The 72,089-nt window shown below is 41.1% G+C and overlaps 2 long non-coding RNA genes and 1 other non-coding gene across 3 annotated transcripts; 2 read left to right on the top strand and 1 right to left on the bottom strand.

Moving 5' to 3' along the window:
- Nucleotides 1-37,080: 37,080 nt before the first annotated feature.
- Nucleotides 37,081-54,011, top strand: LOC129640760 (uncharacterized). Its single transcript, XR_008708966.1, has 3 exons — nucleotides 37,081-37,180; nucleotides 43,770-43,887; nucleotides 53,680-54,011. It is a non-coding gene; the product is annotated as an uncharacterized LOC129640760 (long non-coding RNA).
- Nucleotides 54,012-56,249: 2,238 nt separating this feature from the next.
- Nucleotides 56,250-63,299, top strand: LOC129640759 (uncharacterized). The gene is made up of 3 exons (XR_008708965.1): nucleotides 56,250-56,381; nucleotides 59,573-59,725; nucleotides 62,251-63,299. It is a non-coding gene; the product is annotated as an uncharacterized LOC129640759 (long non-coding RNA).
- Nucleotides 63,300-71,548: 8,249 nt separating this feature from the next.
- On the bottom strand, nucleotides 71,549-71,655 carry LOC129640789 (U6 spliceosomal RNA). Its single transcript, XR_008708992.1, has one exon. It is a non-coding gene; the product is annotated as a U6 spliceosomal RNA (small nuclear RNA).
- Between the last annotated feature and the right edge of the window lie 434 nt (nucleotides 71,656-72,089).

Raw genomic sequence — 72,089 nt, 5'->3', positions numbered from 1 at the left:
CTTATGGACTCTGTGAGAGAGGGAGAGGGTGGGAAGATTTGGGAGAATGGCATTGAAACATGTAAAATATCATGTATGAAACGAGTTGCCAGTCCAGGTTCGATGCACGATACTGGATGCTTGGGGCTGGGGCACTGGGACGACCCAGAGGGATGGAATGGGGAGGGAGGAGGGAGGAGGGTTCAGGATGGGGAACACATGTATACCTGTGGCGGATTCATTTTGATATTTGGCAAAACTAATACAATTATGTAAAGTTTAAAAATAAAAAAAATTAAAAAAAAAAAGACAGCATGAAAAAAAGAATGTGAACTACTTCATTAGGTTTTATCATGTTGATTACACACTGAAATGATAATATGTGGGGTGTGTTAAAATAAAATACATTACAGGTAATTTCACCTACTTCTGCTTTTATTCAAGGTGGCTACTGGAATCTGAATTACATGAGTGACAAACCTGATGTAACTGATACACACGGAACACTGCATTCACACTGATACATATTATTTTCAAGAGCCCAACGAACATAAAACAAAAAGAACATGTATTGGGCTATTAGGAAAGCTCGAATTATTTCAAAAGACTGAAGTAATGCAGAGTATACTTAGGGACTGCAATGGGCTGACAGTTTATGGGCCCTCAAACTTCACCCCGCACGTGGTGATGATCCTAGGAGGCAGGCACTCTGGGAGGGGTCAGGCCAGGAAGGAATGGGCTCCCGTGCTGCGAGGACAGGGAGAAGCAGCAGGCATCTAGGAACCGGGAAACATGACTCACCAGACGTGGTACCTGCTGATGATCTTGGGACTCCCCAGCCTCCAGGACTACAAGAAACAACTTTCTGTTGTTTATCAGCTAGTCTACGGGATTTACAACAGTAGCCCAAAAAGATGAAGACAGGGCTCTTTGATGGTGAAGGACAGGGAAGCCTGGCGTGCTGCAGTTCATGGGTCACAAAGAGTCGGACACGACTTAACGAATGACCACCACCACCACCACCACCACCGGTTGATCTGAGTTAAGACTAAAACGGAACTCATGGCTTAGGCTATTTAGTCTGTTTCACACAGGCCAAAATGACTCGTATATTTTAAAGTATTTATCCAAAAGTGCCCCTTGATAGCATTTTACAGCCTGTACATAAGAGGATGAATACTTTTAAAATACATTTAATAGTCTATACTTCTAAAATATAATATTTCAAAATATTTTCCTATAAGAGATTTTGAATATTTTTTCAGTAACTCTCCCTCTTTCCCTCTATTACAGGCACTGAACAATTTTGAGGAAAAATCAGTTTGGTGCTAGGAAGTCAAAGGCAGGATACTTCCCAACTTTAAAGATTAGTAGCAGAAAAAAAAAAGATCAGTAGTATATACTATCTATTTATAGAGAATTACTTGCTGTCATTAATGTTGCAAGAGCAAAACATACCCATTTCCTTATGGTCCTTTCATAAACAATGCTTCTCTAGTTTGTCTTTTAAACACATAAACAGTGTTTCTCTAGTTCTGTGCTCCTCTGTCAGGTCCTTCTGTTATTGTCTGGTGAAGGGGAAACACTGTTATCAGAAGATGAAACTAAAATTATGAGTTAGATATGATGTTATTGTTCTATTTTTGTATGTTTCTGAATCAAGATTAGATAAACAACAGATGGGCTGCCTTCTGTGGCTGAAAATAGAAATAATGGGTTGTTTGTTTTCTACCCAAATAATTTTTTTTTAATTCTACAAATGGCTCTAAGGTGAACTGACAGTCTTGGCTAAGCTGCTTCTATTACGGTAACACATTTCTATTATTGAAACACAGGTTCTAGTATCAAAATTCCTTGGGACATAGATAACTGGATTAGATGGATGAAGGAGAAAAAAATGAAGGGGGAAACTTTAGGAAAGGAAACATGTTCTTTTGAAAATCAATGTTTAAAAGACAAAATGATGATTCTAATACAGAATATAAGAACAATTCTTTTTTAAACCTCAGGAATTATGTACTTGCCACAACAGAATAATGAAATGTTTCTTTGTGTATGGCATTCAAGTAAGAGGCTTAACTTGATTTTCTCATTTAATCTTCACATCCACCTATGAGGTAGATATTACTGTATTTAACACATTATTCCCTATATTTACATGAGGAAACTGAGACTCAAAGTGTTACAGATGGGACTGTAAACCCCGTATTTTTAATAAATATGTTACATGTGAATGGCTTTCTAGAAATATCAACAAACTTTGAAATGTGTAACTCTTTCATAAAATGCTTTGAGCCTCTTAGAAGCCCCTAAATAAATAGGAAGATGTGGGAAAACAGAAATGAATATTCTCTGTAAAAACAAAATAGAATGCCTTAAGAGACATATAAAATACAAAATAATTATGTGTAATAATAAAATGATAAAGACAGGGGTCAGAGGAACACTAATGGGGGAGTGATCATAGTTATTATTTGTATTAGAATACTGTAAGTCAAGAGTACATATCATAATTTCTGGGGTAAGCAATAAAAGAATGCATAACTAACTAGGTAATCAGAGAGAGAAATACAATAATACAAAAGAAGTCAAGACAGGAGAGAGAAAAAGAAAAACAGTTTGGAAAAACTGAAATCGAAGAATAAGATGGCAGATGTTAACCCAAGTACATCACCAATCACATTATATATAAATGAACTATCGACGACATAAGAGAGTAAGATTGCTGGACTAGGTACAAAAAAAAATTTGCTGATAGGAATGTAAAATGAGGCAACCACTATGGTGACTATTCAAGCAGTTAAACATAAAACTGCCACATGATCCAGAATTCCACTCCTAGGAATATACCCCAAATAATTTTAAATCATGTCTAAGCAAAAATAATCCTGCTTATTTAACTTCTATGCAGAGTACATCATGTGAAATGCCAGACTGGACAAAACACAAGCCGGAATCAAGATTGCTGGGAGAAATATCAATAACCTCAGACGTGCAGATGACACGACCCTTATGGCAGAAAGCAAAGAAGGACCGAAGAGCCTCTGGATGAAAAGTGAAAGAGGAGAGTGAAAAAGTTGGCTTACAACTCAACATTCAGAAAACTAAGATCACCGCATCCAGTCCCACCACTTCATGGCAAATAGACAGGAAAACAATGGAAACAGTGACAGACTATTTTGGGGGCCTCCAAAATCACTGCAGATGCTGACTGCAACCATGATATTAAAAGACACTTGCTCCTTGGAAGAAAAGTTATGATCATCTTAGACGGCTTATTAAAAAGCAGAGACATTACTTACCAACAAAGGTCCGTCTCATCAAAGCTGTAGTTTTTCCAGTAGTCATGTATGGATGTGAGAATTGAACTATAAAGAAAGCTGAGTGCCAAAGAATTGAGGCTTTTGAACTGTGGTGTTGAAGAAGACTCTGGAGAGTCCCTTGGACAGCAAGGAGATCAAACCACTCTATCATAAAGGAAATCAGTCCTGAATATTCATTGGAAGGACTGATGCTGAAGCTGAAACTCCAATACTGTGGCCACCTGATGGGAAGAACTGACTCACTGGGAAAGACCTTGATGCTGGGAAAGAATGAAGACGGGAGGAGAAGGGGACGCCAGAGGATGAGATGGTTGGATGGCATCACCGACTAAATGGACAGAAGTTTCAGCAAGCTCTGGCAGTTGGTGATGGACAGGGAGGCCTGGCATGCTACAGTCCATGGGGTCGCAGAGAGTTGGACACGGCTGAGCGACTGACCTGAACTGAAGCAAAAATGTGCATATGACTGTTCATAACAGAGCAGTGTTATTCATAATAACCATAAAGAGCAAAATAAAGCAAAAGCAAGCAAAGGAAAGGAAATAATAAAGAAGAGAACTCAATGACACTGAAATCAGAAAGTCAATTTTTTTAAAAAATCACACAACCCAAGAGCTGGTTCTTTAAAAACTTTAGTGCCGGGGACCAGCCCCGGCTGATCCAGGGTATTCGAAGGAGAGACGGCGTAGGCGAGGGTCAGGAAACAACTGCTTAATTACACTTTAATTAAGGATACAAAGAGTAATAGAATAAGGATAGCTCAGTGAGGAAATTCAGTGGAGAAAAGCGGCTGAAATAAGGATAGCTCAGTAGGAAAATTCAGTGGAGAAAAGAGGCTGAGTAGCTTGGTTTACGCGGGAGACCAATAAAACTTCAAGACAAGAAGTTTGCACCACTTACGTAGGCCGCAGGCATCCTTCCGTTCTCCCGAAGGAGAGGAGACACTGAGGCCTCCCCGGTCGGATCTTAGAAGCCCAGGCATAATTAGCAAGCATGGCGGGTTCCGCGCTCCAGATGGAGACTCAGCCGGAAGCTGAAAGAGAGAGTGACATGGGGAGACCCAGTTTTGGTGAACAAGGCCCACACTTTATTTTCCAAAGTAGTTTTTATACCTTAAGTTATGCATAGAGGATAATGGGGGAAGGGGTGGAGTCATGCAAGGACAGCAGTTCCTGGTTCTAATCGAAGCCAGGCTTTCAAACTTATCATATGCAAAAGTTCAGGTGATTGACATCATCTTCTGGCCCGGAGGCCTGTTAACATTTTAAGAAACTTATTTTTCTCTAAAGGTGATTATTCCAAAGTCAGGCACCAGCCTTCCAAAAAGCATTGGACAAAGCTGCATTTTACATTTCTATACACCCATTATATCAATCAATACACTGCCAAGGACACAGTAGGTAAGGAGTATGGAGACTTAGCAGCAAACATTGGCCCAACAAGTGAAAAACCCTTCACCAATACAATTTCTAATCAATCTTTTAACTACTCAAAGGAATCTGTGTTTAGGCAGTTTAGAACATCTCCTGCCTCTCACAGTTGGGAGGCTCTGAACAATCACATGTGGCCGGAAAAACCCATTCAGGCAGGCTAGAGGATTTCCAAAGGAGTTTGTAGGTTAAACACTGTCACACCCAGGAATTATCAACTGGAGCTGTAAGCTAACTCTTTTTCCAGAGAGAGGTAGTGGGGGACAGCCCCCCATAAAGTCAGAGGTGTGGGTGAAAGCACAAAGCAGAAAGTAGGCAGACTCTGGTTTTGGGGGTAGATGCTCGAGAATTTCCAGGGGGACTCCTGAGGCTCGATCCCGCCTTTGCGTATGCCGAGCCTCCTTCCTCATGACCTTTGTCATGGGCGGAGTTCCTCACGCTGGCTCCCGGCAGTGACAGAATTCCAGTTGAGCTATTCCAGATCCTGAAAGATGATGCTGTGGAAAGTGCTGCACTCAATATGCAATATGCACTCAATATGCAATATGCCGGCTCCCGGCACTTTAGTACAATTGATAAGGTTCTAGTACAAATCATTTAAAACGACAGAGAAACACAACTTAACCAATATCAAGAATGAAAAAGAGGGTATCACTAGAGACTGTACCGACATTAAAAATATAATAAGGAAGGACTTCCCTAGTGGCCCTGTGGTTAAGAATCTGCCTGCCAATGCAGGGGACATGGGTTCGATCCCTGGTCCAGGAAATTCCCTCATGCTTCAGAGTGACATGCCCATGTGCCACAACTACTGAAGCCCACACACTCTGCAGCCCAGGCTCTGCAACAAGAGAAGCCACCACAATGAAAAGCCTAAAACCAAGAGTAGCCCCCACACTCTGCAACTAGGGAAAGACTGCACGCAGCAATGGAAACCCAGCACAACCAAAACTAACTTTCACTTTCCAATAAAAATGTTAAAAATACCTAAGTACTATTACAAACAACTCTATGCATATAAACCAGACAATTTAGATGAAGTAGACCAATTCCTCAGAAGTCAGACTGCCCAAACTCACCCAAGATGAAACTGATAATATGAACAGTCCTGTAACTATTCAACAAATTGAATTTGTAGTTTAAAATCTCCTGAACAAAGATGTTCAGGCCCGATGCTTTCATTGGTAAAATCTAACAATTTTAAAGGAATACCAATTCTACACAATCTCTTCCAGAAAACAGCAGAGAACTAATCCGAACAAATTCTATGAAGTCCAGATTACTTAATATTCAGTTCAGTTTAGCTGCTCAGTCATGTCCAACTCTTTGAGACCCCGTGGACTGCAGCAAGCCAGGTATCCCTTCCATCAGCAACTCCCAGAGTTTACTCAAACTCATGTCCATTGAGTTGCTGATGCCATCCAACCGTCTCATCCTCTGTGGTCCCCATCTCCTCCTGCCCCCCAATCCCTCCCAGCCTCAGAGTCTTTTCCAATGAGTCAACTCTTCGCATGAGGTGGCCAAAGTATTGGAGTTACAGCTTTAGCATCATTCCTTCCAAAGAACACCCAGGACTGATCTCCTTTAGAATGGACTGGTTGCATCTCCTTGCAGTCCAAGGGACTCTCAAGAGTCTTCTCCAACAGCACAGTTCAAAAGCATCAATTCTTTGGCGCTCCAAAAATCAAGACACTGTGGTATTGGTGGTGAAAGAGGCACAAAGATCAACAAGACAGAATAGAGAACCCAAATATAAATCTATACAAGGACAGATAACTGATTTCTGAGGAAGAAGCAAAAGCAGTTCAATGGTGGAAGGATAGATAGCCTTTCCAACAAATGGTGCTTAAGCTAGTGGATATTCACAGGCAAAAAAACGAAACTCACTTTTACAAATTAACTCAAAATTGATCATAGATTTAAATGTGAGACATAAAGCTATAAAACTTCAGAGAATTTGCAGACCCACTGAAGAATTCTTAGAAACGACACCAAAAATGCAGTCCCTAAAAGGAAAAACACTTGGTAAACTGGACAGTGTTAAAATTTAAGACTTCTAGTCTCCTAGACTTTCTTAAAAGGCTGAAAAAGCAAGCTATAGACTAGAATAAACTATTTACAAACTGTATTTCCAACAAAGGATTTGTATCTAGAATCTATAAAGAACTCTCAAAGCTCAAAAGTAAAAAGCAATTCAACTGAAAGTGAACAATAGACATGAACAGACATTTTATCAAAGAAGATACATGAATGGCACATGAAGATGTTCAATACTATTAGTCGTAAGGGAAATGCAAATTGAAATCATGTAAGGTATCAATCACATCATCTGAGAAAAGCTGAATAAAACATAGTGAAAATACCAAACGGCGGTAAGAATGCTGAGAACATACGTCTCTCATACACTGCTGGTAGAATGTAAAATGGTAGAACTTCTATGGAAAATAGCTGAGTAGTTTCTTAAAAATTCAAATACATGCTTATCCTGCAACCCAGCAATCACACTCCTGGGCGTTTATTTACATGAAAGGAAAATTTATGTCTGCACAGAAACCTGTACATGAATGTTCAGAGCAGCTTTATTTGCAATAGCAAAAAGCTGGAAACAACTCAGTATCCTTCAGTGGATGATTAAACAAACTGCAAAACATCTCTGTAACGGAATACTACTCAGCAATTAAAAACAGTCACTACTGGTACATGAAGCAACTTGGATGGGTCTCAAGGTATTATGCTAAACGAAAAAAGTCAATCTCAAAAGATTATACACTGTATGAATCTATTTATACAACATTCTTGACAAAATTAGAGGGACAGAGAACAAATTAGTGGTTGCCTGGGAACAGGAAAGAGTGGTAGGGAGAAAGGAAGCACAAGAAAGATGTGGTGATAAAAACAGTTCTGTATCGTTTTGGTGTTGTTTTCTTTTTGCCACGCTGGGCGTCTTGTGGGATCTCAGTTCCCCAACCAGGGATCTGAACTCGTGCCCCCTGCAGTGGAAGCACAGAATCCTAACCACTGGACTGCCAGGGAATTTCCACAGTATCTTAACCAAAGTGATGGCTACATGACCTTATACATGTGATACAAATGCAAAGACAATAAAAATACATGGACATGTGCATATACAGACACAAAAATGAGTACATGTAAAAACGGGTGAAATATGATAAAGGGCTAAAGCGTATACCTATGATAACTTTCCTTTTTTTTTTTTTTTAAGATCGCCTGTGCCTTTAAAACTTTTTATTTATTTATTTGGCTGTGCTGGGTCTTCACTGCTGAGTGCAGGCTTTCGCTAGCTGCAGTGAGTGGGGGCTACTCTCTAGTTGCGGTGTGCGGGCTTCTCATTGCAGCGGCTTCTCTTGTGGCAGAACACAGACTCTAGGGAATAGAGGCTTCAGTAGTTATGGTACCTGGGCTTAGCTGTCCCGAAGCATGTGGGATCTTCCTGGATCAGGGATCAAACTGGTGCCCCCAGTATCAAACTGGCAGGAGGATTCTTAACCACTTGACCACTAGGGAAGTCCAAGGTCCCAGTTTTGATACTAATGGCTACATAAGAGAGCAAGACACAGTTCCCCAGCCCCCCGCCCCCAGTGAAACTAGCTACAGTATATAGAATTTCTACCCGCCTTTCATTTCCTGAGCTGCTGCTGTTGCTAGGTTGCTTCAGTCGTGTCCGACCCTGTGCGACCCCCATAGATGGCAGCTCACCAGACTCCCCTGTCCCTGGGATTCTCCAGGCAAGAACACTGGAGTGGGTTGCCATTTCCTTCTCCAATGCATGAAAGTGAAAAGTGAAAGTGAAGTCGCTCAGTCGTGTCTGACTCTTAGCCAGCCCATGGCCTGCAGCCTACCAGGCTCCTCCATCCATGGGATTTTCCAGGCAAGAGTACTGGAGTGGGTTGCCATTGCTTTCTCCCTGTGAGTCTATAACTATTTTAAAGTTTAGGGAGTCCCCGGTGGTCCAGTGGTTAAGAATCCACCTTGTAATGCAAGGGACACCAGTTCAATCCCTGGTCTGGGAAGATCCCACATGCCACAGGGCAACTGAGCCAGTGGGCCACAACTAGTGAGCCCGAGCTCTGGAGCCTGCAAGTTGCAACTATTAAGCCCACGCTCCATGACTACTGAAGCCTATGCACTTTCGAGCCTGTGCCCTGGAACAAGAGCAGCCCCTGCAACGGAGAAGCTCTTAAACCACAACTAGAGAAAGACTGTGCACAGCAACAAAGACCCAGTGCCACCAAAAAAAAAAAAAAAAAATCAAAGCTTAAAAATGCATTATATTCACATGCTGATGTATGTATAGACATCACACATACAAGCATATGTATGCCCTAAGTAAGTCTCAAACTTGCTTAGTCCTCAACTACACAATACCAACTAATCTGATATTGATATGTTACCATGTTAGTAAAACCTGCATTTGTGAGCCCCATCATGAATTATAAAACTGACTTGAATCACCATTTTGTGCTGTTTGCGCTGAGTATAAGGCTTTAAGTGTACGCTTCTGTCACTCACTAGCTGTAAGTCTCTTGTGCTGTGGCTCAGCTAGCATTGATGGACACTCACTACAGGCTGGGCAGCGCTGTAAGTGCTTCACACACCTAACTCAATCTTCTCAACAATCCCATAAGGCAGGTACTATCATTAGTCATACCATTTGAAAATAAATGTGAAGAAAAGAAGACACAGAAAGCTAAGTAGCTTGCCGAAGATCACATAGCTACAAAGACAGTCCCAAGAGTTAAACCTTGGCATTCTTGTCCAGAGCCCTTGAGCTTATTATTAACCAGTTTGTTCTCTGTAACCTCTCTAAATTTCAGCTTTTACTCTATAAAATGGTGTTAATATATATAGAAGTATTAAGGAGATCAAACCAGTCCAGTCAATCCTAAAGGGAATCAACCCTGAATATTCACTGCAAGGACTGATGCTGAAGCTCCAATACTTTGGCCACCTGATGTGAAGAGCCGACTCACTAGAAAAGACCCTGATGCTGGGAAAGACTGAGGGCAGGAGGAGAAGGAGATGACAGAGGATGAGATGACTGGATGGCATCACAGACTCAATGGAGATGAGTTTGAGCAAATTCCGGGAGATGGTGAAGGACAGGGGAGCCTGGCATGCTGCAGTCCATGGGGTTGCAAAGAGTCGGACACAACTTAGCGACCAAACAACAACAACATATACAAAGAAGAATATATAAAATAGGATACAGCTCCTAGTAAATGACAGCTTAAAAACAGATTAGGAACGAGTTACAAATTAATAAAGCTGCAGAAGGCCTATTTGATGGGCACCAGGAACCCTGCTCAATTCCCTGTGCTCAACTACCAAGTGAAAAAGTCAATTGTCAACTGGAATGGTGTTTTTAAAAAGCAAAATAAAACATGCATTAAAATCTAAATCACAATTCTGGGTGAAAGAAACCAGACATAAAAAAGTAGATGCTATATGTACATTCATATAAAACTCTAGAAAATGAACACACTCATCCACAGTGACAGAAAGCAGATCAGCGGTTGCTTCCGCGGGGAGTCAACTCAGAGGGGTGGACTACAACGGGCACAGGGAAGCTTTTGCAGCGTAGTAGTGTTAGTTGCCTGGAGAATCCCAGGGACGGGGAAGCCTGGTGGGCTGCCGCCCATGGGGTCGCAGAGTCGGACATGACTGAAGCGACCTAGCAGCAGCAGCAGTGTTAGTCGCTCAGCTGTGTTGGACTCTGTGTGACCCCACGGACTGTGGCCCACCAGGCTCCTCTGTCCGTGGGATTCTCCACGCAACAATACTGGAGTGGATTGCCATTCCCTTCTCCAGAGGATCTTCCCAATCCAGGAATCGAACCTGGGTCTCCTGCATTGCAGGCAGATTCTTTAGTGTCTGAGCCACAGGGAAGATCCCTAGGAAGCTTTTGAGGTGATGGAAATGTATGATATCTTGATAGTGATGATGGTTTCACAGATACATACTTCTGTCAAAACTCAAGCTGAACGCTGTTCAATGGGTACAGTTAACTGTATACAAATCATACCTCAACAGAATTATGTCAAAACAAAAAACATTAATATTTTTCAAATAAGCAAACTGCCCTGATTATAACTCTTAACAAATTTTAACTTCATCAAAGTAAAAATTAAATGTTAGCCAGCATACTGCCAAGTTGAGAATATATATAAGGAACACAGACTATCAAAGCTCTATAAAGGAGGAAAAAAGAATCTTCAGCTGATAAAGTTTTTAGAAGAGTCTTACTGAGTACTCCCCTAAGCAGCAGCACTTTTCTTCACTAAATTGAGACCAGGGTATATGAAGTTTACAAACTGAAAAATAACTTTCTAATATTAAATTTCTGGTTTCTTCAACAAAGGTGCAAGACAGGGAACCTTCTATTTTTTGTTCAAGTTCAAATCAACCAAGCCTTTGTGCTCCTATTCTCTTTCTTCTTTGAAATTTCCATTCCAAGCTTAGCAAGGAGTGTGAAAGGGGAACAGAGTCAAAGGCCAAAATTTGACTCGTGAGATTCAGAATTCCAATCTCTGTCACTCTACAAAGGGTCTGAGAACCACAGAAACTGTATCCTACTGGGTTTGGGAATATTATGACTAAATTTACTAAATGCGAAACCAAATGTGGAATGGCCTTGAAAATTCAAAAATGGTATTCATTCTATTTTAGATCCAAATTAGAGTAAGAAATTATTTTAAACAATTTTTTAGAATAATTTTAAGTGACGTAAAATAAGACCGTTGAAAACGTTTTTGTAAGAATAAAATTCTAAAGAGAAAAGGTCTAAAACTTTAAGAATTACTTTATATAGAATATATAAAAAATTCTACGTTTGTAAAATACCTCTAGTCCCATAGATTTGCTTTTCTTTTACAAATGTATTTTGTTAATGTCTTATGACAGCATATTAAATACTTTCCAATATTAGTTCAGTGAGCTAGTTTGCAGAAACATGACTTTATCACAGGAGTATATTTATCTTAAGTCAAAGGGGAGCTCCTGCAGCAGCCCATAAAATCTGACTTTGCTTCAGGAAGTACTTTTAACATTTCAAGTATCATGAATGGTTGTGAATTATAGTCTGACTCAAAAGATAAAACTTTACAAACCAAATTCATCACAATTAATACTTTAAAATAAGCATTTTAAGGCATTCTTTTAAAGTGATCTAAAATGCAAGATAATCAATTAAAATTTTAAAAGCTTATTTCTTCTTAAAGTCAGAAATCACTAAATGCAATTAATTCTCCACTACTTGTGTATTTTCCACATTTTTCGATTTAGAAGTTTCCTAATTCCTGGCTGGTTCCCCTATCACACAATAGGCTCTTCAATCCACTTCACCAGGCTGTTGTTTGCTTAGGGAAAACCACCGTAATAATACTAACCCAAATAGAAGATAATAAGTCAGTCTGCTGGGTCATGCACGTATCCTAAAAATATAAGCCATGAGCTTAAAGAATAAATACAATCAAACAAATTTCATTTCCTCAAATGCCTATCCACAAAATGTTAATCACGGGTACAAAGGGGTATTAAATTACAGTATCCTCTTAAAAACAAAACAACAGAAAACTCTGTCTTTCAAGGTCAATTCAAACATCATCTGCAACTGATCCTTTCCACACACGATCCTTTTCTCTTTGAATCCTCGAAGCACTATATGCCTATTTATGGCATTTACCAAGTTCTTCCTTAAGTTTCAGTCATTCAGATAAAAACATATTTAATAAAAGTTACTAAGTCTTAGACACTGCAACTGGGAGCTAGACAAAAAAGGACAGCTGGGATTTTTAAAAATAAAGTTTCTGTACTAATTTTACTATTTTAAAAATACAATGTGTTTCTTACAAAAAAACCAGAAAACACAAACAGTAAATGAAAACCACAGAAAACACAATAAACTGTGCTAATTCAAGAACAATCACTGTTGGTCTTGACAAAAATCTTTCCAGATCACTTACACTACATGAACATGAATACACTTCTTTTCTTCAACAAAAACAGGATGATACCATATATAGTATTTTATGATCTCTTCCTATTTATTTCCTATTAATTAATGTATCAGATTTGGCTTCCATGGTGGCTCAGTAGTAAAGAATCCACCTGCCAAGCAGGAGACTCTGGTTCAATCCCTGGGTCACAGAGAGTCCCTGGAGGAGGAAATGGCAAAGCCACTCCCGTGTTCTTGCCTGGGAAATCCCACTGACAGAGAAGCCTGGAGGGATCCATCAAGTATAACCATTAGAATTTGACAGGCAAAGATGGAGATAAGATGATTATTTAGGCAGAAAGAGAATGAGAGGTCTAGAGATAACAAAGCGGGTATGTTTTAGTCCTTTACTTTACTATACTACTTACAAGTGTAAACACATACTGTCGAAAGCTTCAAGTCACTTTGACCTCTGCCCGCTCCAAAAAAAAAAAAAAAAAAGGGCCAAGTAAAACACTGGTGTTCACAGAAAAGTGGTATCTCTGGTACTCCTTTCAGGACTACCATTACTAACCCCAACAAACCCACAGCTATTTAAAATTCCAGGAGATCATGTGCTTGGGTACAGCTCTACAACCTCTACACGACTACCACCACCTCTTCTGGAATTCACAGTTTATGAAGTTCATTAACTCACTCAAACATTTACTTAGCAGTTACCTATGACTGGTTCCAAATACGAAAAGGAGTACGTCAAGGCTGTATATTGTCACCCCGTTTATTTAACTTATATGCAGAGTACATCATGAGAAACGCTGGACTGGAAACACAAGCTGGAATCAAGATTGCCGGGAGAAATATCAATAACCTCAGATATGCAGATGACACCACCCTTATGGCAGAAAGTGAAGAGGAACTAAAGAGCCTCTTGATGAAAGTGAAAGAGGAGAGTGAAAAAGTTGGCTTAAAGCTCAACATTCAGAAAACGAAGATCATGGCATCCGGTCCCAACACTTCATGGGAAATAGATGGGGAAACAGTGTCAGACTTTATTTTTCTGGGCTCCAAAATCACTGCAGATGATGACTGCAGCCATGAAATTAAAAGACACTTACTCCTTAGAAGGAAAGTTATGACCAACCTAGATAGCATATTCAAAAGCAGAGATATTACTTTACCAACAAAGGTTCGTCCAGTCAAGGCTATGGTTTTTCCTGTGGTCATGTATGGATGTGAGAGCTGGACTGTGAAGAAAGCTGAGTGCTGAAGAATTGATGCTTTTGAACTGTGGCGTTGGAGAAGATTCTTCAGAGTCCCGTGGACTACAAGGAGATCCAACCAGTCCATTCTAAAGGAGATCAGCCCTGGGATTTCATTTTTTTTTTTTTTTTAGCACAGAAAGAGGTTTTTTTTTTTTTTTTTTAATTCCAAAAATCATTTACTTTGTTGCAAGTATAGGAGTCAATGCACATTTTGCCATTTAAGAGGAAAGAATGTGTGGATATCTGAGGGAACATATTTGTGGCTTGTTTCCATGATAGTTCAGAGCTCCCTATCCTGCCTGCCTAAAAGAGATCAGCCCTGGGATTTCTTTGGAAGGAATGATGCTAAAGCTGAAACTCCAGTACTTTGGCCACCTCATGCGAAGAGCTGACTCATTGGAAAAGACTCTGATGCTGGGAGGGATTGGGGGCAGGAGGAGAAGGGGATGAGAGAGGATGAGATGGCTGGATGGCATCACTGATTCGATGGACATGAGTCTGAGTGAACTCCGGGAGTTGGTGATGGACAGGGAGGCCTGGTGTGCTGCGATTCATGGGGTCGCAAGAAGTCGCACACGACTGAGCGACTGATCTGATCTGATCTGATCTGATGTGTTAGGTACTATGTTACCTGCTGGCCCTACAAAGATGAATAAGGACCTCAATAGCAAGTTCTGCTTTCAAAAGCAAATGTCTTGCAGTAGGACCTGAACTAAAAAATGAGGACGAGTTCGTACCCAATACAATGGCTATTATTCCAAAACAAAAACCCAGAAAATAACTAGTGTTGGTGAGGATACAGAGATACTGGAACCCTTGTGCATCGCTAGCAAAAATGTAGAATGGAGCAGCTGCTATACAAAACAGTTCGGAGGGTCCTCACAAAATTAAACAGAATTATCATGCTATCCTAAAATTTCACTTCTGAGAATAACCAAAAAAAATTTAAAGCAATGTCTGGAACAAATATTTATACATCTGTATTCACAGCAGCTATATTCGTAATAGCCAAAAAGTGGAAGGAACTCAAGTGTCTGATGCATGAATGATTAAACTAAACGTTGGGCATAAATATGCAATGAAATATTATTCAGTCTTAAAAAGGAAGGAAATCCTGACACTTGTTACGACGTGCATGAATCTTGAAGACATTGGACAAAGTGAAATAAGCCAATCACAAAAGGACAAATATTTTATGATTTCACTTAGATGAGGTACTGGAGTAGTCAAATTCAGAGAGAAAGAAAAAAAGTAGAATGGTGGTTGCCAAAGGTTGAGGGGAGGGGAGAACAGGCAATTAGTGTTTAATAGGTACAGTGTTTCAGTTTCAGAAGCTGAAAAAGTAAAGGATAGTGGTAATGACATACCAAGGTGACTGTACTTAATGCCACTGAACTGCACACTTAAAGATGACTGGAATGGGGGAATTCCTTGGTGGTTTCACGGTTAGGACTCTGAACTTTCACTGCCGGGGACTGGGTTGAATCCCTGGCTGAGGAATTAAAATCCCACAAACTGTATGGCATGCCAAAAAACAAACAAGAAAAGATTCAAATGGTAAATTTTATGTTATATATATTTTGTGTACATGCATGCTAAGTCACTTCAGTCATGTCCAACTCTTTGCAACACTATGGATTGTAGCCTGTCACACTCCACTGTCCATTGGATTCTCCAGGCAAGAATACTGGATTGGGAAGCCATGCCCTCCCTCGAGGGGATCTCCCCGACCCTAGGCTCGAACCCACATCTCCTGCATTGGCAGGCAGTTGCTTTACCACTAGTGCAACATGTATATTTTGCCACAATTAAAAAAAAATTCTGAGGAATATTATCTATAAGTGCTACTATGAAACAGCCAGGATATATTGTTAAGTAAAAAAAAAACAAGGTAGAGAAAACAAACACTATGACACTATACCAAAAGAGCGTGGAAGAATATATAGCTATACACAGATATTATATAGACATTTTCTACAATTACTATAACTTTTAATGGAAGGATAAACAAAAAGCTTTAAAAAAAAACCAACTACCCCCAAGGGAAGGAAAGAATAAGGTTAGGATTCAGCTGGTAAAGAATCCAGCTGCAGACTCGGGTTCAATTCCTGGGTCGGGAAGATCCCTTGGAGAAAGGATAGGCTATCCACTCCAGTATTCATGGCCTTCCCTGGTGGCTCAGATGGTAAATAATTTGCCTGAAATTCGGGAGACCTGAGTTCAATCCCTGGGTTGGGAAGATCCCCTGAAGGAGGGCATGACTACCCACTCCAGTATTCTTGCCTGCAGAATCCCCACGGACACAGGAGCCTAACAGGCTCCAGTCCAGTGGGTCTCAAAGCGTCAGACACAAATGAGTGACTAGGCACAAACACAGTCCAGAAACTAGACTCCTCTCAATGTACCTTGTCATAGATCTCAAGTTTTTAAACATGATTATAAAATAAATTTAAACAAAAAAAATTTTTAAGTCGTTCCTCAAAATCAAAATGAAAAACAAACCTACACTGTATATTGAGTTAAACCAAACAGAGGAGTGCTTAACTCTGAAACACAGCAATCTGACTGCACATCCTTGGTGAAATGCATCCTAAGGACATAAGAAATACAAAGAAACCTTACAGTGCTTTCAGTAATGATACTGATATTATGCTGAAATTATGTCATGTCTGTATATCATAAGGTTTCGGTATGAGAAGAAACAAAAATTCTAAAATTTTAAATAAAAACTCTCCAATAATATTTCATTACAAGTTATCAGTATAAACTCATGCTGAACTTTCTTTTTTTAAAAAAGTATTTCCTAGCTCCATCTTTGAAGAGACCTATAAATTACTAACGTAGGATCAATAAGCATAGCACCCAGAGAGCAGTCTGTAAACGTCCGTGACAATTCCTTCCAACTCAAAGGAACCAGCGCTCACAAAAGAAACTGATAATTCAAGTTCTGAGGCAGAATTTTATGAAATGAGGTTGGATCATACCAGAAAGCAAGGAAGCAATCAGAAACCACTAGGGTAGTATCAAAAACACTTAGGAGCTATCTTGAAGAGGTGCTCACTGCCAAAAGCAGAACAGACTGAGCCACAACAAAATAATAACGGCAATGGACTGAAACCCATAAAATATGACAAAAATCCATGACTTCATAATGATACTTGAAAGGAGAATGATGATATTTGAAAGGAGAAAGATCTCATTAGTCACTTTTGAAAGATTCTTATGAATCAATTTATTATCCTAAAAACTAACAAAGGAGAACAGCTGCATATTTACTGTCTTTTTTATATAAACTGAACACAAGAGTAACTCAACAGTCCAATAATCAAAATGAGGAAGTTTCTGTTTATAAAGTATTCTAGCTGAGAAACGAAGAATGACAGAGTATCACCATTTTATAAACCCCTAATAAAATTCTAGACCTAGGGAAAGATCGACGGCTGCTAAAATTATACAGAGTAACAAGCAGCTATTACAGGGCCTTGGAACTATTCTTTCAAAACAAAAACAGACAGAGGAACATGGTCAAAAGCATCACAGGGATGCAAACAACAAAATGAAGTCTGAGACAATCTGCAGGGCAAGTGTGTTACGAGAAAAAAGGAAGATGGGAAACGGAAGGAGAAACTATAAATTAAGAGGCATATCAGTTCAGTTCAGTAGCTCAGTCATGTCCAACTCTTCGTGATCCCATGCACCGCAGCACGCCAGGCCTCGCTGCCCATCACCAACTCCCAGAGTCTACCCAAATCCATGTCGATCGAGTCAATGATGTCATCCAACCATCTCATTCTTTGCCGATCCCTTCTCCTCCTGCCCTCAATCTGTCCCAGCACCAGGGTCTTTTCCAATGAGTCAGCTCTTCGCATCAGGTGGCCAAAGTATTGGAGTTTCAACTTCAACATCAGTCCGTCCAATCAACACCTAGGACTGATCTCCGTTAGAATGGACTGGTTGCATCTCCTTGCAGTCCAAGGGACTCTCAAGAGTCTTCTCCAACACCACAGTTCAAAAGCATCAATTCTTCAGCACTCAGCTTTCTTTATAGGCCAACTCTCACATCTATACATGACCACTGGAAAAACCACAGTCTTCACTAGACGGACCTTTGTTAGCAAAGTAATGTCTCTGCTTTTTAATATGCTGTCTAGGTTGGTCATAACTTTCCTTCCAAGGAGTAAGCATCTTTTAATTTCATGGCAGCAATCACTATCTGTAGTGATTCTGGAGCCCCCAAAAATAAAGTCAGCCACTGTTTCCACTGTGTCCCCATCTCTCTGCCATGAAGTGATGGGACCAGATGCCATGATCTTCGTTTTCTACATGTTGACCTTTAAGCCAACTTTTGCACTCTCCTCTTTCACGTTCATCAAGAGGCTCTTTAATTCTTCTTCACGTTATGCCATAAGGGTGGTGTCATCTGCATATCTGAGGTTATTGATATTTCTCCTGGCAATCTTGATTGCAGCTTGTGCTTCTTCCAGCCCAGCGTTTCTCATGATGTACTCTGCATAGAAGTTAAATAAGCAGGGTGACAATATACAGCCTTGACATACTCCTTTTCCTATTTGGAACCAGTCTGTTGTTCCATGTCCAGTTCTTCCTGACCTGCATACAGGTTTCTCAAGCGGCAGGTGAGGTGGTCTGGTATTCCCATCCCTTTCAGAATTTTCCACAGTTTATTGTGATCCACACAGCCAAAGGCTTTAGCATAGTCAATAAAGCAGAAATAGATGTTTTGCTGGAACTCTCTTGCATTTTCCATGATCCAGCGGATGTTGGTCATTTGATCTCTGGTTCTTCTGCCTTGTCTAAAACCAGCTTGAACATCTGGAAGTTCTCTTTCCACGTGTTGCTGAAGCCTGGCTTGGAGAATTTTAAGCATTACTTAATTGCCAACATCCGCTGGATCATGGAAAAAGCAAGACAGTTCCAGAAAAACATCTATTTCTGCTTTATTGACGATGCCAAAGCCTTTGACTGTGTCGACCACAATAAACTGTGGAAAATTCTCAAAGAGATGGGAATACCAGACCACCTGACCTGCCTCTTGAGAAATCTGTATGCAGGTCAGGAAGCAACAGTTAGAACTGGACATGGAACAACAGACTGGTTCCAAATAGGAAAAGGAGTACGTCAAGACTGTATATTGTCACCCTGCTTATTTAACTTCTATGCAGAGTACATCATGAGAATCGTTGGGCTGGAAGAAGTACAAGCTGCAATCAAGATTGCCGGGAGAAATAGCAATAACCTCAGATATGCAGATGACACCACCCTTATGGCAGAAAAGTGAAGAAGAACTAAAAAGCCTCTTGATGAAAGTAAAAGAGGAGAGTGAAAAAGTTGGCTTAAAGCTCAACATTCGGAAAACGAAGATCATGGCATCCGGTCCCATCACTTCATGGCAGAGAGATGGGGACACGGTGGAAACAGTGTCAGACTTTATTTTTCTGGGCTCCAAAATCACTGCAGATGGTGACTGCAGCCATGAAATTAAAAAACGCTTACTCCGTGGAAGGAAAAGTTATGACTAACCTAGATAGCATATTCAAAAGCAGAAATATTACTTTGCCAACAAAGGTCCGTCTATTCAAGGCTATGGTTTTCCCAGTGGTCATGTATGGATGTGAGAGTTGGACTGTGAAGAAAGCTGAGCGCTGAAGAATTGAAGCTTTTGAACTGTGGTGTTGGAGAAGACTCTTGAGAGTCCCTTGGACTGCAAGGAGATGCAACCAGCCCATCCTAAAGGAGATCAGTCCCGGGTGTTCAATGGAGGGACTGATGCTGAAGCTGAAACTCCAATATTTTGGCCACCTCATGCGAAGAGTTGACTCATTGGAAAAGACTCTGATGCTGGGAGGGATTGGGGGCTGGAGGGGAAGGGGACGACAGAGGATGAGATGGCTGGATGGCATCACCGACTCGATGAACATGAGTTTGAGTGAACTCCGGGAGTTGGTGATGGACAGAGAGGCCTGGCGTGCTGCGATTCATGGGGTTGCAGAGTCGGATGCGACTGAGTGACTGAACTGAACTGAACTGAACTGGAGTGTGAGATGAGTGCAATTGTGCGGTAGTTTGAGCATTCTTTGCCTTTGTCTTTCTTTGGGATTGGAATGAAAACTGACCTTTTCTGGTCCTGTGGCCACTGCTGAGTGTTCCATATTTGCTGGCATATCGAGTGCTGCACTTTCACAGTGTCATCTTTTAGGATTTGAAATAGCTCAACTGGAATTCCATCACCTCTACTAGCTTTGTTTGTAGTGATGCTTCCTAAGGCCCACTTGACTTGACATTCCAGGATGCCTGGCTCTAGGTGAGTGATCACACCATCGTGATTAACTGGGTCGTGAAGATCTTTTTTGGACAGTTCTGTGTATTCTTGCCACCTCTTAGTATCCTCTGCTTCTGTTAGGTCCCTACTATTTCTGTCCTTTATTGAGCCCATCTTTGCATGAAATGTTCCCTTGGTATCTCTAATTTTCTTGAAGAGATCGCTCGTCTTTCCCATTCTATTGTTTTCCTCTATCTCTTTGCACTGATCGCTGAGGAAGGCTTTCTGATCTCTCTTTGCTATTGTTTGGAACTCTGCATTCAAATGAGGATATCTGTCCTTTACTCCTTTGCTTTTCCTTCCCATCTTTTCACAGCTATTTGTAAGGCCTCCTCAGACAGCCATTTTGCTTTTTTGCATTTCTTTTTCTTGGGGATGGTCTTGATTCCTGTCTCCTGTACAACGTCAATTGTACATTGGAGACAACTGTACTGTACCGTGTACTTGGCAATTGAGACAGTTCAAAATGGTGTGCCAAACTCAGGAATGAGCAATCCTGTTTCTATCAAAAGCCACAATACTCGGGGAAAAGACAGACATCAAGTTAAGAACTTCAGAAAAATTTAATGTGTGTGTTTGTGTATAAATGCACATTTTGTAAAGAGAAATAAACATACTAACATACTAACAAGGATCTTTTCTCCAATTTAATAAATGGACATTCACCCCATTTATTTGAACATGTTCCAATTTCAATCGAAGTACTGAGGAGGAATTCTCTATACCCAATGAAAGAACACCCAACTTGTTGATTGTGAACAATAATAAGCAAATTTGAAATAACCCAAATTCTGCAATTTCTCTCCTGGCATCCTTAGCTCAATACCATGTATTATTTCATTCGAAGCACTCATTTTGATTTCACCAAACATCAGTACAGGAATGAACCCAAGGCAGGCTTGAAGCCTGGGTCTGCTGAAAGATGCTTTACCTAGGAAATGTCTTTCGACTCATCCAGTCCCACAAAGAACACTCAAGAATGTGCTGGGGTTACCTGCTCCAATTATTTGCTCCCACTAAAAGCTGGCAAGCTGATCCAAAGTTCCTGGATCAGAGACAGGACGGTGTCATCAGCAGACAAGTCCTTGTAAGGATCTAAGAATCCTTACTTCTATTTGCAAGTGTGCTGTGTTGATTGCTGAATTTCCATATCCTTTGCTATTACAGAAACTTTACACTCTCAGACTGTCAGGAGACTCTGTCAGTGGCATCACTGGCCTGATATGACAACCAAGCCAACTATCCCCGACATCACTTCATATCACCAGAGCTTTCTCTTACACATCTAGGTGCTCTCCCTAGAATGAGTGAAATTCAAAAAGATGCAGTCTCACTGCCAGCAAAATGTCTAGCCTATATGGGCATGTTTGAAGAGAGGACAGAGACAGCTCACCATGCCACCACCATTATGAAAGCCCCAGGAGCCCACAATGAGAGATGCAAATTCATATGAAACAAATACATCGTCTTTCTAGTACTTTCTCTCTAGGGTCACTTAGAAATGAAATCTGGAATAGAATGAACACTTCTGGACCATCTATTCTGCATCATGCATTGTGCTAGCTACTTAAATCTCTCACTTAATCCTAATAGCCATTCAAAGTATTTTTGTTATTAGTGCCTTTTCACAAATGATTTTCACAAAGATGTTGAAGTGAAGTGAAGTGACTCAGTCGTGTCTGACTCTTTGCGACCCCATGGACTGTAGCCTACCAGGCTGCTCCGTCCATGGGCTTTTCCAGGCAAGAGGACTGGAGTGGGTTTCCTTCTCCAGATCACAGAGATGTTAGGTGACTTAATTTCAAAGCCAGAGGGATGGTATGGGGAGGGAGGAGGGTTCAGGATGGGGAACACATGTATACCTGTGGCGGATTCATTTTGATATTTGGCAAAACTAATACAATTATGTACAGTTTAAAAATAAAATAAAATTAAAAAAAAAAAAATAAACTAAAAAAAAAAAAGTTCAAAGTCTGAAAGCTACTACATGAAAGAGGCAAAAGTTAAACCCAAATCAGTATATAAATCTTTATGACTTCTTTCTTACGACTCTATTTGCTTTCCAAAGGGATTATACGGACTTAAAATGATACCAGAACCAAAGATAGTCCTCCTTCATTTTTTTGGTGAGAGAACTGGGTAGTTTTAACACCCAACAGGGACTACCATGCAAGGAACCAAATTCCTATATTAAACCAATACCCACAGTCTATACCAAATCTCTCCTTACCAGTTAGACTGTGTGTAGTCAGTGGAAGAGCAGAAATATTTTATTCAACCTCTACAATATTTTCAAGTATTTGGACTATACAAGTTGCCCTCTACGTTTCAAAATCTATCAATAATCATCTTTCTACAAAATTTCCCAGATTTATGCTAGTTTACTTGAAAGTATTAAATCTTTGAATTTTACAATAAAATGAGGATTCCAAAACAAGTAGTATTCGATTTGCTGAAAGCACTGTAACAAAGGATTAAAGACTAAAATTAAAACAAAAACAACAACAACTTTAAATTCTATGTACTATGTAGCTACATTAATATTAGAATATGAGAAAACGGTAAAAGCTATCACTTTCACAGAACTTACTCCAAAAGTACTGTGCCAAATACTTTATAAATGCTTCATTTTGTATAAACGCTTCATTTTGTATCTTCCAAAGTGTTAACTCTATTTTACAAGCAAAGTGACAATGGAAAGAAAGCCCAAGTAACTTGACCAAAGTAATACAGATAGAAAGTGGTAGCTGCTGCTGCAGTTTATACACTTCCAAAGCTTTTACCTCTTGTTGTCACAGTTTACTGCCCCCTAATTCCTATCTGGTAAACATACCTTTGTCCACAATTCTAAAACCGCTGTTGAAACACATACAAAATTATTTAAACCTATTATTAACTGTATCCATTAATTTGTCATAGCTTCTAAAGTAAGATAATTAAAAAGTGCCTAAAGATGGTAACAACAACCCTGTATGCGAGACAGCAAAAGAGACACAGATGTATAGAACAGTTTTTTGGACTCTGTGGGAGAGGGAGGCGGGGATGATTTGGGAAAATGGCATGAAAACATGCATAATATCATATAAGAAACGAATCGCCAGTCCGGGTTCGATGCGGGATACAGGAAGCTTGGGGCTGGTGCACTGGGATGACCCAGAGGGATGGTATGGGAAGGGAGGTGGGAGGGGGGTTCAGGATGGGGAACACGTGTATACCCGTGATGGATGCATGTTGATGTATGGCAAAACCAATACAATATTGTAAAGTAACAAAAAATAATAATAATAAAAATAAATAAATAAATAAAAGTGCCTAAAGAATTATCATTAGAAAAATTCAAGTAAGGCAACCGATTTTCAGGACGTATTGAGAGGTCAAGAACAGATAATTCACACAACAAAACCTCTATCACTGCTTGGGAGTTACTGTTCTTAAATTGATGTAAAGATAGTAAGACCAGGATACCATCTTAAGTATTTAAGACAATGTAAATACTGTAAACCCACCAGCCTAAAGGCTGAACCAAAGCACCCATTTTCAAAATCATGTTACCTTCAATATTTACTAAGTGAATTATGAATAGTATTATTATAGTCTGCTCTTTAAAGTCTTATTATCAAATAACAGAAAAGATGTAACCATAACTTGGACAATTTAAACTTCTGAAAAGCTATTACTTCCCCAGTTCCAATGTTTCAAAGTTCTTCATCAAAGAATAATATCTGAAAACTAAGATAAGTAACATCCCCCAAACATGAAATCGTCAATCTATCAGAGTCTGAGCGTAAATACATAACTTTTTAATGTACAAGATGCAGTTAAAAATAACATGTTAGTTGTTCCTGTTGTTTATCAAACACATTCATTAGACTGATTAAAAGGGCAATACAAGAATAATTTTCTACAATATGCCAAATAATAGATGAAGTCTTACCTCCATTGCTGAAACTACCATCTGTTGGTCATAGTGATTCAGAAGATTGGGCATGAAGGCAGTGTTATAAGGCAAATCCTGGCACACCCTCAAGGTAATAGGCTCAAAGAAAATAAACTGTGCCTACCTGTATGGCCCACAAACATAGTCAAGGGCCACAGTTAAAAGATGATCCAACTCATAGCCACGCTTTCTCGATTGAATGGGATTCAGATGATCAGGCCTACTCAAGATGTATTTTAGATCTTTGTACACCTACAGGTCTCAGCTTGAAAGTACTTCTTCTATCTTACTGTTAAGTTCTTCAAACAGAATTACTCTGCACCGTCAGAGGTTTGTTAGCTTGGTCTCACAAAAGGCATTTGTTTTTGGTTTCACAATATGGGAAAATGACATCATCTTGCCTCTTCTTTTCATTTTCTTACATCGGGTACCATGTGGCCAACGTGTCAAGTTGATCAACCACATTCCCAAACAACGGATTCCATCTTAGGAGAAGAGCTATTTCTTCCTTTGACTGAAATATCTGAAAAATAATTGAAAAAAAAATGGGTGAAATTAGCAATTTCCTCTTAAAATATTACAAGCTTGATATTAAAACTTTGATTAGCTCAGTAAAGTTGCAGGATACAAAATCACTATACAAAAATCAGTTGCGTTTCTACACACTAACAATCAGCTACTAGAAAGAGAAATTTTAAAATACTGCCTTTGGGACTTTCTGGTGGTCCAGTGATTAAAACTGCACACATCCACTGATGAGCTCCAGTGCACTCCCTGGTGGAGAACTAAAATTCCAAGTGCCAGGCGTGTGGCTAACAACAACAACAACGATCACAAACTTTGACTGCCTTACAGATAAAATACATGGATATTTCAGAAAAGATACGACAGTTTCTCTACCTTCTCATTCTTGCTATAGATATACAAGAGAATCCATAAACAGCATTTAAAGAAAAGCACTATTTCCTCCCTCAGTTGTTTATATAACATATAGTTTAATTTCCCATCTACAGTGGTAGTTTTTCATTTGTCACAAGACATAATTGATCCATTTTGAAAACCTTGCATGCTGTTGTCCTAAATTTTATTTAAATATCTGCCACACTTAATAGCAAGTTATTTAAATGTTATTATATACGTTTTAATCATTACATGATTCAGCAGATGGTATCTGTGAAAGCTGTAAACTCTAAAGAAATCAAAAGATATGGATTGAAGCCTCTTTCCAACTATGTGAATCACTTAACTTCTCTGAGCTCAGAATTTTCCTTTCTAAAAACTGCACCTCCCTGTCAAAGATGTATGAGTGAATTATAAAATAATGCCCTCTATAAAAGGTAAAGCAACATCAAACTTTAGGTCGTTTTATTACTGAATGACAGCAGATACAAAGACTTACTTCTATCAACCAATACTGAACTGGCAAACAGAAGATTCTAAAAGTAGCATCAGGACATTTTCCCAACAATGCTTCATCCTTTTAGATAGTACAAAAATTCAGTACATAGATGGAGAAAACGTTTGACCAACAAATGCCTCATTATACACAGTCAGGCTGCAGAGAAGAGTCAACTCTAGAAAGTTACAGCATGGAATAGGAATGATTTCCAGTTAAGAGTTTCTACCAAGTTTCAGAGTTGGATTTGACACTGCCTTTCCTGGGGGCTTCCCTGGTGGCTCAGACGGTAAAGAATCCGCCTGCAATGCTAGAGACATGGGTTCGATCCCTGGGTTGGGAAGATTCCCTGGAGGAGGAAATGGCAACCCACTCCAGTATTCTTGCCTGGAGAATGCCATGGACAGAGGAGCCTGGCAGGCTACAGTCCATGGGGTCACGGAGAGTTGGATGCAACTTTCACATTCACTTTTTTTCTAGGACAAAAATATGCATCTCTTTTGGGGCTGGAAGGGTAAGTAGAGTGGAAGGCAGGATTGGTAGGAAAAAAGCATATTCTAAAACTATCATACTTCCATTTGGTTTTGTAATGATGTTAAGTCTGCTTTTACTTTATTTTTGCTTCACAGATGTCAAATATTTCTGTTTGAAGTACACAACCTCAGCTGGGAAAACATGAGAAAGTCAGGTTCAGAAATTCTCAGAGACCCAGGTTAACAGGACAACTCAAATAGATATTAGGGCCTGTGACAGAGAACTTGAACCGTCTTGGCTAAAGCAGAGAAAGAAACTGTCCTTTGCGCACTACCAATGACAGGGACCTCTGCCTCCCAGGCTTTCATTACTGGGCAGAAAAAACTATTTGGAGAAAGTAAAGCCATGGCTGAATCTTGCCAATTTCTCCCCCAAGCATATGGTCTTGAGTAGAAGAAGAGAAAAGTAAAGTCTACAACCTTAGGAATTAGAGACACCGAAGTCACAAGCAACCTCTGCCCCAAACGTTTCATCTCTCTAATACGGAAATCTCTAAATCAGAAATATTTGTTAAAGCTTCTTGGCCTGCCATATTTTTTCCTCCTTCAAGCTGGGCCCAGAAATGTGATGTCTGGCTATGGAAAAGAGATATTAAACACAGTCATGTATATTTAAGCTTAATTATCATGCAGCACGGTAACAATTATGCATATCATTACATGTGTCAAATAAGCCCTGAAAGCTTTATTTGGCTACAGTATCAAACATCCATAGAAGTTCCATTTTTGTAGTTTGCTCCTTATGCAGCATGTTCATCTGCCTGCAACTTAAAAAAAATTAAAGGGGACATTGCTCCCTACTGAATATGTGTATAACAATGAGAATTTCAAATTTTTCATTTAGACTATTATTCAAGCTGTATGGGTTCTAAATTTACGGTTCAAAGAAGATGACCACACAAAACTTGAGGCAGAAACAAGGTAATATTGAGTTTTTTAAACTAGATGAGAAACCCCCTTATACTTCTGTCTACTCTATTTTACTTGTCTTTCCCTCAGTTATTCCTTTTGCCTCATTTACAAACAATGCTTCTCACAGACTTACAAAAGTGCTTTCCTTTATGCACTTTAACATTCAAATTTCCATATATCCAAACATTTTTGTAAAATTATTGTTAGCCTGGGATAGGATAAAACCTTAATACATTAAGACTGTAGTTTATGATTATTAAGATGAATAAGAAAAAACAGTAGAATGCCATGAGACAAGAAGAAAAATAGGAACAGTAAAAATATTAAGGAATTCATATTTCTTCCAAATTAGAGATTCCCTAATTTTAATGTGCAGTAGATTCATAGAAACCCCACGGGTCTAAGAAATCCAAACCTCTGGAAAATGAATGATATACATGCATTCTAACGATAATCTCTGTACTGTTACAAGTGATCTATAAGTCATATTTTGAGAAATGCTATCCTAAAATAGAATAACTTAAAACAGTACAGGGTATTTGCACATAATTATGTGCTTAGCAAAAGTAATATATAAAATGAATTTTTTTTAAAGCAGATAAAGAATACTACCTTAATAGAAAAATCGAAAAAGGACATAAATTTACAAATGGCCAACAAACATATGAAAAGATACTCAACTTTACTAATAAAAACATACAAACATGATATTTAACATTTTTGCCAATCAGATGAGCAAAGTAAGAATAACAGAACACAGTATAGGAGAGGGTGCAGAAAAAGGAATATATTCAACATTCCAACACATGGAAGTACTTTTTTTTTTTGGCTGTCCCACACGGCTTGCAGGATCTTAGTTCCCCAAACAAGGACTGAACCTGGGCCAGAGTAGTGGAGTGTCTAACCACTAGACCGCCAGGAAATTCTCCATTTTCAAATACTACTGGAGGAAAAGCAAACTAGTTGGTATTTCAAAAAAATAGCTATGGACATCAAAAGCCCTTAAAATGTATACAATTTGATTCAGCAGACCTATTCTACAATTTATGCTAAGAAAGTAAACACAAGTACACATGATGTATAACTGAAATGTTAGTACAAAAACCCAGAGACAATCTGAAAGTCTGCCAATATGGAATTGGTTAAACTAAGGTACAACCAACCTATAACACACTCACTAAAAATGATGAGCAGGATCTGTATATACTGACTTCAAACGACAGTAACACTACAAAAACTGAAAAATAAAATTTTAAATGGTTTACAAAACAGCATATAGTCTCCCACTTCTGTCAAAAATATACATACACGGAACAGAATAAAACTACCTGAACTGTTTAAAAATACAATATTATAGGGACTTCCCTGGCAATCCAGTGATTAGGACTCCACACTTCTATGTCAGGGAGCTCGAATTTCATCACTGGTCAGGGAATTAAGGTCCCACAAGCTGCACAGCGTGGTCAAAAAACAAAAACAAAACAAAAAAGTAGTGAAGTATTATAAATGCTGCAATGTTATTTTAAAGTCCGTCGCATGTTATTTATGTATGGGAACATTAAGTGCTAAATCTATGAATGTGTGCTGACAATACTACTACTTGAATCAACGATTTACTGGCTGTTGATTAAATAACAAGCCAAGGGACACAAAAATACCCTCCTACAGGTAGCAAGAAAAGCAAAAAAAAAAAAGATGATAAATTTAGAATGGGTCAAAAATTGATTTTGAATACTGAAAAAAATCAGATCACCTCTCAGCTGAACCAAATATTATGCACAGTTAAAAAACAAAACTTTTGATATATATTCTAAGTTGCTTTTCAATAACATAATGAAATAAATGCTTCTAATCAGGATCACGTGAGTATGGATAGCAACAGTCCTTTTTCCTAAGAGAACCATCCTTGAAGAAGCTGTAAGTTTCAGAGGGGACACAGAAGATTGAGGAAACCAGGAAATACTGACAAAATACAGCAACTGATCACATAAAGGTTAAAAGATTTTTTGCATTCTTTTTGATATTATATCTTTTACTATAACAATCTGCAGAATCTCAGTTGAATAAAGGGAATTGGTGGATTAACTGGAGGGAAAAGTCTCAGGCGTCAAGGACCAGTAAAAAGTGAGGGGTCTGGCAACAGTTTTTCATGCCCTAACCCTGAGCGAAGACATTCACTTCTTTACAGAGCAATATATGTGGAAAACTAATTTCCAATTAAGTGACCTGATGACTATTTCATCAGAAAACAAAAAGGACTAGATACACTTAACCCTACATTTTAATTTTTATCAATGTGTAACATCAGGAATCTGATATTCCCCAATTTACCAGTTCTCTTTTGATGTTAAAAAGTAAAAGCCCCTAAAATAAGTTGAGTATTTGTCCTGAAGAGCAGCAATAAAGGGCATGCAATCTTGGAAGACTGTCTTCAGAGGCTGGCTACAAAGCCAGACCCAAAGAACTCAGGTGGGAAAAGCAAGAGATGGCAACTGTGAAGAGGAAAGAAAGCCGGCAGAATCCCAGAAGAGACAATGACAAAAGTGGGCCCTGGGGGCTTGTCAGCAAGGCCCTGCAACAAAAGATATTAGCAATTCTATTCCAATTCACACTTTCTGTACAGAAAGTGATTCCTTTCATCTTTCTCAGCTTAGATTTACTTATCTGGACACGCTATACATATACATAGCATTTTGCGTATCCAATTCACAAATTAAAGGTTGCCTCAAACACACTGGCTACAATGGGAACCGGAGGATATTCTTTTGTCTTCTTTCAGAGTTTTCCAAGACTGCATTATAAGGATTAGCAATCACTACCTCTGAAGCTTCTTCTCTCAAGGAAATCATCATCTTGTAAGAGAGCAAAGTACACACTGAGAGCATATCACTGCTCGAAGTGCTAGATTCCTTTTCCTAAAACTCATGTGGGTTTTGGCCTTTTGTTTTCCATATCTTGTTTAAAAAATAAATTCATTCTCAGGATACTGTTTTCTGGTTGCTAAAGTGTCAGTTCAGTTCAGTTGCTAAGTCGTGTCTGACTCTTTGCGACCCCATGAATCGCAGCACGCCAGGCCTCCCTGTCCATCACCAACTCATGCAGTTCACCCAAACCCAAGTCCATCGAGTTGGTGATGCCTTCCAGCCATCTCATCCTCTGTCGTCCCCTTCTCCTCCTGCCCCCAATCCCTCCCAGCATCAGAGTCTTTTCCAATGATTCAATTCTTCGCATGAGGTGGCCAAAGTACTGGAATTTCAGCTTTAGCATCATTCCTTCCAAAGAAATCCCAGGGCTGATCTCTGCTCCATCTTTAATTCATCAGAGAAGGCAATGGCAACCCACTCCAGTACTCTTGCCTGGAAAATCCCATGGGCGGAGGAGCCTGGTAGGCTGCCGTCGATGGGGTCGCACAGAGTTGGAAACGACTGAAGCGATTTAGCAGCAGCGTATTTAATTCATAGGGCCTAGATTCTTACAAATCTCAAGGTATCATTTTGCTACTTTATCTAGTTTTTAAAGTCCGTCTAGTCATCTACTGATTACAAAAGATAATCTAATCTTCCAGTGTGCTGAGTGATGGGGCTTAAAAAAAATACAGGAAAAACAAATAAAGTTCAAAACTAAAATGAATAGCAGGCATCAAACTCCAGTCCATCTTACAACTTATATATACTTTTAATACTAGAGACAGCAGAAGCAGAAGATCTTTTAAAACTAAAACGGGAAAGTTAAAAGATGGCCAGAAGTGAAGTGAAATGAAGTCTCTCAGTCGTGTCTGACTCTTTGTGACCCCATGGACTGTAGCCTACCAGGCCTCTCTGTCAATGGGATTTTCCAGGCAATAGTACTGGAGTGGGTTGCCATTTCTTTCTCCAGGAGATCTTCCCAACCCAAGGATTGAACCCAGGTCTCCCGTATTGTAGGCAGACGCTTTACCATCTGAGCCACCAGGGAAGTCCTAAAAGATGGCCAGAGTCTGGACTTTAAAAAAAAAAAAAATCAGGTTGAAATTCCAGCCTCGTTTCCCTGTTCCATTAAAATGTGTTCAGGAAATGCTCTAATATCAGGGATCAGAGCTCTGATGGAGCAAAGGTGTTTTAATTAACATGGTGTGGGCATATAGACTGTCTTACAAGGTAGTTTTTCTCAGCAAAGATAAAGATGAAAATTCCAGACTTACAAAACATAGGCTATCCATATTAAAGAGAGAGAGAGTTGTAAACAATCACTTTTACCCTATGGTTCACAAGAAGGAAGAGGGTACTTATCTCCGTATAGAAAATCTAATGAAGGAAATGCCTGGATTCCTCAGCCCCCTGGAGACACTTGAGTATTTAGGAATTAATAAGGAACAGAGAATTTCTGACAGATCCAAAACAGCACACAGGAAGCCTCCTGTTAAATGCTTCCTGAAAACTAATTACCTTATTTTCCTGACAGTTTCAAAGCATTTGGGGAGAGGGGGGTAGAGGAGGAACCTCTTATTTCACTAAATAAAAGGCAACACTGTAAGAAGAACTGCATCTTAATTATCTTTTATTTTCAGCGACATCCTTGCAAGCCTGCCCACTTAAACTTTTACATCACTTTCCTATCTTATTACCTCTATGTTGTGGTTTGGTACTTCAAACAAACACTTTCTTTTTTCCTTCTTCTTATGGAGGAAGAAGATGGTATTGATTTGCTTAAAAGTACGGATTGGGGAAAAAAAAAAAGGATGGAGGGAAATCATTATCTTGAGGAGTAAATGGTTCTTAATAACAGAACTACGGATTTATCCATCCCTTTGACTGTTAGCATGCCACTAAAGGCTAAAAGAAGGCTCAAGAGGGAGGTTAACATCCCCCTCGTCAAGTGTTTGTTTCCTTGCTCCTGCGGTATTGGCTTTGCCAAGTAACCCAATTCCCGTACATAAACGTTACAGGTCTCTCCAAACTACTTCTATAAAATAAGATATTGTTTGACCAATCTTATCGAGCAGTCATTTATTTCTATAGCTGCTGGTCTGCTCTGCTGCTCTGTCTGCCTACATTCAGAAGGGAACAAAAATTCAAAATTTCATTTATTCTGGGCCCAGAACCAGACCTTTTGTCCTTCCTAGATATTTTGCAACTTCGAGTTGACTCCTCTGCCTAAATTAGTGGCATATGCTTTTGTTCTTTTAAGAAAGAAAGAAAGAAAAAACCACCCCTTATTCTCTTATTGAGGAAGGCAACTAACTCTGAAAAAGGCCTCTAGGAAGATGTTAAAATGTCTTGAAATGTTTAACAGAACCTTATTTCAGAGGCTATGGATGAACCTCCCCGAGGTACCCCAGGGCAAACACACGGAGCGTCCAAGGCGGCAGAGGGGAAAGCCTCGAGGAGGAATATGCAGACTTTGCAAAACTGACGGGAGGGAGGAGAGGGGACAACTTTCAGGACTAGAAACGGGAAGCAGTCCAGATGCTGCGATGCCGCCCGCACCCACGCACCCAGCCCTCCGTGCATCATCCTCCCCGCAAGCAGCCGCGTGCTCCACCCACAGCCCCCAGTGGCCCGGGAGCGCCACACGCCCCTGCGGCGCCGACCGAGCCCCAGGGCTGGGCCGAGGGCGGCGTGCAGGGAGCGCGGGCCACACTCGAACCGGTTGCTCGACGCAGATTCGGGACCGAGAGGGTTAATCCAGTCCGCGCGCACAGTCCGCCCAGCCCCAAACTCGGGCTCCCCCGCCGGCCCGCCACCCACCCCGAGAAAGCCCGGAGACACCCCTCCACAGCACAGCGCCCAAGGCTTTTGTTTTGTCGGAGACGAGAATAACGATCCTTGAGGAGGAGGTGCCACAGCTGCTCGTGGCTCTTCGGCACAGGCTTAGACCGAGGAGCGGGCAGCTGCCGCGGCACCTCCTCAGTTCCCACTCCCAAGTCCTTTTCCCGCTGAGCAGGACAGGAAGTGGCCTGCACGACCCGGGGCTCACCTCACACATCGGGGCCGGGCTCCCGGGGGGCTGCGGCGCCGGCCGGGGGCAGCCGCAGTTCCCTCAGGTAAACAGAGCCAGCGAGGACCACCAGCTTGCGCCTCCGAGCGACCGAGATTTCGCGATGGCCGCGGCACATGCGCACGCACGTACGGCGCAGGCGCGCTGCGCACGCTCGGCCGAGCGCTCCTAGTTTGAGCCCAGCTTCTGGATACCCGTCTGCAGGTTTCGTTGCTCTTTACCTCGCGCCGAGGCTGATGCCCGGCCCTGTCCTGCTCCGGCGGAGTCGTTGCGTGCTCTGGAAGCTTTTCTTAAATGCCCTCAGTCCCCTTTGCAAAGCTCTCCCTCCCTTCCCTGCTGAGACAGTGCAGCGACTCTCATCACTCAAGCCTGGAACGCTATTATTGAGAGACCACCAAAACCTGTTTGAGAACCAGCGTGCCCCCTGGGAACCCGGGGATTGGAATTGATTAAGAGGCGGGTGCTGAGAGTGGTACTGGGTGCAGATAGAGGTAGTCAGCTTTCATATTGCAGAGCTCCAGGCTGAAGCAGCAGAGCAGATACCCTCTTTACCAACACCCACTTTAGTGAGCAGGTGGGGCTTGAGGTTATTGGTGACATGCCCCATCTTCTGTTCTTTGAGAAATGTTTCTTCTCTCTTTTTCTTCATAAGTGATTTTATTTTTTTCTACCTAAGCTATTTCAGAACTTAAAGATTCCTTAGAAATCATCTAAACCTAACCTCTCATTATTCAGACGTGGAAAAGAATGGTCCAGAAAGGTTAAAAAGACTTAGCCAAAGCCAGGCAGCGTTTTAAGGGCTGAGTCTGGATTCACTCATTCCAAGCCAAAGCTGTTACCTTTGCCTCTATCATTTTACCTACCTTCCTTTCTCTTCCTTTCCCTCCCTTTTCAACCTAGACTTCACAGGCATCATTTTGTTCTATGGTAGCACACAGGACTTAAAGAAATACTTTAATCTTGTAGCATAGTATGACTGTACTTAAGGTTCTTCAACTGTACACTTGGTTAAAATGGTGTATTTTAGTATAATCTTCTGTCTGAATCTTTGCCACCCCATGTTAGGAGACTGACCAAAAACAGCTATATAATCTGTGGTTTGTCCAAACCCTTGGGACACATCTCTGTGGCCTCTTTAATTATAGGCAACTATTTTTACAAAGAAAAGTGGAAGTGTTAGTCCCTCAGTCGTGTCCGACTCTTTGTGAGTGATCCAATGGACTGTAGTCCACCAGGTTCCTCTGTCCATGGACTTCTCCAGGCAAGAATACTGGAGTGGGTTGCCATACCCTTCTCCAGGGGATCTTCCCGACCCAGGGATGGAACCCAGGTCTCCTGCATTGCAGCCAGATTCTTTACTGTTTGAGCCACCAGTGAAACAATCTGTTTTGAAGATGCTCCCTAAATGATAATAAATACTGAGCTTAGACAGTCATAAATATCGTTTAATGTCAGAAGATGAGCTATGCGAATTGCACCATAAAAGGGATCTGAAATGACATTTCAATTTCGTTAATAAATACTAATGCAGTAATACCTTTAAAAAAATAACATTGATCCATAGGCTGATTCTTATCACGTCATTGTGTGTTGTGGAGCCAACACTGCCTCTACTGAAGGTGAGTGAAGCAGCTAAGAGCATTTATGAAAAGCAGTATAGACCTGCTTCGGGTACTTCTAGATCCCTTGTACCTTCAGATCCTCTAGAGATGTGCTGCTCTCACATTTTTATGCAATTTACACATGGTCTTGTGAAAACTGTCAGGCATAGAACATATCTTGGCTCCTAGTGGGAGGTGGGAATGATGTAGAAATTATCGTTGAATGTATCAACATGATCACATCTCAGAAATAGACCACTGAGTGAAAGAAGCGAACTACAAAGTATGTAAATTATGATAGCTCTTTAAAACAGTCACACTGTTTACAAGGCCAAACATGTATATATAATAAGCATAAAAAGTGGACAAGTAGGCAGTACACTGAATTTTATGACAGTGGATGCCTCTAGGCAGGCAGGGTGGGAAATGAGATCTGGGCAGCATGTAAAACAGACTTCAACTCTTAATCACACACATGAAGCAAAATGTTAACATTTTTAAAAATCTCTGCAGGGAGAAAAGGGTGTTTCTTAGGCAAGTCTGTAAACTTTTCTTTATGGTTGAAATGTTTCCTTTAAAAATAATGTTGAGGGACTTCCCTGGTGGTCCAGTAACTAAGATTCCACCCTCCCAATGCAGAGGACCTAGGTTTAATCCCTGGTCTGGGAACTAGTGAAAGACAGGGAAGCCTGTAGTGCTGCAGTTGATGGGGTTTCAGAGTCACACACGACTTAGCGACTGAAGAACAACTGGGAACTAGATTCCACAAACTGCAACTAAAGATCCAAGATCTTGTGTGCTGCAACTAAGATCCAGTGCAGCCAAATAAATATTTTTAAAAGGAATTTAAAAAAAATTTTAAATGAAAGTAATGTTAAATTTTCAAGGACATTGAGCCAATGTGCTCACCGTGAACACAATGTGAATGGTGGTGTTCACTGGGGGATCAGCAGTCACACTGATGAAGGGCTGAACAAGGAGAGGTCCAGAGGATGCTAGTTGAGAGGATCAATGAAAGGGACCTTATTTTCAGGGATAAAAATATTCAGATCTAACAGGGATAAAGTGTCGGGCTCTCTTTAATCCCATCTTTCTTTCATTCAATGTTATAACCACCAATAGAAAGTCTTTAGGGCTTCCCTGGTAGCTCAGGAACTTCACCGAGACCCAACACTCTCCCAGGGAGTTGTTAAAACTGGTCTCTTTCTGGATGAACCCATTTTGAAACCATCCATGTTAACCGGTAATACATGGTAATTTAGTATTGCATCTACTTACCTCCCCCAGGCCTCCACCCCTGCAAAAGTCTTTGTTTATTCATTTTACGTACAACCTGATCATAAAACATACAACCATACTTAAAACCACTGGGATGGAATTCAGACAACATAAGTTTCAATTTGGCCACTTACTGATCCTTTGTCAACTCTAAAGAAAGCAGCAACCTCTATGAGCTTTACTTTTCATTTTCTTTTTAAACGGGAGATATACGAATGCTGCCTATTTCAAAACAATGAAACAATATAAACATAGGGTTTACATTTATTTACCTTGGAAGAGAGTACATTTTTATGTATTTTAGAGAATGTGAGATAATGAGAAAAGTTTTCTTTTTTGAATTTGGTTAGCTGCTGCCCATAAGAACTGTTTTACACTTCCCAGATGTCCCTTCTGAAATGTTGTTTTTCTCCAGCATTAGTTTATAGTTCTATACCAGTAGTTATTTCTACATTGTACTTTCAAATCCTCCTCATTAGATTTCTTTTTTTTTATTCTTGCATTCTCACTCTGCCTCTCATTACATGGTAGATGCTTCATAAATTTCATTAATGAAATTAGACCAGATTGAAAAATTCCCCAAATTTGGGAGTTATCCTTATTCAGGCATGCCATCTGCTGGTTCCCTGGTGTATCTGTTAGTCGGCCTGAATTCCTTAACCCAATAAATTACAATTCATGTGGAAGCATTGCTGAGTTTGTGTGTTGGGCAATTTTCCCACGTTCTTTCACTTCCTGTGTGCAGGTGCTATTCTTTCACTGAACCTCTCCAGAATTGTTTTTCCTGCAACCTTCTTTTACCTGTTGGCCATTCTAAAAACCCGGAGAAACGGAGTTTACGTTTCAGAACCCCGGAGTGTCCAGAACGGTATAACTGGGCATGCTCAGTAGGTTGGCCTGATTTGGAACATACTTACAGCTTGAATGGGGGCATTTAATGCTGTTTGTTTCAGGATTGGCTGCATATTCGTCCTGGCACTCTATTGAGAGATGGCAGCCTTTCCCACCCTCTGGGCCCTCCCACTTTTCCATTTTGTCCCCGTGCCCAAATTTGGAGCCAGCCCTCCAGGATCTCCCAGCCAATCAAGAGACCACACATTGTTGCCTAAGAGACCCCGGAAGCCAGCGAAAAGATTTATAGGTAGTGATTGGCCTACTGGAAGGGGTGGGGGCTAGACGGAGTCACAGAAACAGGAGCTATGGCAACACCAGCGCTAGAGGCTTGAGGAGAAAGAAAGACTTGAAGAGAAAGCCCTAAAGAGGTGAGAGCAGTGATCGCTGCATGAAAAAGATGGAGACTCTTTTGAGAGCTCTTCTCTCAGGTCCTCCTGGGCTTCTCACGAGCCTTGGCAGTGACCCCGGGAATTACATTTTGCTCTGTATTAGCAGTTAAATGACCAGGTGCATCATATATATAAAATTAACAACCAACAAAGAATTACTTCTGTGCTTATCAAAGCACTAGGTCTTTGCATTGTCTTATAGTTTCTCTTTGTTTCCACCTAGTTGAATATAAGATGAATTCATATTTAAATCTAGATCAGATCAGATCAGATCAGTCACGCAGTCGTGTGCGACTCTTTGCTACCCCAAGAATCGCAGCACGCCAGGCCTCCCTGTCCATCACCAACTCCCGGAGTTCACTGAGACTCACGTCCATCGAGTCAGTGATGCCATCCAGCCATCTCATCCTCTGTCGTCCCCTTCTCCTCTTGCCCCCAATCCCTCCCAGCATCCGAGTCTTTTCCAATGAGTCAACTCTTCGCATGAGGTGGCCAAAGTACTGGAGTTTCAACTTGAGCATCATTCCTTCCAAAGAAATCCCAGGGCTGATCTCCTTCAGAATGGACTGGTTGGATCTCCTTGCAGTCCAAGGGACTCTCAAGAGTCTTCTCCAACACCACAGTTCAAAAGCATCCATTCTTCGGTGCTCAGCCTTCTTCACAGTCCAACTCTCACATCCGAACCCTATTTCCTGATCATTTCCTGGCAATCTCTATTTCCTTCTCTGATGATACTGCAGCGTACAATGGGTGAGCTGTGTGTTAGTGGAGAAACTCAACCGTGTTCTGCTCTGTAAACGCCAAATAAAAACCCGATTATCCTGAGTCTAACCCCAATGCTCGGTTCCTAATGTTGAGTTGTACCTTCTTTGCCACTAGCTTTAATCCTTAAACCACCTCACCTCCACTATTGTGTTCATTCATTCCGCTGATTGAGACAAGGTTTTATTGAGCACCTACTGTGTACTACTGAGTTTAGGATTCAGGTGAGCACATTCAGAAAACCACATTAGCAGAGAAGCACCAGTTTTGTACCACATTCTCTGATCTGAAGTTCAGTGTGTCTGTACAGATAGTGCATGAAGGGAGAGGAAGGAGGATGAACCAAAAAGGTAAATTCATGGTGCACCTAGATCAGCATGCTAAGGATTCTGTAGCCATTACTGAGTCTCTGAAGGTTTTTGAGCTGACAAATGACGAACAGACCTTTAAAAAAATACTTCCCTGAATAGAGTAGTGGTTAGCCAAAGTTGGGGAGGAGGGAAGTGTGGAGATATTGATCAAAGGGTACAAACCTTCAGTTATAAAAGGAATAAGTTCTAGAGACCTTATGTACAGCATGGTGACTATGTGGTGATGGTGGTGGTAGTTTAGTCGCTAAGTTGTGTCCCACTCTTGCAACCCCATGGACTGTAGCCCACCAGGTTCCTCTGTCCATGGGATTCTCCAGGCAAGAACACTGGAGTGGGTTGCCATTAACTTCTTCAGGGGATCTTCCTGCCCAGGGATCATGGTGACTATAGTTAATAATAATATATTATATACTTGAAATTTGCTAGAAGAGTAGATCTCAAGGGTAATCACACACACAGAAGCACACACATGCACACACACGCACACGTGCACACACACACAGTAACTATGGGAGGTGATGGATATGTTACATAGTTTGGTTGTGGTAAGCATTCCACAATGTGTACATACACTAAAACATCACCTTAAATATATACATTTTTTTTTGTTAAAAAAAACCCTCTTGTAGTAGACTGTAATCTCCATTATAGGCAAGACTTGTCTTTATACCTGTAATACAGACCTAATAAGTCTTTAGTGAAGTTGTGCAATGGTGACAGTGTGAAGAATGGCTTTGAAGATGGGATTGGAGGTGTGTTACCACTGGAACTTGACCAGAGGACCTAGCCTTGCCTTTAAGCATGACACTAGAAGCACACACTGGGGGTAAGGGCCAGAAGCCCTTTTTCTTCCCCTTTATCCAAAGAAAAATTAAAGGGGAACATGCAAGGACAGCCATTAAGGGGGAAAGAGGTCATGAAAAAACAACAGCCAGGTTTGTATGTAGAAGGAGGGAAGGCAACTTGCTTTGTCTTGTAATTTTTTGGTATGTTGTATGAAAGCGTCTGAGTGGTCTATACCGTGAACCAGTGTGGACATGCAGATATGCACACTGCCCATCTTCCAGAGTGGACAGAGGAAAAAACTGTAAAAGGATAATGACAAAAACCAGGGCAGGATACCTCCATTTGCCTGCTTCAGGAAGACTATTACCAAGAGGGCTCTTTTGCTCAGCCAGGCCCATCTCCTGAAAACCAAACTTTACTCAAATTGATTTGAAAAAAAAGCCTAATTCAAATGATTTCTAGCTCTGAAGAACCAGGAAGGAAAAAAAAAACAAAAAAAAAAAAAACAGCAAAACCTTAGGGAGGACCTGGAAAAACTACTTTGTCTTAATCAGAAATCGTGCTTAGAATCAGTCAGATTGTTTTCTACTCAAACTGGGAAAAGAGAGTTTCTGAGCTTACAACAGAAGGTTTTAACCTGGTATAAGCAAAATGTAATGTTAATATGCGGAGAAGGCAATGGCACCCCACTCCAGTACTTTGCCTGGAAAATCCCATGGATGGAGGAGCTTGGTAGGCTTCAGTCCATGGGGCCACTAAGAGTCGGACACGACTGAGTGACTTCCCTTTCACTTTTCACTTTCATGCATTGGAGAAGGAAATGGCAGCCCACTCCAGTGTTCTTGCAAGGAGAATCCCAGGGACGGGGGAGCCTGGTGGCTGCCGTCTGTAGGATCACACAGAGTTGGACACGACTGAAGTGACTTAGCAGCAGCAGCAGCAATGTTAATATGAATTTTTCTAGGGAGAAGATTCATAGTTTTCATCGTATCCTCAAAGAGTTTTATAGGCCTGAAAAAAATAAAATAAAAGATGGAAAACAATTGGTTTAAGGAATTCCCTGGCAGTCCAGAGGTTAGGACTCTGTATGTTCATTGCCGAGGACCAGGGTCAATCCCTGGTTGGGGACTAAGATTTTGCAAGCCGAGTGGCTTAGCCTAAACAGATAAATAAAAATTGTTGTGTACACACAACTTCAATCAATTTAAATAGAAGAAACATCAACCATGAATAAATAGCAATAAAAAAGGAAATATGTGATTTTTAACTGAGCAGATCTAGACTCAGTGACCATGCTTTATATATTTGCCTGCTCATGTGTATTTTTATAGCAGCCAATTAATAATACTGTAATGAAATCATTTCTTACATCTTTGCAACTTAGCTGTTAGGAGCTAAGAATGTGAGGGCTCATCTGAACCTCCTTTATTTCCCCTTATTCCAGTGGAGTGGTATTAGCAGGCAACTGCAGGAAGACATTATCTATGGTTTAAAACCCTGAGGTTTTAAAACTATAGAAGAGAAACTGAAGAGAAAACTGAAGAGAAAACTGGCTTTCTCTTCAGCTCTAATTTAAACCTGAGAGGGAATATTACATGTCAAGTGAGAGTCACAAAATTTCAGATCTAGCATTTGGGGGAATCCTCTGTAAGTCCAAAACTAACGGTTAATTTAAAAAATATATATTTGTTTTTATTTATTTGGCTGTGCCAGGTCTTCGTTGTGGCATGTGGATCAAAATATTGTCTGGGTGAATTCCCTGGTTGTCCAGGGGACCTGGGTTCTATCCCTGGTCAGGGAACTACATCCCACATGCCCTAACAAAGACCTGGCTCAGCCAGATAAATAAATAAAAAGAAATCTTTTTTTAAATTGTCTTATATTTGTTGCTATACTTTTTGGAGCCCTGGGTCAGGCAGGCAAATCCTGTGCAGGCTCCAACTCAGCACCACTGCTTTGGATCTGAAACATACCTTCAGAGAGGAAGAAGGCACAAACAAACAGAAACACTGAAGCTATATACTGAAAAATGCCATCCATCTGCTTTAAATATTTTTTACCTTAAAATATTTTGTTGTGCCCCCTTCAAGGAGAGGCTTTGAAGAACTCTGGAAATAACAGGAAGTTCTAAGAAAGTCTGTGGTGATGCTATTTTTTTTTTTAAACTTTTTATTTTGTGTTGGAGTATAACCAATTAACAGTGTTGTGGTAGTTTCACATGAACCATGAAGGGTCTCACCCATACATAGACATGTATCCATTCTCCCCCAGCCAGGCTGCCATTGAGCACAGTTCCTTGTGCTATATCATGGGTCCCTGTTGGTTATCCATTTTAAGTATAGCAGTGTGTACCTGCCCAAGTCAATCCTAAAGGAGATCAGTTCTGAATATTCATTGGAAGGACTGATGCTGAAGCTGAAGCTCCAATTCTTTGGCCACTTGATGCGAAGAGCCCACGCATTAGAAAAGACCCTGATGCTGGGAAAGATTGAAGGCAGGAGGAGAAGGGGATGCCAGAGGACGAGATGGTTGGATGGCATAACTGACTCAATGGACATGAGTTTGAGTAACCTCCGGGAGATGGGAAAGGACAGGGAAGCCTGGCATGCTGCAGTCCATGGAGTTAGTCGGACATGACTGAGTGACTACTTGCAAAAAGTTTCAAAGCTAGTAAGTTTTAGAGCCAGGATCCAAACTGTGTAATGTAAAAAGTTTTGGTTGCAAACAACAGAAATAGATTCTAGCTAATGTGTGTGTGCTGTGTGCTTAGTCGCTCAGTTGTTTCCAACTCTTTGTCACCCGCCAGGCTCCTCCGTCCATGGGGATTCTCCAGCCAAGAATGCTGGAGTGGGTTGCCATGCCCTCCTCCAAGGACTCTTCCCAACCCAGGGATCGAATTCAGGTCTCCCGCACTGCAGGCAGATTCCTTACCATCTGAGCCACCAGGGATGCCCCTACAAGAAGGGTCTTCTAGCTAATGTAGGTGAAATTTATTGAAGGCTATCAGGTGGCTCACAAAATGGATAAGAAAGGACATGCATGCACGCTAAGTTGCTTCAGTCATGTCTGATTCTTTGTGACCCTGTGGACCATAGCCCACCAGGGTCCTCTGCCCCAGGGATTCTCCAGGCAAGAATACTGGAGTGGGCTGCCATGGCCTCCTCCAGGGGATCTTCCTGGCCCAGGGATCAAACCTGCATCTCTTCTGTCTCCAGAATTGGCAGGCAGATTCTTTACCACTAGCACCACCAAGGAAGCCCCTCCAAGAAGAGTCTAAGAACAGCTTAACAGTCTACTCAGAGCATCTATGGTACTTTGAATGATCACCTTGGCTGTAAAGCAAGGATAAGCCAGCATCAGTTACCTGGCCTAGCTTAGTCTTATGACTGGGCAAGGGGAGGCCGCCTCGATTAACCAACCCAGCAGACCCTAAACACTGAGGGAAAAGTAATCCCTCGTGGAAATTAGAGTGCTTTAATCCAATGAAGACATACATAGGGACTTCCCTGGCTGTCCAATGGTTAGAATTGGATCATAAAGAAGGCTGAGCGTTGAAGAATCAATGCCTTTTAATTGTGGTACTGGAGAAGACCTTTGAGACTCCCTTGGACAGCAAGGAGATCAAATGAGTCCATCCTAAAGGAAATCAACCCTGAATATTCATTGGGAGGACTGATGCTGCAGCTGAAGCTCCAAAACTTTGGCCACCTGATGCAAAGAGCCGACTCCTTGGAAAAGACCCCGATGCTGGCAAAGATTGAAGGCAGGAGGAGAAGGGAGGCAAAAGAGGATGAGATGGTTGGATGGCATCACGAACTCAATGGACATGAGTCTGAGCAAACTTGGAGATAGTGAAGGACAGGGAAGCCTGGTGTACTTCAGTCCATGGAGTTGCAAAGAGCTGGGCACAACTTAGTGACTGAACAACAGCAGTCATGGTTAAGACTCAACATTTCCGATACAAGGGATGTGAGTTCATCTCCGGTGGGAGAACTGAGGTCCCACATGCCGTGAGGCCACAAAAATGAAGGCAGACATATACAGTACTGGGTGTACTGTATATTTTCCCCAGTGTATTTTTCTCAATAAACCCAAATCTGTCCATATATAAATTCTTGGCCTTGTCCATTGTACTATTCTACTTCTTAAACATGGTAGCAAGCTAGAGCCCTTGTTAGCTAGATGTCAGAAAGTTAACAGAGGAAGAAGGAGGTCACAAGGGACAAAATGGAGTAGATCAGATTGCACAGTGATTTTATAAATACTTCTTTCTGACCAATATGGTATGTTCTTAGCTAAGAGTGATTCTGATTTTTCCCGCTTGGTCCAATGAAAATCAAACAGAGTTAAACAGACCTGGGTCTGATTCTCTGTTTCACCACCTACTGTCTGTATAACTCTGGGCAAAGCAAAGTGAGCCTCATTTTCTTCATCTGTAAAATAAGCTAAAACCCACCACCTTACCATATTGTTATGGGTTTAATTGAGCAAACCTGTTAAGTGCCTGACATATAAAATACTCCCAGTAAATGTCACTCTCCCGCTAGTCCCTGTCCCAGTGTACTGAAAAAGATTATATGGTATTAGTTTTTTTAGTATTCTGAAGATTGTATGATTCATTTCTTCTGAAGACATAGTTTTTCTTACAGAAGAATATCCAGTTATTTCATGATGGCATTTGCACCTCCAAAAAACACAAATGGTCCCAAAATGCAGACAAAGATGAGTACCTGGACACCCCTAAACCATCAGCTTTTGAATGACCGGGTGAGTAATAAGAACTATTGTATTAGTTGAAATCATACTTTGAAGGGAAAAAAAGCATTAAAATTTTGGTAATCAAAACATGAACAGGAATTGCTTAGGATTGTATAGTGGATAAAAAACAAAATGAAGGATTTCTTCAAAAATTTTAATTGAACAAAACTGAAATACATTTAGAACAAAAATAAAGAAAACTTTAATTGAGCCCCAGTTACCTGGCCAAAGTTGGCAAGAGATACAAAGTTCCTGCTTAGAAAGAAAGATCTTAGGGACTTCCCTGGTGGTCCAGTGGCTAAGACTCTTTGCTCCCAGGGCTGGGGCCCAGGTTCTATCACTGGCCAGGAAATTCAGTCCCACATACTGCAACTAAAGACCTTGTGTGCTGCAACTAAGACCCAGCACAGCCAAATAAATTAATAAACATTTTTTAAAGATTTAGGAGATGAGAAGGAAGAGTGTCTACCAGCTCCCCTTCACCTCCATATCCAACTGGTTTTCAGGTTCTGTGAGTCTTCCTCCGAGGTCTCTTCATCCAGACCCCTTTTCTCCTTTGACTTGTGCACATCCAGCTCCACGTTCTCAGTTCACACACTCACCCCCCTTTGCCTGGCACATTGCAGTAACCCCTCAGCTGGTTTCACTGTCTCTAATCCATCCTCTATTCTGGTCCCAGAATGATCTTTCTAAAATACCAAACTAATCCTATGAAGCAAGAGATAACAGACTGTTCCAAAGAATAAATTCCACCCTACCCACCATGCATAGCACTGAGGACCCCTTCATGTGTGTTAGTCACCGAGTCATGTGCGACTCTTGGAGACCCCATGGACTATAGCTGGCCAGGCTCCTCTGTCTGTGGGATTCTCCAGGCAAGAATACTGGAGTAGGTTGCCATGACCTCCTCCAAGGGATCTTCATGACCCACGGATCGAACCCAGTGTCCTTTATATCACCTGCATTAGCAAGTGAGTTTTCTTTTTTTAATTTATTTGGTTGCAATTTTGTTGAAGCATGTGAACCCTTAGTTGAAGCATGTGGGATCTAGTTCCCTGACCAGAAATCAAACCCAGGCCCCCTGCATTGGGAGCATGGAGTCTTAGCCCCTGGACCACCAGGGAAGTCCCAGCAGGTGAGTTCTTTAACACTGGCTCCACCTGGGAAGCCTGAAGAGCTTTTGTCAAATTTTATGAGAATTTCTAGGGAATTCCCTGGTGGCCCAGTGGCTCAGTCTGTGCTCCCAATGCAGGGGGCTGGGTTCCATCTGCGTTCAGGAAACTAGATCCCACATGCCGCAAGAGTTTGCATGCTGCATCTAAAGAACCCACATGGCACAACTAAGACCCAGTGCAGTCAAATAAATAAAAATGTTTTAAAATTTCATGATTATTTCTAGATGAGCAATGATAAGAGAAATAACAATTTCTATTAGAAATGATATTTATTTTGTTGTTCAGAACTCCCATTTTATCACCCCCCCCCCCACCATTTTTAGTTTGGTTTAGTTAGGTTCTAGTTTGGAGTAAAACTATTTTCAAAAATCTTAGCCTGCCATATGTAAAATAGATAGGCAATGGGAATTTGCTGCATGGCTCAGGAAACTCACACAGGGGCACTGTATCAACCTAGAGGGGTGGGGTGGGGAGAGAGAGGGGCTGCCAAGTCTCTTCAGTCGTGTCCGACTCTGCGACCCCATAGACGGCAGCCCAACAGGCTCCCCCATCCCTGGGATTCTCCAGGCAAGAACACTGGAGTGGGTTGCCATTTCCTTCTCCAATGCATGAAAGTGAAAAGTGAAAGTGAAGTCGCTCAGTCATGTTCGACTCTTCGCGACCCCATGGACTGCAGCCTACCAGGCTCCTCCGTCCATGGGATTCTCCAGGCAAGAGTACTGGAGTGGGGTGCCATCGCCTTCTCCGAGAGAGAGGGGAGGGAGGTTCAAAAGGGAGGGGATATATGCATACCTATGGCTAATTCATGTTGAAGTTTGATAGAAAACAACAAAATTCTGTCAAGCAAAATCCTTCAATAAAAAAATAATTAAAATTAAAAAACTGTCAAATCAATATGTTGTACACCTGAAACTAACACTATATTGTATGTCAATTATAATTCAATAAAAATTAAATATAATACAAATTAAAAAAATCTTGGCCCGTGTATATACCCATATGTATGTGAATGAATGTATCAGTACTTAAGACACACACATGGAATTTGCATATGTATACAGCAAACTGATAATAGTGTGTGCACAAGTGCTCAGTCTTGTCTGACTCTTTGCAACTCCACAGACTGTAGGCCTCCAGGCTCCTCTGTCCGTGGAATTTTCCAGGCAAGAATATTAGAGTGGGTCGCCATGCCCTCCTCCAGGGAATCTTCCCATCCCAGGGATTAAACCCACGTCTCTTTATGTCTCCTGCATCGGCAGGTGGGTTCTTTACCGGTTGAGCCACCAGAGAAGCCCAACTATCAATAGTGGTTTCCCCTAAAAAGTTGGACAACATGGAAGAGTGGGAGGGAAGTCTGTTGGAAGAGAGAGTTTTTGTTTTTTTTACCGTATACAGTGCAATGATTTTTAACAATTTAAAAAACAAATATAAGTAAAAGCGAGCAAAGAACAGTAATGCTGAGAATTAAAAAACAAGGGTTCCAGATCAGCTATACTAAATAATCTCCTGCTTGACTTCAGCGAGTCTCTTATGCCTCTAATCTTTACTACCTGCCTTTGGAAATTGAGTGGCTTGGATCAGATGACCTCATAGGCCCCTTCCAGGTCTAACATTCTGACACTGTGAAAGTGGTTAAAAATAGATACCTAAGTTTACAGCTGGGCAGACCGTGTCCATACGATAACTTCAAGGGCTTTTCTACACTTCTACAACAGGGCATTTGCCAGTGATCAGCGTAATTTTGAGGTCCTCTTTTTCTGTTTTGGCCACACTGCACAGCATATGGGATTTTAGTTTGCTGGCCAGGGATAGAACCCAGGCACCCTGCATTGCACTTGTGGAGTCTTAAACATTGTACCACTAGGGAAGTCCCTGGTTTTTGTTTTAATTTTGCCTTTTTTCTATTCTATAGTGAAACGAAAAATATGAAACTGTTTCAGTCTAAAATAAACCTCATAGGAGTTTAACTTCACAAGAGGCTTTAAGCAGAGGGATTGAATTCAAATGTAGATGCCAAAATTATAGCATCCTCATATTACAAGATAATTCAGACCTTGTGAAAACGTTGAGAGGAGGAATGTTTTATAAGTATGTATTTCTTTGCTGTCTAGTGTAGGTTTTTTTTTTTCCATCTAGTGTTTTAATTGAAAGTGATCAACATTTCTTTTTTTTTTTTTAATATGGTTCACACATGTAGTACAGTACACATGTAGTTATAAAGGGTGTTCTGAGCAAAAGCACCTAACCACCATCCATCGGTCATAATTTGGGAGCCCCAAAATGTCTGATGCCTCCATGGGAATGATGTCATATGCTGAAATATGCAACCACAGTGTCAACAGACTAAAATAACAACCATGGGATTTTGACTTAACAGCAGGCTCTGAATAAACTGTGATGTGAGTAAACTGTGATGTAAACCAACTGCAACATTCTTCAAGGAAAGACGATTCTCTCTAATGTTTTCCACTTGAAGTGATACTGTTTCCGGGCTCTTTTTTTTATTTTAATTGAAGTATGGCTGATTTACAATGTTGTGTTAGTTTCAAGTGTACAGCAAAGGGATTCAATTATACATATCTATTCTTTTTCAGATTCTTTCCCTTATGGGTGATTACACAATATTGAGTAGTGTATGTACTATAAGTAGGTCCTTGTTGGTTATTTATTTTATATATAACAGTTTGTATATGTTAATCCCAAACTCCCAATTTATCCTTCCAACCCTCTTCCAGCTTTTTAAGATCAAAAATCTGATTGCAAAGCCTTGGAATGAAGACTTGCTCCCAACCAGAGACTATAAGATTCTGAGTCTGCCTGAGGGCCTGACAGTTAAATAATTTGTTCCAAATTATACTTCTTATCAAGGGTAGAGTCAGAACCAGATCTGAGTTTGTCTAGTGTTTCTCTTTCTGCCCATCATGCCTATCAGTTCCTACCTGACTCTAATCGCCTTTTGATGAAGAACTGGATTTGCTTGGACTCTGCTTAGACTTGGTCATTGGCCCTCTAAAGACCCTATCTCCTACCCTCTTTATTTGATTTTATTATCAATGACTGACTTGATTTATTATTTATTTATTTAAATATTTATTCTATTTATTTGTTTGACTGCACTGGGTCTTCATGATGGCATGCAGGATCTCTAGATGCGGCGTGTGGAATCTTTTTAGTTGCAGCAAGTGGAATCTAGTTCCCTGACCAGAGATGGAACTCGGGCCCCTACATAGGGAGTTTGGAGTCTTAGCCACTAGACCACCAGGGAAGTCCCCCTGCCACCTTCTTGCTGACTCTCCACACCCCTTCAAGTCGGTGCCCCTTTCTTTCTGATGCCTTCTGTTGTCATTGGACACCATGATGGTCCTCCCAACCTCCTTTTGAAAGGAGGTTGTCATCCTGGGACCTAATTGTTTTTTGTTTCCCACTGTCAGGTCAAATCATGGGCAGCAATTCATTGAGAACGTAGGGCTTGAGGTCAGAATAGGGAAGATCAAGGTTGGGGGTCAGAATAGAAAGACCATGGTTCTAGCAGGGTTTCCTAGGTGTTAGTGATAAAGAATCTGCCTGTCAATGCAGGACATGCAAGAGATGTGGGTTTGATCCCTGGGTCAGGGAGATTCCCCTAGAGTGGGAAATGGCAACCCAGTCCAGTATTCTTGCCTGGAAAATCCCATGGACAGAGGAGCCTGGCAGGCTACAGTCCATGGGGTCTCCAAGACTTGGACATGACTAAGCACAAGAGATGGGAATACCAGACCACCTGATCTGCCTCTTGAGAAATTTGTATGAAGGCCAGGAAGCAACAGTTAGAACTGGACATGGAACAACAGACTGGTTCCGAATAGGAAAAGGAGTTCGTCAAGGCTGTATATTGTCACCCTGTTTGTTTAACTTCTGTGCAGAGTACATCATGAGAAATGCTGGACTGGAAGAAACACAAGCTGCAATCAAGATTGCCAGGAGAAATATCAATAACCTCAGATACGCAGATAACACCACCCTTATGGCAGAAAGTGAAGAGGAACTAAAAAGCCTCTTGATGAAAGTGAAAAGGAGAGTGAAAAAGTTGGCTTAAAGCTCAGCATTCAGAAAATGAAGATCATGGCATCCGGTCCCATCACTTCATGGGAAATAGATGGGGAAACAGTGGAAACAGTATCAGACTTTATTTTTCTGGGCTCCAAAATCACTGCAGATGATGACTGCAACCATGAATTTAAAAGACGCTTACTCCTTGGAAGGAAAGTTATGACCAACCTAGATAGCATATTCAAAAGCAGAGACATTACTTTGCCAACAAAGGTTTGTCTAGTCAAGGCTATGGTTTTTCCTGTGGTAATGTATGGATGTGAGAGTTGGACTGTGAAAAAGGCTGAGCGCCGAAGAATTGATGCTTTTGAACTGTGGTGTTGGAGAAGGCTCTTGAGAGTCCCTTGGACTACAAGGAGATCCAACCAGTCCATTCTGAAGGAGATCAGCCCTGGGATTTCTTTGGAGGGAATGATGCTAAAGCTGAAACTCCAGTACTTTGGCCACCTCATGCGAAGAATTGACTCATTGGAAAGGACTCTGATGCTGGGAGGAATTGGGGGCAAGAGGAGAAGGGGATGACAGAGGATGAGATGGCTGGATGGCATCACTGACTTGATGGACGTGAGTCTCAGTGAACTCTGGGAGTTGGTGATGGAGAGGGAGGCCTGGCGTGCTGTGATTCATGGGGTCGCAAAGAGTCAGACACAACTGGGTGAATGATCTGATCTGATCTGAAGCACACTTGCACCACATGGCTTTTTAGTGAGGAACCAAGTATATTATTCAGCTGAACATACAGTCTGGAACCAATGGTTTTTCTTTAAAATCTATAAAGGTAACCCTTTGGGCCTCTGCTTATCCTCTCTAAAACAGAAAAAGTGAACCAAAAGATCCTAAGATTCCTTTTAGCCCTAAAATTCTATGACATCTGAATTTCTTGTTGTTGTTCAGTCAGCAGGTGTTTTGTTGAGAGCTTCCCCTGGAACCTGTGGATCATATAAGGGAAAGTAGGTGTAATCTACCTGGGAAGAGAAAATGAACAGAATCATCTGGCGGGCAATAGCGAATCCTAGAAAGGCCAGGTGGAGCATGGGCTGCAAGTGGAGGAGGAGTTGAGAAGAGTGAGACCAGTGGGTGCCAGAAAATTGCTGGTGCCCGAGACTTAGGAGGGGAATTAGATGCTTGATAGGACTTTGTTAGACACAAGAGAAGGGTTCAGGAAATGTGTGAATCCTGATTTTTCTCTCTTTTTTGTTGTTATTCTTTATTTTTTCTTGGCTGCACTGAGTCTTCATTGGTGCACGAGGGCTTTCTCTAGTTGCAGCGAGTGGAGGCTACTCTCTAGCTGCAGTACGTGGACTCTAGGCCGTGCAGGATCAATAGTTGTGGATCACTGGCTTAGCTGCGCCGAGGCATGTGGAATCTCCCCGACCAGGAATGGAACCTGTGTGCCCTGCATTGGCAGGCAGATTCTTAACCCCTGGACCACCACAAAAGCCCTGAATCCTGATTTTTCAGTCTTCTGAAAAATTCTATAGGTTTTAAAATTTTATTTTATAGGCTCTCTTCTATTTTCCTTTTCTTTGTTTGCTTGTTTTGACCACTTCATTGGCCTGTGGGACCTTAATTGCCCAACCAGGGATTGAACCTTTGCTTTCTGCAGCAGAAACACAGAGTCTTAACCACTGGACCACCCGGGAAATCCCCTCTACTATCTCTATTATCTAGAAATTCTGAGATCATCTGTCACTGTTATTTGAGGGTCCTAGTAGCCCAAGGGGCAGTTAATTAGGAGGGAGGAGAAAATGGTATTCTTGTTCTTTTTCTCTAAAGTATAAAAAGTGTCTACCTGTGATATATGATATTCCCTGGTTAGTAGCAAAGATGGCATTTTACGGCCTTGAGGTTGTTGTTGAATCAATTATTTCAGTCTCCATTTTGCCTGCCCTTTGAAAGAAGAATTTGAGAGTCTAAAAAAAGAAAGGAAAACAGATCTGTTGGAAGCATGAAACCAGCTCCTCATCCTCCTCCACAAAAGCGAAGAAATAGCCCTGAGCTAGTTTCTAAGTAGGAATAGTGCAAGAGAATTTAGAAAGTGCCAGGAGGAAGGGAAAACATGGAGCCCGATTTTGAAAGCCCACAGAGCACAGGGTGGGCGCCAGAGAGACAGTCACACCTGTTACCTGCTGTCTCTTGCTTCCTGGCTCCAGCTTGCCGTCCTCTGCCAAACCTTCTTGCTCGAGTTGTCCCTTCCTCACCCATTCAGATAGATACACATGTGACTGAAGCTCAGGAAAACGCCTCTCCACTAATACGTAAATACACTCACATGGTAGCGATACATCCAAAGGATATTCATTTGTCACAAGCATATTCATTCCTTCCAGCAAGCTTGAGCACCTGTAATATGCCACATACAGCACTCTGCAGTGGAGAAGTCAAGGTGATTAAGACATAGTTTCTGTCCTCAATGGTATATAACAACAAACCTATACACTGAGCTATAAGCCCAGAGGTGCACATATGCAAACATATATGTAACGTACACCCACTGGTATGTGAACTCATGAAATAAAAAAAAAACAGAGCTACTCACTCATAAATTTCACAAGTTCTAATACTAGTCATGCTGAAATATTTGGAGGGAGGTTGAACTGCAAGGAGATCAAACCAGTCAATCCTAAAGGAAGTCAGTCCTGATCGTTCATTGGAAGGACTGATGCTGACGCTGAAACTCCGTACTTGGGTCACCGGATGTGAAGAGCCGACTCATTAGAAAAGACTGATGCTGGGAAAGATTAAAGGCAGGAGGAGAAGGGGACGACAGAGGACCAGAGGGTAGGAAAACATCACTGACCTAATGGAGGTGAGTGTGAGCCAGCTCCAGCAGATGGCGAAGGACAGGGAAGTCTGGCATGCTGCAGCCCATGGAGTTGCAGAGTCAGACATGACTGAGTGACTGAACTACAATAAAATGCAATGTGCTTGAATCACCCTGAAGCCATCCCTCCCTGCCTGTTCCCCCTGTCCGTGGAAAAATTCTCTTCTATGAAACTGGTCCCTAGTGCCAAAAAGTTTGGGGACCACTGTTTATAACATTAGCTACCATGAGTTCAAAGAGTCATACACTCTTTCAGGAATTTTATACATATTTTCATTTCTTTAATCTTCCCAGTAACTCTAAATTTTGATATAATTATTCAATGTGTAAAGGAAGGAATTAAGAGATTCTTAGTGAGACTCTGAATGGCCTCACTCCCAAAGCCCCCATGCATCCTTAATGCTGTATTTTCTCTTATCATGTTGCTGAGCTGATTCACTATTGTGAGGCATTTGGGGTTATTTCTGATTTACTGTAGTGATAATTATATCCCATAAACATTTCTTCCCTCATCATCCTGGGTCCCCACATAGCTCAGTTTCTACAGAGTAGCTCGTAGCACTGCCCAAAGTAATTTTAAAGATGAATACCAATTTTCATGTTGTCTCTCAAAGAAAAATCACAGGGGATCCAATTCAGAACTCATAACACTACTTACCAGATCCCCTTTCTTCACTCCCCAGTTCTCTCACACTGTATAACTGCTGGAAGGGCAGTTACAGTCTGAACCGCCACAAACTGCCTACACGCCAAAACCCTGCAGCTCTCCTATGTCCATATGCCCCCCACTGGCTCCTTGTTTTAGAGATCACCGCAGCATCGTGGGCTGGTCCTTCCCCCAGCCCTCACCACTCTGGTCTGGCTTCTCTATCATTCTAATAACCCATCCCCAAAGGAAAGAAGTCTCATATTACGTTAGTTAGAAATATGGACTGTGCAGAAACAGGCGGAGAGGAAATCTGGGAACATTCATACATGAATACATTTTATTCACTTATTTGTAAATTAAGGTTTCTGATGTTTTTTTTTTTCTTTTTATTTCATTTGAGAGTCCCCCCTCCCCCTTGAATGATAGTGTCCAAAGTGAGATTGATGAGCGCTGAAAAGATCTTGTAACAGTGAATAGTTTTTGTTTTATTTAAAAATCTTTGGTTTGGCTGCACTGGGTCTTTGTTGCAACACAGGCTTTCTCTAGTTGTGGCATGTGGGCTCTTAGTTCCCTGAGCAGGTTATCAACCCTAGTCCCTTGCATTGGAAGGCAGATTCTTTTTATTTATTTGTTTATGGCTGAGCTGCGTCTTCGTTGCTGTGTGCGGGCTTTCCCTAGTTGTCGTGAGCATGGGACCACTCCTCCCTACTTGAAGGACGCAGTCTTCCTACTGCAGTGGCTTCTCTGGTTGCAGAGCACAGGCTCTAGGGTGCTTGGGCTTCAGGGGCTGTGGCATGTGGGCTCAGTAGTTGTGGCTCTCAGGCTTACTTGCCTTGCAGCAGGTGGAATCATCCCAGACCAGGGATGGAACCCATGTCCACTGCACTGGCAGATTCTTAACCACTGGACTTCCAAGGAAGTCCCACAGTGAATGGTTTTAATCGAGAAGTACTCCAACTAATTAAAAAAAAGTAGATCCTATGATTACAAAGAAGTTGACTTGTCATAAGGCTTAAAATACATTTTTACTTTATATGCCTTTTTTTTTTTTTTTTTTTTTAAAGGGCCTCCCTGGCGGCTCAGATGGTAAAAGCGTCTGCCTGTAATGTGGGAAACCCAGGTTCGATTCCTGGGTCGGGAAGATCCCCTGGAGAAGGAAATGGCAATCCACCCCAGCACTCTTGCCTGGAAAATCCCATGGACAGAGAAGCCTGATAGGCTACAGTCCATGGGGTCGCAAAGAGTTGGAAATGCCTTTACTTGCACTTTCATGCCTTTTTAGGTGGTCAATGTATTTTATGATTAAAACTAAAGTATTATAAAATTCTGATTACTTTATACTAACTAGCAAATATCTATTGGTGAAATGCAATAGTGTATAAAATACAAGTAGCCCCAAACTTTCCTGTTTTCTCTCCTCTAATGGACTAAAGAAGAAAACCGGAGGTTTAGACTCTGATAACAGCTCCTTCCGCTGCTAGCTGTTCCCATAAGAACCTTTCTTTTGATTTTGGCCAGCTCTCACACTCTCATCTTTGATTAGTCACTAATCTTGGGACTGGTTTGGGGTCATCACTGGGGAAAATTGTGAAGTAACCCAAGCGTTTGTTTGGTATGCCCCAGATTGCTTTGGCATGTACTTCCTGTCTCTGGCACTCTTTTTTTTTTCCAGGTCCTCCTATCAACTTTTCCTTTCCAACCATATCAATCATTTACATATTAGTAGGACTTTAACTCGGAGAAGGCAATGGCACCCCACTCCAGTACTCTTGCCTGGAAAATCCCATGGGCTGAGGAGCCTGGTAAGCTGCAGTGCATGGGGTCGCTAAGAGTCAGACACAACTGAGCGACTTCACTTTCTTTTTTCACCTTCATGCATTGGAGAAGGAAATGGCAACCCACTCCAGTGTTCTTGCCTGGAGAATCCAAGGGACGGGGGAGCCTGGTGGGCAGCCGTCTATGGGGTCGCACAGAGTCGGACACGACTGAAGCGACTTAGCAGCAGCAGCAGCAGGACTTTAACTGGAGCTTCCCAGGTGGTGCTAGTGGTAAAGAATCCACCTGCCAATGCAGGAGACCCAAAAGACACAAGTTCGATCCCTGGGTCGGGAAGAGCCCTTGGAATAGGAAATGGCACCTCATCCCAGTATTCTTGCCTGGAAAATTCCATGGACAGAGGAGCCTAGCGGGCTCAGCAAAGAGTCAGACAAGAGTGAGTGACTGAGAACACACACACACACACAGGACTTTAACCCTATATACTCCCCCTTCTCAGAGATATTTGCTTGTATTGCCTTATCTCTAATTGTGAATGCAAAGGTTTGTTTCTGGTCCTGGAGTTTTAATCGCTAATGAGCTGATGTAAACTATGGGGGAAGACTGACTGCCCGGGTGTCTTCTCTTAAGGTTGTACAGACAGTCTGTGGCTTAAGATGCTTTGGCTTAGCAACTTTTTGGCTTTACAGTGATGCAAAAGTGATAGACATTCAGTGGACACCATATTTAAAATTTTGTATTTGGGTTTTTTTGGGAGGGGTGGCTAGCCATGTGCAGTAGGATACTTATTTATGGTTCTGGGCAGCCAGTGAGCCACAGCTCCCAGTCAGCCACTCAGTCACAAGAGTACAGGCCAAATACACTTAAAACCATCAGTACCCAGACAGCCATTCTGGTTTCACATTCAGTGTGCTTGTATATATGCTAAGTTGTGTCAGTCATGTCCAACTCTGTGCAACCCCATGGCCTGTAGCCCCCCAGGCTCCTCTGTCTATGGAACTCTCCAGGCAAGAATACTGGAGTGGGTTGCCATTCCCTTCTCCAGGTGTAGTAGTCAATAAATTACATGAACTAGTCAATGCTTTCTTCTAAAATAGGCTTTGTGGTAGATGATTTTGCCCAACTATAGGCTCATGTGAGGGCTTCCCTGGTGGCTCAGTGATAAAGAATACTTCTGTCAATGCAGGAGACTCAGGTTTGATTCCTGGGTCAGGAAGATCCCATGGAGGAGGGCACGGCAACCCACTCCAGTATTCTTGCCTGGAGAATCCCATGGACACAGGAGCCTGCTGAGCTACAGTCTATGGGGTCGCAAAACAGCTGGACATGACTGAGCGACTAAACAACAGCAAGGAGCATCAGGGTTCATGTAAGCGTTCTGAGCACGTTAAGGTAGACTGGGCTAAGCTAGGATGTTTGGTACGTTAAGTGTATTATGTGCATTTTTAATTTATGATACTTTCAACTTAGGATGGATTAATTGGGATATAGCCCCATCAGAAGTTAAAGATCTACATTTTACAAGTCTGTATATATTATCAGTTTACGACTATGACCAGCTCCCAAATTTTTCTGTAACTCCAAGTTTTGAGGTCAAGTGCATGTCTATGTCAACACTGGCCTTGCTTGGGCTCACACACACACATGTGAGAAAGAACAGGTAGGTGGCAAAACATGGGGTGTACTTGTTAGGGAAAGAAATGCATGCAATTCGTTAAGAATAAGTTACTAAACTCACTTTCTATGCAGTTCTTTATCTCTTTCATAATGTGTCTCTGGTGTCAGACTAAACCTGGAGCTTTTTTTTTTTTTTTTTTTTTGCTTTGCTTTTTTTTTTCTCCCGTTTGACAAATGGATGGACACTCAGAGGAGAAGAATCCTGACAGTCCTGTTAGAACGCTGCTCCCTGTCACAGCAAAAGTTCTGCTGTTGAAAGCTTCAGGAGAAAATTCCAGCAGAAGCTCTGGATTTTACGACCAAGCTCCCAAAGGTGTTATCTTTATACATCTTTTCTTTCCTGGACCCCCAAAGCCTTTGTCTCTGTGCACAGGCACAGATAAAGAAGCAGGGTTCAGTGTTTTGTAAAGACAGCCTAGAAAACACTGAACCTTGAGGGAAAAAGGAAAGCACGCATACAAAACCGAGCACCGACAAGACGCTCACCGCGTTTCGTTTGCACGGTTTGGATTGGCCCCAGCTCTTTGTGTCTGGCTGTGCACTTAGTGCTCAAAGGGGAGAAAAAGTAAGCCATCGCTAAGTGTCCGTAAAATAGTATTAGCCAGTTGGGGAAATATATACACATGTATATAATGGTTCATCATCAGAATAGCCTTATATTGCACAGCAGAGGACCATAAGAGTGTAGAGTGCAGGCCATTCATAAATAGAAAAGCATGAAATAAGGTGCTAATGTGATAAATACAGAAGCATGTGAGACTAAAGGAGTTCAGAGTGGGCAAATGTGCTCACAGGTTGGAAAAGCATCTGACCATTATTTTCTTACAAATAATTTCACGGTGTATTCAAGTATATTTTTTAAGACATAAAATTGATAGTCATTTTGTTGATTTCTTTTCATAGTCTAGAAAGACCAGAAATTCCCTGTTACTGTGCATTCACAGGGTAACTTTAGTTTTTAAAATTAAGAAAATGAAAAAAAAATTAAGAAAATGAATGCAGTAAGATAGATGACGTATTTAATAATTGGTGCTGGGACAATTGGGCAGTATCTGGAAAAAAATTCTAGAAGGATAAAAGATTGATATGAAATTATGGAAAACCATTCCCTACTCAAAGGAGGGAATTCCCTGGTCCAGTGGTTAAGTCTCTGCTCTTTCACTGCTGAGGGCAGAAGTTCAATCCCTGTTTGGGGAACTAAGATCCTATAAGCCACCAGGCATGACTAAAGGGGGAAAAAAATGTAATTAAAGGAAATCTAGGGAAGGAAGACTTTGTGAGTAATCTATAATATTCAGAGCCTCAAAAGAAAATGTATAACTTAAAATCTTTCTTTATTTATTTTATATATTTTGTATATATATTATATATGCTTTATAAATAAAGAAAGCAAGATTTTAAGTTGTGATTATAAAAGTTAAAATTTTCTCCATCGAGAAGAAAACTGTAAATAAATACAGACAGTAAACAGGAGGGAGCTCCCTGGGAGTGGTTAGGACTCAGTGCTTTCACTGATGAGGGCTCAGGTTCAGCCCCTGGCCAGGAGACTATGAACCCACAAGCTGCTGCAGTGTGGCCCCCCAAAATTAAAATAAACTGGGGGAAAACATATTGCCAGCAAAGGGGTAATTTTCTTATTTTTTAAAGAACGACTATAAATCTACATTAAGAAGAAAAAAAAAAGAGCAAAGCCTAGCAGAAAAATGAGCAAAGGAGGCGAACAAATAGTTCACAGAAAGAAAAGCAGATGTTTCTAAAATAGATAAAATGCTTAGCCTCATTTTCATGCCATCGTTTGTGACTCAGATGGATTGAGTTTCTTTTTTTCTTTTTTTATTTATTTTTTTAATGATAACATTTTATATTGTTAGGGGTGTGGGGAAACAAGCACCTTCATATGTTGCACCTTCATAGATAAATTGATGCAAACACCAAGGAGAGCAATTTGGTAGTACCCAATTTTTAAATAAAGATTCCTGGACATTCCCTGGCGATCCAGTGGCTTTCACTACCAAGGGTGTGAGTTTGATCCCTGGTCAGGGAACTGAGATCCTGCAAGCCATGAGACATGGCTAAAAACTTTAAAAATCTTTTTAATTAAAAAAAAAAAAACAAGATTACCTTTGGCCAGTAGTTCCACTTCTTGGAATTTGTCTGATGGGTATACTTCAACACATGCAAAATGTATGTCTATATAAGAATATTGCATCATTGTTTGTGGTAGCAAAAGGTTGGAAACAATGGAAATGTCTGCTAATAGCAGACTGGCTGCAACTATCTCCTCAATATATCATCAATAAAACAACAAAGGTGCAGAATTATCCTACCACTTTGGAAGAATAAAAGAATGCATCCATATTTCTTGCTCTTCTGGAATGGCACACAAGAAGCCAGTAACAATGGTTACATTCACAGAGGGAAATGAGTGGCTACATGACAAGGATGAGAGAGGCTTTTTTTTTTTTTTTTACTTTTTTTACAGTGTGCCCCTTGGTATCTGTGATTTTAGTATTGATGTACACATATTATTCTAAAACTGAAACAATTTGTTTTTTAAAAAAACATAGTGTTTTAAATGCCCAGTAATAGAGTATCATTCTGCCATATAAAGAATTATTAGGCAGTCATTAGAAAACATGTTTTGCAAGAACAGAGATGCTTATTATATGTAAAATGAAGAAAGCATGATTTTAAATTGCACGCAGTTTCCCAATTTTGCTTTCATATATACCTGAAAAACAGAAAGGAAAATAACTCTACCAGCTTGTTGATAATGTTTGGTCATCTCTGATTGACAGGGTTCTGGGTATTGTTTTTCTTCAGGTTTCTCAGAATTTTCCATGTTTTTCACAATGAGAATGTTATCATTCCAGGGAGATGTGATATGAAATAGATAATCTTATCATCTATGTGTACCAGATGTCAATCTTGGTAGATTTCAACATTTTATTTTATTTCCCAGAACTGACTGTGAGGCAATTGTTCTTTAGCTAGATTTAAAGTAAACAATAAAGTCATTGCACCAAGATGAGCTTTGAGCTGTTTAAAAATGTGGTGGCGGTTGTCTTACAGTTTTGAAAGAGCTTCCCCACCCTCAACTTTCCTCATTCCTGTTTAGTTTTAAACAAACAAAAAGCAGCAAAAATCAAAAACAAAGCAAAATTTTATCTATCCCCAGTGCGGGGGCAGTGGGAACCCCAACTTAACTACCCAGGTCTAAACCCGATCTAAGTCAAAAGAGGAAAAGGATGAGAGTTGAGAAAAACTTTCTCCCCATCCCCTCCCTCCCAAATCCCACATCTTGATTGAATTAACTAACCATATGAGGTTTAAGGGCAGTGCAGTTTCATTCTGGGTTGCCCAAAGTGGTTGTGATCTCTGTTTCTGCCTGCAGTGTTGTATAAGATCCTCTAAGCCTTTTCCTCCATCTAGATCCTGAACCTACTGTTTCTCCTATTTATGCCCCACTTCTGCTTCCCTCTCCCCTACACGTCTTATCTTCAGCCCATAAAATAATCCTGGACATAACACACGGGCCACCTGATGCAAAGAGCTGACTCATCTGAAAAGACCCTGATGTTGGGAAAGATTGAAGGCAAGAGGAGAAGGGGACAACAGAGGATGAGATGGTTGGATGGCATCACCAACTCAATGGACGTGAGTTTGGGTAACTTTGAAACTCCGTACACAATGGATGGAAGGAGGGAGGAAGACAGACAGATAGATAAACAGATGGATGGGTAGTGAGTTCCATTACAGAGTGTTCTGCTCCTTTTGGGGGCACTCAAACATTATTTATTATTGAGTTAACCTTGAAAAAGAGGCCAGTTTTCCAAAGATGGAATGAATGTGAAGACTAGCTACCATCTCTGCAATTCATGTTAAGAGATATGGAATGCCTAGTCTGAACTTTATCTATGGACTTGATTCTAGTTTCTACTAAGACTTATTTAAAACCTGGAATAAATTATTTTAAAAACTACTACACATAATAGGGTCACCTCCACCATTTGCTGGATATGTAGGATTGACCATAATGCTATGAAAATGGAATGTACAGAATACTTTTTAAAAAATGTATTAATTTGGCTGCACCAGGTGTCAGTTGCAGCACATGGAATCCAGTTCCCTAACTAGGGATCAAACCCTGGTCCCCTGCACTGAAAGCATAGAATCTTAGCCACTAGACCACCAGGGAAGTCCCCAGGACAAACACTTAATGCTTCATTGAATCTTAAAGGCTATTTAGGACACATCAATATAGTATTAGTCATTGTGTTCCCTTTATATATTGAGTTAAATCATAAGCATGGAGGGAAAACAGAAGCATATCATGAAAAAAATAAGCAATGTGCCAACTGGAGTTTCTGTAGCCTTCATACAACGTTCATATGCAGACTCCCAGAGATCCTTCAGTTCAATTCAGTTCAGTCACTCAGTAGTGTCTGACTCTTTGTGACCCCATGAATTGCAGCACACCAGGCCTCCCTGTCCATCACCAACTCCCGGAATTTACCCAAACTCGCGTCCATTGAGTTGGTGATGCCATCCAACCATCTCATCCTCTGTTGTCCCCTTCTCCTCCTGCCTTCATTCTTTCCCAACATCAGGGTCTTTTCAAATGAGTCAGCTCTTTGCATCAGGTGGCCAAAGTAATGGAGTTTCAGCTTCAACATCTGTCCCTCCAATAAACACCCAGGACTGATCTCCTTTAGGATGGACTGGTTGCATCTCCTTGCTGTCCAAGGCACTTTTAAGAGTCTTCTCGAACACCACAGTTCAAAAGCATCAATTCTTTGGCGCTCAGCTTTCTTTATAGTCCAACTCTCACATCCATACATGACTACTGGAAAAACCATAGCCTTGGCTAGACGGACCTTTGTTGGCAAAGTAACGTCTCTTCTTTTTAATATGCTGTCTAAGTTGGTCATAACTTTCCTTCGAAGGAGTAAGCACCTTTTAATTTCATGGCTTCAATCATCATCCGCAGTGATTTTGGAGCCCGGAAAAATAGTCAGCCACTGTTTCTCCATCTATTTTGCCATGAAGTGATGGGACCGGATGCCATGATCTTAGTTTTCTGAATGTTGAGCTTTAAGCCAACTTTTTCACTCTCCTCTTTCATCAAGAGGCTCTTTAGTTCTTCTTGACTTTCTGCCATAAGGGTGGTGTCACCTGCATATCTGAGGTTATTGATATTTCTCCCAGCAATCTTGATTCCAGCTTGTGCTTTCTCCAGCCCAGCATTTCTCATGATGTACTCTGCATATAAGTTAATAAGCTGGGTGACAATATACAGCCTTGATGTCCTCCTTTTCCTATTTGGAACCAGTCTGTTTTTCCATGTCCAGTTCTAACTGTTGCTTCCTGACCTGCATACAGGTTTCTCAAGAGGCAGGTCAGGTGGTCTGGTATTCCCATCTCTTTCAGAATTTTCCACAGTTTGTTGTGATCCACACAGTCAAAGGCTTTGGCATAGCCAGAGATCTTTAGGAAGTTCCAAAGTCTTATCTGAAGCTTAGTTTCCCCATTTGCAAGGGAAGAATATTAATTATACTACCCTTCAGGTTGTGACGAGGATGGTTAATAGGTGCTCGATAAATATTAGTTGACTTGGATTCTGTCTGAATTAACATTAAAGAAAAGAAAAGAAAAAGGGGTACCCAAAGCCAGTGCTCTGTGAGAACCTGGAGGGATGGGATGGGGAGGGAGGTGGAAGTGGTGTTCAGGTTGGAGGCGACACATGTATACCTATGGCCAATGTATGGCAAAACCATCATAATGTTGTAATTATCCTCCAATTTAAAAAAAAACAAAAAACTTCCTGCCTTGTTAGGAAGCACTTCAGGTAAGAGGTAACTTGGTTGTGATTTGGAAAAAAAGACCAAAAAGAAACTACTTGTGAATTCCAGGCCTGGTTTATCAAGTTAAAATTATGTTTGCTCTGATTCATTCATGAACGAATCCATGAATCCACTTCCCCAGTGGCTCAGTGGTAAAGAACCTGCCTGCAGTGCAGAGAAGTGGATTCGATCCCTGGGTCAGGAAGATCCCTTGGAGGAGGGCATGGCAACCCACTCCAGAAAAAAAATAAAGAAGTTCTCTCAGTGCCAGGGTGACGGCTCAAAACCTAGAGAAAGTGGACATGTAAGCTGAATAGTTTTTTAACATTGTTTCTCCAGGTGAGCTGGCATTGGAAGAATTTAACTGAACTGGATCAGCTCTGGATGCTAAAATGTTTACGGTTTAACTGGTATATCAATGTCTCCCCAACTCCCTATGAGCAGGGTGTATGGAAGAAGCATTATATTCAAATGGTGAAAGAACTCCATGTTACCAAGCCCAAGGTAAATTTGGGAAAAGAAGAATTACTAACATCAGCTACTTAAGAATTCTAGAACTAAGTTGGAGAAGGCCATTGTTTCAAAAGAAATATACCATGACTTCAAAATTCCCTTGTTCTAAGAACTTAACAGCTCTTTTCAAGATATCCATGTTAGTTGAAAGTAATCTGACACTCACAAACCACAGTTCCACCAGGTTATGACTTGGAGCTCCTCATTCTCTCCAGATTCCTGGATTTCTGTGTCTCTGATGCCTACAGTACACAATTCTGACACTGGGATTCTGTGGGTAATGTGCAGTATTTATTACCTATGGGTCATCAAATTTTACTTAACTAATTCAAATTTTCTGTGATTCTCCCGGGCAAATTGAAGTTTATGTTTCTATCATTAATAAAGAAAAGTTTGCAAAACATTAGTAACTAGGAAATGGCATAATGGGCATATTAAAGTTCTTTTCACTTTAGAAACTAGCAATGTAAAGTCCTTACATAGAATTGTAAACAGTAAACAGTATGAGCATAAATTTTTTCTAGTGGTTTTCTATGCATTGCAACCAATGTTTATGTTCATTCTTATAGTCAGAGTTAATTAGATAACTTATGGGAAATTTGTATGAGCTTTTTCTTTATGGCATGATCTATATACATGCAGAGTTGTGCATCGTTTTGTATAATAGAAGAGTTCCTGAAAATTATGTGTAAATTACAATTTTAAAATTATTTTTAAAACCACAGGGATTTTTTTTTTTATAGAAAAGCTGCAGTGAGTCCTTTTTGAATTGGAGAATCCTTTTGAAATATGAATAGTTGGCTCTTAACATGCTGATTTACGTTTCATTTTATTGTGTTTACTTGAAGTAGAAACCCTCTACATTTAATAGAGTAATAAAGTGCATAATTAATATTGTTATAATTACAATGATAAAAGCAGTCTTTCTGATTTCAATGATGGCTGTTCTTCGTGAGAATTTCTTTTAAAAAGAAAAATGTAAAGTGCAGTGGTGGAAGAGTTATTTTAAAAATTACAATAGCTATGACTCCTTTTATCACAAGGTTTCCCTTAACTCTCCTTCAACGTCACTCATAGCCAGGGAAAGGCTTCAATAGCTGACGCGTGGGCTGTTCTGGGACAGAGGAGAGAAAAGTGATCCACCAGGTTGTAGAATGAAAAAAGGTTTTGAGTATTGTATGTAATACTGATTTTAATACTTGGTCTTCAACAATAACTCTTTTTCCAGAAACCATTTATGGACTTCCCTGGTGGCTCAGATGGTAAGGAATCCACCTGCAATGCAGGAGATGCAGGTTTGATCCCTGGGTTGGGAGGATCCCCTGGAGAAGAGAAAGGCCACCCACTCCAGTATTCTTGCCTGGAGAATCCCCATGGTTGGAGGAGGTTGGTGGGCTACAGTCTGCAGGATCATAAAGAGTCGGACCTGACTGAGCAACTAACACACACATATTTTAAGACGATGAATAGTTCTGATACAAGAAAATTGCCACATTGTTGCTTAGTATTTCATTTCTTTAGGGAGTAGTTTGTTATAGTAAATTTCAGTTTTTCTATTAAAGAAAAAATTGGCAAATTAAACCTGGTAAGATATAAAAAAGGAATAATACATGATGACCAAGTGGGATGTATCCAAGGAGAGTAAGGTTGGCATAATATTAAAAACAATCATTCCATGTAATTCACAGAATAAAAGAGAAAAGATGTCTGGTTATTTCAATATATGCAAACAAAAGCATTTAAAATTTTTTCATCATTTGCCATTTAAAAAAGTCTCAAATGGCTTTGGGTAAAGGGAACAAAGTTTTTGTTTACTTAACAGAAAAGTCATCAGTTTTCATTATTATCTATTCTGTTAATGGGTCAAATATTTTGTACTTTTCAGAATTAATGTTTATGTATATAGTTACGAGCATTCATGCCTAAATTTTCTCCCCTGAAAATGCTTTTTTATTATCATGTATTCTTTATTACCAGTGGTGTTAAACAAGACCTCTTCCAGCAAAAATAGATTTCATTCAATATAAACTCAGAAAAATGAAATGAATGCCCATCTTATTTTATTTATTTTATTTTTTTGGCCACTCCGTGTGACTTGGGCTCTTAGTTCCCTGACCAGGGATTGAACTCCTGCTCTCGGCAGTGAAAGTGTGGAGTCCTCACCACTGGACCACCAGGGAATTCCTTGAATGTCCATTTTAAGTGAGATCCGCACTGTGCTGTGCTTAGTTGCTCAGTCGTGTCCAACTCTTTTCAGCCCCATGGCCTGTAGCTCACCAGGCTCCTCTGTCCATGGGGATTCTCCAGGCAAGAGTACTGGAGTGGGTTGTCAGGATTCACACAAAACACTGAACACTAATCTTGTAATGAGCCATCGATTATATAAAAGTAAAATGTCTTCTTACTCTACTACTTACAATCACCCACTAAATCAGTAAATATGTATTAAATACTGTTATGTGCTAGCTGCTAAGGGTACAATGGTCTTAACCCCACTTTCTGGGAGCCTAGTCTGTGGCCCAGGACACAAACAGATAGTTACCACACTGAATACGAAGTACTATCCTGTAAGAGAAATATGCACAAAGAAAGAGCAGTTGAAACAAGGATAAGAAACTAACTGATTCTGCTTGGAGGAACTTGGGGAATTTTTAAATTTTCACAAACAATTTAAGCAAATCAATTTACTGAGCAAAGCTTCCCTAATCTCTTAAAGAAAAAAAAAATTAAACCTTTAATGGCTTCTCAACGTAGCAGTATCTCTTCCCTTAGGCTACAACCGCATAAAAACCCTTACGAATTTTATATACAAAAGAACAAGACTTTCATTTTGGGCAATTAAAAAATAGACTTTCCAAAAAAAAAAAAAGGATTTTCATTTCCCAATTCTTTAGGAATGGCTGAAGTTTTGATAATTGATAAAATCTATAGTTTACCCCTACATAATGGAAATTGTTTCTGTGTTTTAGATAGGTAGAACAGGGTACTGTTTTTAAGAACGTATATTGTTATGAACAAACTAACTGCAGTTGTGGAATAGCTGTATAATGATATGGTAGGAGAGGTGGTGACACAGGATAGAGAAGCTCACTGTGTGGCCTGAAGCTGGAGAGTCCCGGATTCAAATTCTGACCCTGGGTCTTACTGCTTATGTCTTCACAGTAGTGGTGGAAAAATTTATCAGTTTATCCTACCTTCAGTTTTCTCTTCTGTAAAATGGAAGCAGTTACAATTACCTTTTAAAGTTATTATGAAGGTTAAATAAAGTAATGTAGGAACGGGACTTTCCTGGTGGTCCAGTGGTTAAGACTCTGTGCTTCCAATGTAAGTGGTGCAGGTTCGATCCCTGGTAGGGGGAACTAAGATCCCACATGCCTCACTGTATAACCCCCCTCAAAAAATAATAAGGTAGGAATACTTCCTGAGACAGTGCCTGGCACATACAAGTACCTCTGGGTTGGTGGCTGCTATAATCACTGCCACCATTATCAGTGCCATCATGGTGATGATGATAATGATTCTTTTAAAGGATTTATTTATTTATTCATTTTTGGTTACAAAGGGTCTTCGTTACTGCCCTTGGGCATTCTGTAGTTGCAGTGAACAGGGGCTACTCTTGACCTTCCGTGCTCAGGATTCTTATTGCGATGGCTTCTCTTGTTGCAGAGCACAGACTCCAGAGCTCTGGCTCAGCGGTTGTGGCACACGGGCATACGGAATCTTCCTGGACCAGGGATTGACCCAGTGTCCCCTGCATTGGCAGGCACATTCTTAATCACTAGACCACCAGGGAAGTCCATGTTCTTTGTTTTACTTTTGTTATTATTATAGTGTTTTGAGAACAGAAATAATTTTCTCCTTCTGCTGCTGCTGCTGCTAAGTCTCTTCAGTCGTGTCTGACTCTGTGCGACCCCATAGACAGCAGCCCACCAGGCTCCCCTGTCCCTGGGATTCTCCAGGGAAGAACACTGGAGTGGGTTGCCATTGCCTTCTCTGACAAACTAGGAGCACAATCGGACATTTCTCTGGCTTAAAAAACAAAACAAAAATCAAAGGCTAAACAGAAACCCTCTCTCTGGGTTTTTGACATTTACCATCTGTCACCCTCTAGCAGGGCTTGCTTAAGTTAAAACAGTCATAAATTAAAGACTTCAAAAGTTGTGCTCATTCAAGCTGAAAGGGAAACCAGGGCAAAGTAAACACGGATGGAACACCATTAAGCTACGAGTAGGTGAAGTGTGTGATTATATGGACCTACTTGTGTGTGTTATTTGCTCAGTCATGTCTGACTCTTTGCGACCCTGTGGACTGTAGCCTGCCAGGCTTCTCTGTCCATGGAATTCTCCAGGCAAGAATACTGGAGTGGGTTGCCATTTCCTCCTCCAGGGGATCTTCTGACCCAGGGATCGAACCTGGGTCTCCTGCATTGCAGGTGGGTTCTTTACCATCTGAGCCACCAGGGAAGCATACTTGTGTGGTTTCTGTAAATATGCTAATTAGAATCACTATTTCTGCTTAATTATGATAAGGAGCATTAAGGCATAATTAAACCCTCCAAAAGTGAGCTGGGATGTTTGACTCAACATTGGTGTCTATGATATGCGTGCATGCTCAGTCTTGTCTGACTCTTTGCAACCCCATGGACTGTAGCCTGCCAGGCTCCTCCTTTCCATGGAATTTTCCAGGCAAGAATACTGCAGTGGGTTGCCATGTCCTACTCCAGGTGATCTTTCAGACCCAGGGATCGAACCCGAGTCTACTGCATCTCCTGCCTTGGCAGGCAGAGTCTACCACTCTGCCACTGGGGGAGCCTTGTGGCTGTTCAGGCCACAGACTGCAGGTGGCTAAGGCCCCCTCCCTCCACTGCGCCAGTTTGCCCCCCACCCCCCCACCCCCCGCCCACCACACTCCTACATGAGGCAAGGTGATTGTGAAAATGAAATACTAGCTATGGGGCCTGAGAGGAGAGGAACTGGGTTTTGAGGAAATTCATTTAGGGGACATAAAGAAAGTAAGGAGTAAATAAAATCTGACAATAAAATGGATAATGAAGGACCTACTGTACAGCACAGGGAACTCTGCTTAATGTTATGTGGCAGCCTGGATGGGAGAGGGGTTTGGGGGAGAATGGACACATGAATACGTATGTCCGAGTCCCTTTGCTGTCCACCTGAAGCCATCACAACATTGTGAATCGGCTGTGCTCCAGTGTAAAACAGAAAGCTGAAAACGAAACAGAAGTGACAAGTGCAGCTGTGGAGAGAGTGTGGTAGACACGGCCCAGGTGTGATTAGAGTGGAGAAAACCACAGGTTCATTAGATAGAAAGTTCTTGCATCATTTAGACAGGTTTATCTAGGAAGATTCAGGAGGAACTAGAGAAACAGGGGAGCAGGAAAAACTTAGGGGAGCGCCTTACAGAGCCAGGATGAGAAGGACAGATCACCAGCGCCCAGGGAGGACCTGAGGCCTGAACACTGGTGTGCACCCTGCCCCTCAAAGTGGGAAGAGGCATGTGACGCTAGGGGAGGTTAAAGCTTTGTGAGATGGGGCAGTTAGAAGACAAACAGTGTGGGTGTGAAGGACAAAGAACATTCCTTTGAATATCCCCAAACTTTTTGGCACCAGGGACCAGTTTTATGAAAGGGGATTTTCCCCATGAATTGGAGAAGTGGGGATGGTTTCAGGATGATTCAAGTGCGTTACATTTATTGTGTACTTTATTTCTATTATTATTACATCAGCTCCACCTCAGATCATCAGGTATTAGATCCCGGAGGTTGGGGACCCCTCTCTCAGCTCTCTCTCCAGGGCATGGCTATCAGGTCACTGAGGCATTTTCTCTGTTTGCCTGTCATTACTTAGAGCCTTCAAATAAGAGAATTATCCCCCCAAACAGAAACATTCTCAAAGAAACAGTTTCAAATCTGTGTATATTGCTGTGAGTGGGTTATGTTTTCTACTATTATTAGGTTTGAGTTTCAAGGGTACCTGATTCCCCTTTGAATTCTAGCACTGCCTCCTCATAGCTGCTTCATTGAACCACCTTTTGGTGTGAATCATTGATAGAAGCTAGCCTTCCCATGTGGCTCAGTGGTAAAGAATCCACCTACCAATATGGGAGACACAGGTTTGATCCCTGGGTCACGAAGATTCCCCTGGGAGAGGAAATGACAACCCATTCCAATATTCTTGCCTGGGAAAATCCTATGGACAGAGGAGCCTTGTAGGCTACAGTCTGTGGGGTCCCAAAGAGTTGGATATGACTGAGTGAATCTCTATTTGATTACTAATGTTTTATCATTTTGAAGATGATTTATTAAAATTATGTAAACATCAAGGTATGTTCATTCCCATTAGTTTTTTGTGGTAGTGGTTGTTTGTTTGTTTTGCTTCTTGGCCACACCATGTGGCATGTGGGATCTTAATTCCCTGACCAGGGATTGAACCTGTGACCCCCTGCATTGGAAGCTCAGAATCTTAACCACCGGACCATTAAAGAAATCCCATCATTAGTTATTATAATAAAATTCCAGACAGAACAAAGCCTTGAAAAAAATACAAGCACTACAGGACAGCCAAGTGCCACCTTAAACTTCAGAGATTTTCCCATGTTGAGTAAAGACGTGAAAAAAATAATTGTTTGAAATCTTAACAGCTGGCCCCATGATTCCTTTTTGGGAAGAGGAAGGAGGGAGCTGTCTCCTTGGGGGAAAGCCACTGAGGAGCAAATGCTACAGGCACCTGGACTCCAGGGGAGGGAAAACCTGCCAGGCTGGAGATTAGAGGAAGAGTTTCTTGTTTCTGCTCCTGCAAGGAGAGGAGAGTAGGGGCAGAGGGCAGAAAGGAAAGAAATAAGACCATGAAAGAAAAGCCAGCCGGATGGATGGAAGCTGAGCCCGGGCAGGGGAAAATGACATGTCAGTATTAGATGGTAACCCAGCCATTCCCAATCAAATTTCTTCCCGATTACTGGGATGTAAAGCCTGACTTCCATCTCTTTAGGAAATTGGACTCAATTTACACATGGAAGCAAGATCTCAGTAGTCTAGAAACCAAGAAAGCCCTTCAGGACTATTTACAAAAACCAAGGTGGGGAGGGTGGGACTTCCCTGGCAGTCCAGTAGTTAAGACTTCACGCTTCCAGGGGGTGAAGGTTTGATCCTTGGTAAGGGAACTAAGATCCTACACACTGAACGTGGCCAAGGGAGGGAAAAAATGCTATCCTTAAAAATAAAACCAAGAGGGGCGGGCTTTGGGCTTCCCAGGGCTGGAATTGGGACCCAGCTGAACTGACATCTTGTTTTTTCTTTCCTTTTCCCTACCAAGTTAAGTATAAAAACAAATACCTTTTTGTCTCACACTCAGCTTTTTTTTCTTGAAGGTTAGAAGTCCTCACTTTCCAGGTTTTGATTTAGCCAAGGATTTCAAAAAGCTTTCTGTTCACAGCGTTCAGCTAAATACAAGTAACAAAAGCTTACCTGCTTACTCTAATTGCTTTAGATTAAGACCTTATCTTGCCTGCCCTTAACTCCAGCCTCTGTGGTTACCATCTTGACCTCCTTCCAGGATAACTTGATTCTTAATGTCCTGATTGTTTTTTTTTTTTTTTTTTTTTTTTTTTGATATTTTAATTGTTTATTTTTAAAAGGTAGTTTTATAATTATAAAATTTTTTTTAAATTTTATTTTTAAACTTTACATAACTGTATTAGTTTTGCCAAATATCAAAATGAATCTGCCACAGGTATACATGTGTTCCCCATCCTGAACCCTCCTCCCTCCTCCCTCCCCATTCCATCCCTCTGGGTCGTCCCAGTGCACCAGCCCCAAGCATCCAGTATCGTGCATCGATTGTTTTTTAATAGTCTTTAAGCTTTCTCACTTTTTCCCCCCCTATCTGGATTAAGAGAGGAGGAGAAAGGAGTATTCTCTAAAGGAATTCATGGTTCATGTCTAAGAAAAAACAATGGTTTAAGAATTGGGAAACCCCAGGTTCTGGCCTTAGCTCTACTGTTGACTAGCAGACACTCAAGCTATTTCTAAAATAAATTAGAATTGCATTTTTTTAAATAACTGAGGTTTCTTTTAAATATTTAATTTATTGAGTATTTATTTCACTGCACTGGGTCTTAGTTGCAGCACATAAGATCAATCTTCCTTGTGGCATGTGGGATCTAGTTCCCTGACCAGGGATCGAACCCACACCCACTGCATTGGGAGCAGAGAGTCTTAGCCACTGGACCACCAGGGAAGTCCCTGAAATACCTCTTTAATGTCTCTTCCAGGCTAAAGTCTGAATCTCTGGACCCTCATAGTTTCCCACCACATTTACTCTCTGCTTTCCCCCAGTACCAAGAAAGAATCCAGTGTATTCATGAATCCTAATTCCAAATCATTAAAAACTGGTTTCTGTTTCCTTTTTTTTCCTTCAAACTTTAGAAAACCTAAATAATTAAAACAGAAGAACTTATAAAACATAGTTTATACAGTGGTTTTCTTGCAAGCAGTCTTTAATAGACTTCTTTCAAATTCTGACAAATACACTAGGTGTTTGGCTTGGATATGCAGGACTAAAAATATCTAAAGGAGAGATTTTTAATTACTTAGTTCAATCCGTGAAATTCCTGTGAATTCTATCTGGAAGAAAGAATAAGAAAGAATATGAGGGACTTCCCTGGTGGTCCAGTGGCTAAGACACTAGTCCCACTGTAGGGAGCCTGGGTTTGATCCCTGGTCAGGAAACTAGATTCCACATGCCAGAGTGAAGACCTGAAGAAGCCAAATAAATAATGATAAATAAATAAAATTTAGGAGCAAAACAACAATATATATTTTTTAACAAATAGAATATGGGCTTTGCAGTCTGAGAGACCTGGCCTTTTTCTTTTTCATGGTAGCAAGCAAACAGGATTTATTTCAGAGAGAAAGTACAAAACTCTCAGCATAGACACAGAGGAGGTGAAGTGCCCCAGACCGGGACTTTGCAGTGCAACTTTAGATAAGTTACTTAACCTCTCTGAGCCTCAACTTCTAAAGAAATTTCCCTGTTTCATTCATACTTTTTTAACTTTATTTTTTAATTGCAGGAAAATCGCTTTACAATGTTGTGATGGTTTCTGCCATAAAAACATGAAATGCTTCACCAATTTGCATGTCATCCTTGAGCAGGGGCCATGCTAATCTTCTTTGTATCATTCCAATTTAAGTATATGTGCTGCCAAAGTGAGCACTGAGCCTCAATTTCTTCATCTATGAAATGGGAATGATACCTCCCTTGCAGGACTGTTGTGAGGATCACATGCCAGGTATATATTAAGTACTCAATACATGTTCATGTTCTCCTCCATTAAACACCATCTTATTTTTTACTTTGCTCACCAAGAGCACACGTTTGGGCCTGAAACAGCCTAGGTTCAATGGCCTGATCCCACAATTTTAGCAACTCGGTGATTTGGGATAAGTTGTTAACAATCTCGGAATCACTGTTTTCTCATCTGGAAAATGGAGTTAGCACCAACAGTGCCCAGCTCCAGGAAGCGTTCATGAGCTAGTCACATCCATCAGAATCACATTAAATCACCATGGAGACAGCAGGGATACTGAGAGAGTGCTGATGCTGAGTGGCTGCTGAGTTGCTGATGAGGGGTCAGCCAGGTGGCCAGGA

Source organism: Bubalus kerabau, unplaced genomic scaffold (assembly GCF_029407905.1).
Source record: "Bubalus kerabau isolate K-KA32 ecotype Philippines breed swamp buffalo unplaced genomic scaffold, PCC_UOA_SB_1v2 scaffold_40, whole genome shotgun sequence".
In the NCBI taxonomy this organism is placed as follows: domain Eukaryota; kingdom Metazoa; phylum Chordata; class Mammalia; order Artiodactyla; family Bovidae; genus Bubalus; species Bubalus kerabau.
This window is presented reverse-complemented; position numbering and strand designations above follow the sequence as displayed.